The 63,856-nt window shown below is 49.7% G+C and overlaps 2 protein-coding genes across 12 annotated transcripts; one reads left to right on the top strand and one right to left on the bottom strand.

Annotated features, from left to right (window-relative positions):
- The first annotated feature begins 7,515 nt into the window (after positions 1–7,515).
- GASK1A (golgi associated kinase 1A) lies at positions 7,516–22,169 on the top strand. Of its 3 annotated transcripts, none has more exons than XM_035318102.1 (5): positions 7,516–7,871; positions 15,074–15,955; positions 20,558–20,680; positions 20,888–20,991; positions 21,347–22,169. In XM_035318102.1, exons 1-5 carry the CDS (start codon positions 7,869–7,871, stop codon positions 21,555–21,557), a joined length of 1,323 nt encoding a protein of 440 aa, XP_035173993.1. In that variant the 5' UTR covers positions 7,516–7,868; the 3' UTR covers positions 21,558–22,169. The 3 variants fall into 3 exon arrangements, with proteins under 3 accessions (XP_035173993.1, XP_035173992.1, XP_035173994.1); XM_035318101.1 differs by lacking the exon at positions 7,516–7,871 and adding an exon at positions 8,746–8,934; XM_035318103.1 differs by lacking the exon at positions 7,516–7,871 and adding an exon at positions 11,221–11,787.
- On the bottom strand, positions 16,493–62,799 carry POMGNT2 (protein O-linked mannose N-acetylglucosaminyltransferase 2 (beta 1,4-)). Of its 9 annotated transcripts, none has more exons than XR_004748299.1 (4): positions 62,739–62,799; positions 61,007–61,106; positions 58,587–58,635; positions 54,829–56,541 (listed from the first exon to the last, which is right to left on the bottom strand). XR_004748299.1 is itself a non-coding variant. In XM_035318097.1 (3 exons), exon 3 carries the CDS (start codon positions 38,828–38,830, stop codon positions 37,094–37,096), a length of 1,737 nt encoding a protein of 578 aa, XP_035173988.1. In that variant the 5' UTR covers positions 38,831–38,922; positions 61,007–61,106; positions 62,739–62,799; the 3' UTR covers positions 36,606–37,093. The 9 variants fall into 9 exon arrangements, 3 of the variants coding, with proteins under 3 accessions (XP_035173988.1, XP_035173989.1, XP_035173990.1); XR_004748301.1 differs by having other exon boundaries at positions 58,587–58,632; XR_004748303.1 differs by lacking the exons at positions 54,829–56,541; positions 58,587–58,635 and adding an exon at positions 16,493–16,822.
- Positions 62,800–63,856: the final 1,057 nt, after the last annotated feature.

Below are 63,856 nucleotides of genomic sequence, written 5' to 3'. Positions count from 1 at the left end.
CAAGTTACCTGGTAGCAGTCACGGTTCTGAGGAGGAACCACAATTTGCTCAGGGACAGCCGTGCCTGAACACAGGGATGAATTTTGTGTGCCTTGAATGTGTGATGCTGGCCAAATTTTTATGAGCCCTTTACTAGAGTATGAATGAGCACACGATGCGCTCGTTCGTCTTCCAGGGAGGGCTAAGTGCCAGTGGGTGATTGTTTCTGTCCTAATACCACACGATGGAAGGGGATGTGCCGGGGGACAGTGATATTAAAGCACTGAGGGAGCTTTACATGTCCTAGGAGAAACTTGGTTCTCTAACACCATGACTCTCCTCAATTGCTTCTGTGGAAACATCTTTTTTTACTCTTAGGAGGAAAGAGGGACAGAGAAACAACAGAATATGTGGAAACATTTTTTTTACTCTTAGGAGGAAAGGGGGACAGAGAAACAACAGAATATGTGGAAACATTTTTTTTTACTCTTAGGAGGAAAGAGGGGACAGAGAAACAACAGAATATGTGGAAACATTTTTTTTTACTCTTAGGAGGAAAGAGGGGACAGAGAAACAACAGAATATACCAGTCTTTGGTAACTACACAGTTTCTGACAGCGTGCTGTCCATCAGCAGCAAGTGGTGGCCCTCACAACTCACAAAACCTTTCTAAAACCTTTTGGGGCTTTGCATCATGTCAGTATTTTACCTACTTTCCAAACAGTGGGTGCTGTGACGCCTGTGCTGGTTTGTGTGGTTTTTATTTTTTAAAGATATTTGGATATAGAAAAAATGCGAAGTGTCGTTTTGTTTCTAATGCTTGCCACATGATGGCAATGTTAGCTCTTCACTACACCCTTCCTAAGGCTTACCCAAACCAGACAGCTGCTGCCCTTCAGCGAGGGAACAGTGCCAAACAGAGGTGATGGCACAAATATTTCAGAACAATGGGTTTGCTTATCTGTATCTTAATTTTGCGTTTATAGGTGACTATAACGGGCCGAGTCAGGTTATACTTCTTTAATTTACTTTGTGGAGCTGAATGTAAAGAAACAGATCTGCTGCTCAGAAACAGCTGCAGGTGAAGTCCTGGTGTTTATTTCCTCACCTGATCTCACATAGAGCATGTATGGGACCTACTGGGAGCAGAGAGGGGAATATACTGTCCCAGTTTCCTCCTGAGATCAGAAGGTAAATTTTCCTAAACTGATATCAACAGTAGGGAAAACCATGACCATGATTTTTTTTTTTTTTTTTTTTTTTTTTTCCCCTGCAAAGTCTGGGCAATGTGAGCAATTATAGGAGCAGGATTGGGCCCCGGAGCATAACCTATGGCTGAAAGGTGTAAAAGCTACTGCTGCTTCTGTGAACCAGCCGCAGTTCTGGGCTGAGTGATTTGCTGGTAATGCAGATATCTTCAAAGAAAAAACAAAACAAACAAACAAACAAAAAAACTATACTTAAGTGCTCTTGTTTCTTGTCTAAACATTTTTCTTGCTCCTGCGCTTGGCATCTGAATGTGTTTCGATTTTATTTGAGATGAGATGCACCTGGAAGAGGGATCTCTGGATATACCGAACTTCCTTTTCAAGTGCTAGCATTCAAACTGACCTCCAGTCAAGGTTTGCTTAGACACGTTGACCATTACGTTTTCAAATTATTTGATCTTGCAATTACCTCTATCTTAATCTTTGTCTGGAGAAACTGGGGGCATCCTGCTGAAACTCCAGCATTCACCTTGGGTCTCAAATCTTTATAGCACTCTCTCCTCCCTTCCCCAAAAGCTTTCAAACCATTACGTGCATAGGAGTTAAAGTCTCCTGTCTGCAGGCAGCTATTTGTGCTGACTACCAGCCCAACAATTCTGCCTTTGCCACCAGCACAGAGCCGCTTCTCCCTCCACAATGAGCACTGACCTAGTTCTCCTTATAGAGGAAGGCCTTTTTAACAGGTCTCATGGTAAAAAGGGGACATTTGGGGACATTTTGTTTTGTTCTGGGAGCGTTGCTCCGTGCGTGTGGCGAGGAGAGGCCTGGCCTGCTGGTGGTGGCTCTCATGTTTGTGGGTGGTGTGCTGGGCCCCACGCGGCTGGTGGGGTTTGTATGGCCAGATCTCATCAGGGGCTCTGCTCTGATGGGAAGGTAGGAGCCTTAGAAAAGTAGCAGTGTTCATATTTAAGCAGCACGAAAGGAGAGCAGCTTTGAGATCGGCTGGAGATTTACCTACAGACACCCAGCGGGAGGGCACAACATCTGAGCACTTTTCACAATAGCTCAGCAGCCAAGACTTCCTAGAGCCACTGTTTGAGCCTCGTGTTTACAAAAGGCATCAAACAAAAGAAGCAATGGAAAAAAAAAAAAAAAAAAAAAAAAAAAGAAGAAGAAACAAAAGAGCTTTTTACTGTATTACTGCAGTTCAGATGCTGCATGAAGGTGATCTAAAGAAAGGATGGGGAATAGGCTTGTGGGCTTTTTCCTCTCCTTCCTCCTTTTCTTCTTCCCTGGAGCCCCTGAATAACTTTAAATTATTTTTTTCCCCTTTAGTTGTTTATCTTTGTTTTTTACTGCTTATCTCATTCACATTACACATGTGAGCCTTAGCTCATCTTGAACGTCTCTGTGGATAATGAAAAAAATCAGAGAGTTTATGGCATAATGAAGCAAATTAAGCCTGACTAGCTGAAAGTGGCATCATTTTTGCTCTGGTTGCTTGAAGCATTTTTCAAGGTCCAGGGGGAGGCTGGCAAGCTGCTGCTCTTTGCAGGGCGTGCAGGTCCTCATCCCAGATGTGAGCAGGCTGCCTCGGCTCCCCGCCACCTGAACATGACCTTGGAAGAGAAGAGGTGTTTGCTCAGCGGCTGTGTCTGGCATCTGCTGACAGTGCCACGCTTCTGCTTTAGTGGGAAGCAGGTAGCAGGGCACACAGGAGAGAAAGCAGGAGATTGTGGGGTTTGATGTAGTTCTCCACCCCATAGCTTCCAAGAAGTGGGGCCCAGTGGTGTGGGCCTCTGGCTCCCCTCACTCTCCCTGGTCCTGGGGAGACCAGGCTCCAGGGCTATTGTTCTGTGACGTTAGGAGAACATCACTAATACATAAGAAAGAGGAAGGAGAGATGCTTCTCAATGAGTGGGGGAAGACAAATTTCCTCACAGACCTCAGAGGCCACCTGAAGTATGGGACAAACCTGATAGAAACATGACACAGGAAGCACCATGGACAAACCTCATCTGGGTCTGCTCCTATCTCCTTCCCTGGGGGAGCCAAAAAGCTTTTGGTCAAAAGGCCCAAACCCCCAAGCCTTCCCTCTTCAAGATCCCACCCTCCTGCCCTACATTTCCCTATAGGGGTGCAGCAGAGGCTCCCAGCCAGCTCCCTCTCCTATCTGGAAGCTTCCAGAACTTCATGCCTCTGATTATTAGAAACTTTCTAATTACCAACCTAAATTTATTCATGACCGATTTATAACCAGGAAGCTCCACTCCCTGCTTCTGCCACTGCAGGGCTGTCAGGAAAGATTCATGAGCCCATATGTTGGCCAGGCCCCGTGTTCAGCAGACGTGAGGACGAAATGCCGCTGCGGTGCCTGGTGTCTCCCTGTGTTCATGCAGGAGTTTGCTTCCATCCCGCCCTCACAGCCACAGAGCAATTTGCCTAGCACAAAGGTATGTAAATGGCCAATATAGTGTCTTTGTGGACCCAATTCAAGCATATGCCAGTAAGTTCCTTCCAGGAAAAGAAACAGATTGCTTCTGTCTCATTTTCTCTCTCTCTTTTTTTTTTTTTTTCTTTTTTTTTTTTTTTTTTTTTGGTTGTGGTGGTGGGAATTTGTTTCCTCATTTCTGTCCCACTCCCCAAGTGAGAGCTGGAGCTTTGCTGGGAGGCTGTGAGTGATGCTCCCTCCTGATGCCCGGCAGGCCTGGGGCAGCAGTGCAGGGGTGAGAGGTGAGCTTTCCACTTCTGGCAGGCTCCTGGAGGGTCTCAGTCGCATCTGCTGCAGGAGCCACCCAGGGCACCACCCAGGAACATCACCTCGGGCAGCTCACGAGGCCACGACAATTAGACAAGCAGCTCTCTGGACCACTGATGATAATTCCTAGCCAAATAATTTTGTAGCCCAGATAATCCGAGTGCTGATATTGATCTCAGGATCTTTATTTTTTATTTATTTATTTATTTATTTATTTATTTCCTGGGGAGCTACACACAGCTCCCAGCGCAGCTCTGGAGCCTGTAAAAACATTTCCCCAGCTCGCCTGTGGCTTTTCCTGGTCCCCTTTTGTGGCTGTGCGAGCACAGCTAGACGAGGTCTTCACCAGGAAGGACCGAGGCGCTGAGCGCATAGCCACGGGCAGCTAGCGTGGGCTGGAGGTCGGGCAGGCTCGTCGCCTTCCTGGCAAGCCCAAGGCATCTGCTCCGGCAGAGCACATTTGGGTGTCTCCAAGGCAACGTCCCCGCACCATATGCCGGTTGGGTTCTGAGGACTGCAGCGTGTCGAGCTTTACATACCGCATGAGGAAGCGGCTCAACGGCAGATCTCAAGATGTTTCTAGGGAGACACTGGTGATCAAGATTTTTTTACACCATTCATCAGACTTCCAATATTGTTAAACAGTGATCAGGTTGAGGGTACGCACTCAGACACAAACGTTTATTTGCAAGTGAAGTCTTCAGATGGTGCGGGGTCAGAGGGACAGTAAATAACGGAGAGAGATCCGAATCCCTTGGTTGAAATGGTCACAGTCCACAAAAAGTGGTGTTTGTGATTCATCTGAGAGCTGGACTTTATGTACCAATTGTTGTCCGAAAACAAAAATTGCACTGCTGGCAAGACCCGTTTGGTGCTAGATTGTTCCTGTGGCGGTGTGCTTGGCCTCAAACACAGCTGAGCAGAGGGTGACTGAACCCACTTTTGAGGCAAAGCTCAGGCCCAGGTGAGAGGGCAGTCGAGGAGGAGGCACAAACCCAAAGAGGTGTTTGTGGCCCCGGAGAGCTGCTTTAGCACAAGGATTGCACGTTGATCCTGAGGAATCCCACAGGCACCCCATGGTGGGGCAGTTCATGTTATTAAGCTGCGGGGATGATTTCCAGCTATAAGGTGCTAGTGAAGCAGCTCGGTCCTGGGGCACAGCCTCTGCACACCCCCTTGCCCACCTGAGAAATTAAAAACTAGAAAGAAAACTGTACCCGTCCCACAAAAACAAGGCCACGGTCTGAAACGCGATGCAGAGTTCCCATCCCTTATCTAAAATGCAAACTGGAGGAATGAGCCATCACCTCTGGAGGCCTGAATAACTCCTCGTGCCTCCCTCCGTGTGCTCGCGTTTGAGTCACGGCAGCAGCCGGGATACAAAAGGTGCCTGTGGGAGGCACAGAGCCCCTGCACCCGGGGCACGTGCAGTTTCCCTGCAGATGTTGCTGTGGTCTCTGGCACCTGAAATGCTGTTTGTTAAGGTATTCCGTCACGCTTCAGGGTGCGGCCCCCTGCCTTTTGCCTTGAGTCAGGCAAACTGCGACCAAATGGTGGCTGGGGACGTGGCACTTGGGGACGCGTCACGCTCGGAGAACACAGACCTCAGTTTGGCGACTCATCTGCTTCGGGGCATCTTCGGGCTCTGCAGATCCCCACTGCCAGCCCCAGAGCCACAGCTGGCAGCAGCGGCCCAGCTCTCCCCCCTTTCCACTTCGTCCTTATAGCCTTAACTTGCTGGCTCTGTCACAGCACCTGCAAGCGATGGCTGAAATATCAGGGCCTCCTTAGTGAGGTGTCAAGGCCCATTACCGAAAGATATAGGAGAGAGCAGGGGAAAAAGGAGGAATCCGAAGGCTTTCTGAGCAGCTCATTTGTAATCAGTGGTTGATAGGCAGTGATTTATCTGGGTAAAGCTTGGGTCTCAGAAATCCATTCAAGCTTATAATTATCTTGGTGCATGCGGAAAGTCGCCCTCACAGTCCCTCAGACCCATTAGAGCCTCACGCTTCTCTAAACGGGGAAAAGAGACACTTTGACCTTACTTTCTCAGAGGCAGAGCAGCTTTCTGATCCTCACCAGCGCTTCTGAAGCCCATCCCCTCCCTGCCACCCGTCTGTAACTCCCCGGGGAGGTGGACAGTGAGGTGGGCACCTTTGGGCTGCTCGCAGGGTGGCCCTCCTCAGCATCCTCAAGAAATGGGCTTATAGTACACTTGGTTCCTGGGCCTGCTTCATTTATTGATTTATTTGTTTATTTATTTCCCTCTGTAACTATCACTGAAGAACTTCTCCAGGGGAAAGGAGGAGGGAGCGGGAATCAGACTGAAATTTCCAAGTGCTGAGATCGGAGCATCTGTTTCCAGGCTCTGTGGACGTATCCCGGCAGTTTGGCCACTGATCCCTTAAGTCTGCCTCCTGCAGCAGCCTCCCGTGCCTCTTTCTGACGGCGAATTCCTCAGATGTCAGGCGTGCATTTTAAAGGGTTACTTGTGAGGAGAGGCAAGCCGGAGAGAGGAGCCGGAGCGCCTGGCCTGTCAGTCAAGGCGCACGGAGATGTTGCACCAACAGGAGTCGTTTTGACAGAAAAATGCATATAAATTGAATCACTTCAGAGTTATGAAGAGGAGAGGAAAGCAGAAGCCTCTGAAATGGGAGAGAGGCACCCCTCCCACATGAGTCTGGCACAGAAGGATGTGCCCGGGAGCTGAGCAGCCTTTGGACATAACCTTCCATCCGTATATTTGCCTAGGGAGCGTTTTGAGGAGCAACAAAAGGTGTTGGGAGACGCTAAAACGGGAAAATAAATGCACTCAGTGTGCCAAGGGTGTGTGGAGGAGCTGGGACTGGCAGAAGCCCGTGCTGGGCAGAGCATCACGCTGCAACCATTTCTTGCATCTAGCACACAGTCCTGTGCAATGTCACTGTAGGGCTGTGTGTGGTCAGTGGGCAAGAGGGGCTCGGGGACACAGGAGCCACCTCCCCAGCTCTGCCACTGCCCTCCCGTGCCACCCTGGGCACATCACTTGGCCGAGTTTCCCTAAGCCTGGTCCCCTTCTCCTCTTTGTAGCCTGCTGTGTTCTCACTGTCCCTCACAATAGTTTGCACTGTGCATTTTGCTGATTTTCCAAAATGCAAATAGAAATAAAGAACAATGCCAACCAATTTAATTTGCTTTACAGTTCCCGGGACTGAACACCCCCAAAAAAGCTGTTATCACTTTAACTCCTTTTAAGTGGCTAAGAAATCTCCCAGCTGCTCCACACTGCTATTGAAAGGCAACAGATTAACACTTAAAAACCTCTGAGGGGCGTTTTTGGGGGCACCCATCAGCAGATCTGGTGGAGCAGGACCAGCGAGGTCCCTGGGGCTCTGCCTGTCCCCTGCTTGTCCCAGACCAGGAGCCCAGGAGGAGCACGTGTCATTCCAGCCTCCTTTACCTCTGCCTCCCGGATCGAACTCGCCCTCTGTATTTAAAAAAAAGAAAAAAGCAGCAAGAAGGGCTTTTATTGTGAAAAAGAGACTCTTCAAATGCCTGCTCCCCCCTTCCCAGCCTCAGGGAGGTGGGTCTGGGCTGATGCAGAGTTGGAAAACTGGCGGCCGAAGTTGGCCGGGCGTCCGCCCGCCAGGAGTGGGGAGCCCGCGCGGAGGCTGCCCCGAGCCCCGAGGGACACGGGGGTGACAGTGCCTCGGGGAGAGGAGCCGCGTGGATTGGATTTTTTTTAAAAAAACCTTTGATTTGTTTTATTTTTTTTTCTCTCTTTTTTTAAAAAAAAAATATTTCCATTTTATGGTATTTAATGTTCTCGTTTTCTATGGAAGCGTTGCTGGGATCTGGTGCCCAGCCTGGGAGGTGACCGCGTGCCGCCTCTCCTGCGGCGGCGAAGCACGCGAGGAGCAGGACATCGGCTGGCGCTGGGAGCCATGGTATGATTTTGGGGGTTTCCTCCTCGAGCTGGTGGTGGGAAGGGATGCTGGGCCCATGGGACGCGATGCGAGGCCATCCCCCAGCTGCCTCCATCCTCCTTGGGACAAGTCCAGAGGGATCCCTCGTGGGGCTGGAGCATGCAGGCAAGGCTCTGGCATGGATCTGTCCTTCATAACGCTAGGGATGGGCAAAGATAGTGGTTAACAATCAAGGGAGTGTATTTAATCATCTCACAGCAGTGAAAGATAAAAGCTAAAGAATCGAGCGGTGCCTTACCCACCTCTGCTCCACCACCCCTGCAAAACGCGTGTCGGGCAGAGGCTACAGACACATGTGCTGGGCGAGACGGGAGGTGCTGCTGCCACAAACTGCTCTGGTGTCACCCACCCGTGTCACGTCCTGAGAGCATGGCTGGGGTGGCTCAGCGAGCTGGTGCATGCTGTGGGGCCGGTGGTGCTGGTGAGCAGCAGGACGTATGTGTGTGTGTGTATGGGGAGATGTTGCACTTGGCAGCTTCCATCCTACGACTTGCCCGGGCCACTCTGAGTTTCCTGATTAATCAATTTCAGCAGCAGGAAAAATGGGCAAGATGGGCTGTCACCCATTTGGGGACTGGGAATAATTCCTCCCCCCTGAAGAAAAAAGCAAGGCTGCTCTCCCCGTGCCAGGCTTTCTCCTGCAGCACTGCTTTCCCCCACGAGCCTGCACTATGAAGCCTTTCAAAGCGCCTGCAGCGCGTGCCAGGTGCCTGGTGTGGTCTCCCTGCTGGAGCAGAATGGTCATTTTTCACCTGGGTTTCCATTTCTCCTTCGCAAAGGCAGGTCTGAGGATGGGGACGTGGAAATGTCCTTGCACGGTTTCCTACCAGCATCAAAAATTGTTTTTTTGGGGGGTGTTGTTGGGTTTTAAAGCACATCGAGGCCAGGGCTTGGGGCAGCTGGTGGCACTGGGCTGCTCCCCTGTGTCCCCGGCTCCCCTGAAAACACCTCAAATGCCAGCACCGAGCTGGGGGATGGCTGTGTGAGGGAAATGCCTCCTTGCTTCTGGCTCCAAAATCTGCTGGTGAGTAACTTCCAGCGACTCTGCCGCTCTCCCAGCACGAGGCAGTATATATAAGAGGGGCTGACTGCACTTTATTAATGCTCTCGCAGAGATGCCAAATGCTGTAATTACCCCTCCTGCTTCAAAGGCTCAGTAACCCCGCGGCTGCTTGCCTTCCCCAAAGGCAAAGCCCCTCCAGAGCAGGGCTGCTATGGTGTTGGCTGCGGTCATTCGCCCGGTGGGGTCGGCCGGGAGAAGGAAAAGCAGGATGCAAGGAGGCAGAGACAGGCAGGGAGCAGGCTCTCTTCCCTTTTTATTTTTATTTTTTGTCCTGTGTAGGAACTAAAGAAATGGTTTCAATCTAGGGAAATGGTTATCTTTCTGAAGCTGAGGATGGACACGTATGAACAATTCTGTTTTCAATAAAGCCCGGGGATGAATGGCCCCGCTGTCCCTCCCCTCCCCGCCGCAGCTGTGGAATCCCACGAATGCGTTCCTTTGCTCTTCAGGAAGAAAAAATCCCTTAGAGCAAGAGAGGGGAGACTGAGCCAGCCGACTTGTCCATCCTCCACCAAAATGCGTCCAAGGGAATCTGGAGCCAGTCTTGCCAAGAGCCCCCGCAGGGCACTGAGCACGTGTGCCTCTTCTCCAGGGCTGGTCCACCAGCTCAACATGAAGACTGGAAATGAATGGATCAAAATCCACCCCCCCCCCAACCCAACTGTAGGAAAAATGTAACCCCCAATAAAAGGAGTAAGACTGGATCAGGTGCCAAAAATGTGTAAGAGAGTTTTGGTGGTTCTTCAGGCACTCATCACCAGGATCGGTAAACTCGCCAAGAGCAAGAAGGGAATAAAACTTGGTTTTATTTAAATGTATTCATCTCTGTTTGGCCCAGAACATGCTGAAAAAAAAAATAAATAAAATAAAAATGTCACCTCCCAGCACCTTTGCTCTTTGCTGAAAGGAGCTGAAGCAGCACAACCCCACTGGAGATGCAAGGCCGAAGTTGGTGAGCGGCTCAGGAATACACAGGGAGAAGATTTAGGGTGGGGGACATTGTGAGGAAGGGGACTTGAGAGGAACCTTCCTCACTGCTGTCACTGTCCTGGCTTTGGGCATCCTGTAGAAATTATTAGTGTGAGCAGAAAAGCAGCCGTGTCCCTTGCTGCGGCTGGAAGCGAGCCGCTGAGGAGCAGGACTTCTGATTCCTGAAGAAGGTGGGGAAAAAAATGTCATGTTGTTTCCCAGCAGAAGGAAACCAGGTGTGTGGAGGCTGTGCATGTGAGGGGTTAGCAGCGAAGGACCCCGGCATGTGGTCTGCAGGCTGCTGCCCTCCTCCCGAGCATCCTCTGCGCAGTCCCCGACGCACAAAGGCAGCACTGTTGGAAGGGAGCGGGCGCGCGGGGCGCAGATGTTGCGCGAGGGAAAGCCACATCTGCTCTGCTGGGGAAGGGGCCCTCCTGCTGCTTCCCCCCGCGGATGGGAAAGCTGGCCTGCGTGTGGCTTGACTTGAGTGTAACAGGAGGGCAGGGAGATGGGGGCAAGGGAAACACCACGGGGATTTCAAACAAATTTTTAAAGTCAGTGCTCGGAGGGAACGGCATCACCAACATCATTTTATTCTTCCATGCTGGGGCGCTGCCTGGCACTTGTCTCAGGCTGCTGACCACCTCCATCGGGCTGTCCAAAATGTAGCAAAGCACGGCAAGCTTTAAAGTCCCATCCCGGGCAATTTAACTTTGTCGTTTTCTGGTTTGGTTTGGACACGCTCGTGGGAAGAGCTGAGCGCCAGCTCGGCGGGTACGGCTGGCTCTGCGGGACAGCCCCAGCACCGCGTGGCAGCAGGTCTGGGTTCCCTCCCGCCCCAGGATTGCTGTGACCCCCTTTTGTGTGTCTGGTGGGGTCTGAAGGCAGCCAGGCTCCCCTTGAGTCTGGCAGCTGTGATTTAATAGCTGTCTTAGGTAAAGCCCTGCTCGGCGAGCGGTACCTCTTCCCCGGGCAGGATGATATAGGAAGGCACTTAAACGCTTGAATCTTGGGTGACTGGTGAAGGGTTTCCTTCAGCTCAGGCTCTGGGGGAGAAGAGGTTGGGTCTCCTGGCCGCTGCGAGCCTGCCTGTTGTTAAAACCACGCATTTTCCAGCCGAAAACAAGAGGATGGGGCTGATCCCCTCCTGGAGGTGATGCCACGCCGCCAGCCTGGTTGATGCACAGCCCTGCTCTCCTGGGCAGCTGTGGTGGGTGCCAGGCTTTGGAGACACTCCTGGGGGTGGCAGGCAGTAGGAGAAGGGCTTCTGGTGGCTTTTCAAGCAATTTTTGTTAAAATCAGTCGCGGTGGGCTGCGTTGCCTGCTGTCCACACGGTTTTGTGCTTATTTGGCAGGCTCCAGAGGAGAGCAGGGATGGATCCCGCTTTTAAAGGCCACGCATTTCTATGGCATCTTTTTGAGTTTTAGGGCTGTTCCTCACATTCCTGGATAATGAAGTTTTGGGTTTGTTTTCCTTTTTCTTCCACGCTCAACAAAGCCAATTTGATGCACTTTGCAAAGCAATTGAAAACAGGCTTCTCCGCTTCAAATTCCTCCAAGGTCCAAGCGCCCCGGGAACAAAGTGTGGAGGATAAAATCCTCTGACCCACACTTAGAAAATGTTACCCCGAGTGGCCAGGCCATGCCCTCGGGAGCCCGGGCTGTGCTGTATGTCCACCTGACGAGTGAGCGTATGCATTGTTTACTCCTTGGCATCCTGGCGCGAGCCGTACCTCTCTGACGCGTTTTTATGGGTTTTGCTTCAGCTTGCCTGCTGGGAAATGTACCTAATTTCTAGAGAAGACGTGCTGTACTGTCAGTTTGTCAAGCTGGCAAAGCAGAGCGGTATGTATGGTTTTCATTTCAGGCTGAATTGAAGCCATAGCTTAAAGTGCAGTATTTTTTACAGCACAGACTCGGAGAAAGTCTCTTTGGAAAAGGATTTACCCTGGGTTTATAAATACAGCACCATTTCTGCGATGTTATATCATCTAGATTATTATTAAGTTTGTAATATTGACTGCCAGAAATAACATAGAGGCTGTACTTGCACTTTTTTTCCCCTTATTATTGTCGATGTGGCAGTGAAATCCAGGCTCCCCGAGCCGAGCAGGGAAAGGGCTGCGGTGGCCCTGGTCCAGGCTCATGGAGCAAGATTCAGGCTCGGCTGTAACCAAACCGAGCCTGCCCACAGAGGGGACAAAGTGGTTCCAGGCACTAAGGATGCTTCAACCACTCGCCCTGCAAACCACCTTGACGTAACAAAAAAACAAATTGTAATTGTTCCCATCCGTTTGGCTCCCTGTGGCCAGTGTTGCTCTGCAGCTGTGGATTAAAAAGGGGTTTTCCCACTGTATTTGCCACGCTCCCCGAATGGCTCTTGCATGCTCCCCCAAGGGTGTGAGATTTCCTGATTAAAGCCAGTCTCGGCTGCTGTGCCTGGACAAATGCTTTCTGCACCATCACAGTAAGGGGAAGGGTTTCCAAGTGTGTTCATGAATGTTGGCGGCAGTGCTCAAGGTCTGATTTTAGGAACCCAAAAAGCAGCAGAGGTGTTGTTATTTGGGTTGTTTTAGGCAGGGCTCTGAAAAACACTCAGGTGTGTGTGGGATTTCTGGGAAACCCCTCAGTTTTTGCCATGCGGGTCTAACACACAGACCTGGAGCTGCACAGGAGGAGGCTGGCATAAGCTGAGTGTGAGTGAAGCATTCCTCCCTCCCAGCAGCTCCATTTTGCTGCACTGTGCTGTATTTCTGGGAGAGAAACAATTAAATGAGAGCTATAAAGCTAAATCACTCCAAATGCACCATCACGAGCTCTTGGAAGCTGTTTTAAATCTGCTCAGTCCTTGAGAGGGAGACCTGGAAGGAAAACCCACTTGGGCCCTCATAGGTTTTTGCGTAGTGCTCGATCAGCTGATGAGGTACAGATGAAACATTTCCTCTGGCACAGGCTGCCCAGAGAAGCTGTGGGTGCACCATCCCTGGAGGTGTTCAAGGCCAGGCTGGATGGGGCTTTGGGCAGCCTGGTCTGGTGGGAGGTGTCCCTGCCCATGGCAGAGGGTTGGAACTGGGTGATCTTTAAGGTCCCTTCCAACACAAACCATCCTGTGATTCTCATGAGCTGCCTTCTGGAAGTCACTCTGGCTGCTGGCTCTCACCTCCAGAGCTTTTGAGCTCTTGCTTTTTTAAGCTTTTCCTCTTACAAATGTGAGAAAAATCTCAAATAATTTTCTTCAGACAGGATCTTCTGTGAAGCTATTTTATTCGCGATTGCAATGGCAGGCGTCCTGTCAATCAGGAGCGCATTTTAGTAAACAAAGCATAACCTTTTATCCCCTGTTACCCGACGCCTGATCACCTCCCGTTTCTTCACTGGCTGAGTACTACAGGTTCACAAGCTACTCAACGCTCCTCTATACCACAGATGTACAATTTTTCTTTTTTTCAACCCTTTAATTTCTCCTTTCTTATGTTTTGAGAACTTGTGATCTTTGTTTTACTGTTCTCACACTGCTCATCCTGTTTTTCTCAAACTTCTACCTTCTTTTGGAACAGTGAGGCCTTCTGCTGTCCACTTATTTACTTAGCATTTCTCCTTATTATGACTACACAACTACCTTGGAATAAAGAAAAATAATTTTCTACTGCAAAAATACAACTTTGTTTCTCACACAAACAATTCCTTATCCCTTCCTTGGCAATATACCATCCCGCTATGTCTGCTGTGGATATATTTGTGCTTCCAAAATAAATAATTGCGAAGCGAAGAGGAACAAGGCCCTCATTCCTGCTCATTGTCCTGAGCCTCATCGCTGAATTGCTTGGAAATGTCTCTGTAAAGCATGAGAGTGGTGCTGGGCTGGAAAGCTTATAAAGAGATTATACAATATGTTGGCCATCATGCAGGTCACAGCCAGTGAGGTGGTCTTTCACCAGCACCAGCGCTGTGATGCTGGGGAGGCCTTGAGGGCAAAGCAGACACGTTGGCTTAGCACAGTATCTGCTCATAGCTGTGTTTACAACCCATATTGTTTTTGCAAGTCCATCCCAGCAAACAGCACTAAAACATGGTGGCACCCATCTAAAAGCAGTTTCTTCATGCTGGCAATTAGAACATTTTGGGTTTCAGATAGAGAAGCTTGCACCTTTTCTAAATGTAGGCTGCAATATCTTCTGATCAGCTCTTGCAAGCTCTTATCCATGCTGAGTGCAGTGCTGGCAGGGCTGGGTCTTAGCACACACTGCACTTCCCTCCCATGAGGGCACTGAGGTCTGAATTTTGGGCTGAGTGTGCAACTGAGACAGGAACCACTGGAGTGAGGCGTTCAGGAGAAAAAGCTCTTAGGAACTGGAAAATGCTCCCACCCATCCAGGTATTTGCTCTGTGTTGGCCTGTGTCTGTGGTCTACACTAAGGATGCTGTGGAAATGTAGTCCTTCAAAACCACAGCTCAGCTTGTATCCCCCCTTCTGTTTCCTGATTTCCTTTAGGGTTTATTCAGCTTCGCAGCTCCCCAGTCAAATATGGATGCAGGCGGGTGAGTGGATGCAGCAGAGCTCAGGGAATAGCACAGCAAGCTGCAGGCTGCGGCAGAAGAAAAGGCAGTGTGGACATTCAGCCTTATTAAAAAAAAAAAAAAAAGAAAAAAAAAAGATAAAAGAGGAATGTTTTCTATTTCTGGTCCTGCGTGCTCTGATTTTGAGTGGTATGACTCCTCTGACACACACAAAGGCCTATCGTGGGAGGCTTTGGGCATCAGGAGCTCAAAGTGACCGTGGCAACACATCTCAGGGCGGCTGGGAAGGGCCACCTGGAAAAGTCTGGGGGAATACCATTGCTGATGATCTTTTTTTTTTTTTTTTTTTTTTTTTTTTTTTTTCATTCCTTGAGTTTTCAAAGCAAATATTTGAAGAATTCATCAGGCATAAGGTGGTCCTGTACACCAGCACTGCAGACATTACAGCATCTCCACTGGGTCAGCTCTTTCCCTGACCAACTCCCTGGGGGACCATAGGCTAATTTCTGACCCAAATCGTGCTATGGCCGCTTGTGTCCCCCAGCCGAGTCCCTTTTTCTGACATGCCCCATGGGCTGGGACCACTAGTGACACTCTCCTTTCTGACCCACAGGCCCAGCGACCATGGCGAAGGACGGGATTGAAGCACCCTCCCCTGGTGGCCCTGGGGGTCCTGCTGGCCCTGGCCCTGCTGGCGCTCACCCACCTGCCCCCACCGCCTACCGGGGTCCACGGCCGGGCCCGGTCCCTTCGCATGGCACCAGTGCCCATATCACAGTCCCCAGCCCCCCGGCCCCGGCAGGACACAGCCACCACCCTGTGTGGGCACAAGCCGCCCACCCGGAGGACAAGGAGGCACCAGGGGGACAGTCGGCAGCTGAGGGAGCTGGGCATGCCGTCCCCTTTGTCTTCTGTGGAGCAGCCATGTTGGCGGGGCAACCCCCAACATGGGGACAGGTTGCGTCTTGGTGGGACAGCCCCGCCGTGGCTCTCTGATGATGACATCCAGAAGATGAAGCTGCTGGCCCACGGGCAGGTGGTCTCCAAAACCCGTGTGCCAGCCCACGGGCAGGTCCTGCGTGTCCGCCTGCACACTGAAGGGGATCCCCAGCCCACCAGCCCCCAGGGGGACTGTGGGGATGGGCGCTGCGGGCTCATCAAACGCCCTGGGGACCTCTACGAGGTGGTGGCTTTCCACCTGGACAGGGTCTTGGGGCTGAACAGGAGCCTGCCCGCTGTGGCCCGTCGCTTCTCTAGCCCCATCCTGCCCTACAGCTACACCAACGGTGCTACACGGCCCGTCATCTGGTGGGCACCCGACGTCCAGCACCTGGAGGACACCAACAACGACCAGAACTCCTGCGCCCTGGGGTGGCTGCAGTACCAGGAGATGCTGCGGACTCACGGCAGGGCCCCGGTGGTGGGGGACACTCCCTGCAAGAGCATCCAGCATGGCGAGTGGGGACGCCTGGCGCTCTTCGACTTCCTCCTGCAGGTAGGGCTGAGGTGAGGGCGGCTGTCTGTTGTGCCAGGTGGGACACTGCATCCTCCTGTGTACACCTCTGTCATCTCTTTCTCTTCTGTGAGTTGTGTAGGCTGTGTTGTCCTGGGAGTGCATGCCAAAATGTGAGTCAAAAATTACTGCTTTTTGCTGCTGGGGTAACTTTTGGCACCTTCTGGGACATCTCGATGATGTTGCCTCCACCTTGCACATTACCCCTTCTTGGGTGGTGAATCTCACGCAGGACTTGTGTGAGCTTGTGGTGAACATCAGCAACCAGTGGCACTAAAAGTAAGAAAAACATCCCTAAAACCTGCACCAGGGTCTGCCCTGCTTTCATATCTGCACACAGCACCGGGGCTGAACATGGCCTGTCAAGAAGCAAGGAGAACCAGGGAGCATGCACCCAAAGCTGAGCTCAGCTCTGTATGGTGGGATGTCCCAAGCAAAATTCAAACAATAATAAAAATGCAGTGGAAAGCAGCACTTTTTTATTATTATTATTTTTATTATTATTATTATTTCCCTCTGTAAAGATTTGCATTTTAGCTGGATCATTGGTGAAAATCAGAGAAACCTGAGGAGCTGAAGCTGTACCATTAAAAAGGTGGTGGCTCTTTGCTTGTTGAAGAAGTTCCAGGCTGGTGGGTGATCCATGACACTGCCAAGTGCCTCAGGAGCATGGTCCAACCTCCAGGCTGGTGAAGCTCAGCTGCAGGCTGGGGTGGGAAGAGGCTGGAGCTTCTCTTGCTTCAGATGCTGAAGAGAAGAGTGAATGCAAAGGGTTCCGTTTTTCTGCTCAGCCCTGGGGATGTCAACATTTCAAGAATTCCTCAACTTTCAAGCCCATGCAAGGTCCCTCTGACAAAATAAAAATAAAAAATAAAAATCCCTGCCACCAGGCAACTTTCCTTCATCTCCCCATCACAGCACAACACTAGAAGGCATGAGTCCAATTTTTTTCCCCAAAGTTGGCTGTCTTTAAACAAACATATATATACATATATACACACATATATATATATATCTTTCATGCTGCTCATAAAATGTTAATTTTCTGGGGGCTTGGGTTTCATAATTGCTGACTTCATAGAGGAGATGGATGTCCGCTCTCATGTGTTCCAACTTCATCCCGCCCTGGCTCTCCTTGCTCTGCATCACGTGGATGCTGCAGCTGCTCAGGACAGGGCATTCCTGGGTGAAGGCAGCATCTCCTGCACCAGCCCCGTGGCTTTGATGTATTTACTCCAGAGACATACTGCTGGTATGGGGAATTTTCATCCCTACCCCTCTGTACAGTAGTGCTTTCCTCCTCCTCCTCCTCCTCAGGATTAACAGTCTGATCTGGAAAACCATAGCCTGCTGCTGCCAGGGATTACCACAGCGTCACAGGCAGTTATCATTTATTTGGGAGTAACCTTGAGGAGGAAAAAGGGGTTTCTTTTGGAAAAAAAAAAAAAAAAAAAAGCCTGTTTATGTACCTCAGGGCTGCAACTTTCATTATTAGACAAGGGGAAACTATCTGAAACAGCAATTATATATATAAACACATATACTTTAAAAAAATGGAGGAAGAAAAAAAATACCATTAAAATGTTTGTTCTCATTACTCTTTCTGTTTTTTTGGCACGGCCTGGCTATTAATCTTTATAACCTCAGACTACGGCTGGCAGAGGAGACGCAGTCATGGTTGGGCTTGGAAATATTTTAGATGAAACAGCCAAACAAATGAGAAGATTAACCAGTCCCTTTCCCTCCCCCAGGCCAAAATACCATTGAATGCAATGGAAAAGCTGAGTCTCTAGGAGAAAAAAGCATCCAGTTTTAAGGAGATTTTCCTGCAGAGGGCCAAAACAGTGGAGTAATAAATCAAGGGGCAATCCGCTGGCTTTTTCTCAATAACTCAATGGGATCCTCCCATGTGGAAAAGTCACATAAAGAGGCATGAAGCCAGCAGGATACTGTAGTAATGAAATAATGTCTCTAGCATCTTGCAGCATGTACTGAGGAGAGCGGGAAGCCATGAACTTTGAGCCCTTCCGTGCAGCCCTGAGCCAGGCATTGAGATCTTCGTGATCTTCTTCTAAAAGGTTTTAAAATTTGGCCTCTTCTGCATTATTTGCTCCTTACAACACACACATACACACAGTGTTTGCAAATAGGAGAGTTTCAGGCTGCTGGCTGTCCCCTACAACCTATGTCCACCTGAGCCCCATAGGCCTGAGGTGTCAGGAGAAAGAGACCTCTCCTTGCAGAACCCTACCATGGGTAAAATGCAGAGCTCTGTTGAAAGGGAGCAGCTACTGGCTTCATCCTGTGCCTTAAAAAGAGCCAAAACCACCAGCACACTCAGGCTGCACCCCTGCAGCAGCATCCCTGTCTCCCTCTGAGGCCATCCTATCCTCACTGGGACCTCTGTTTAATCTGGAAATTGGCTCAACTACCCCAAAATGAAGACTGTGAGGGTAAGCCTGCCCCCCACCCACACTATGATCAAGCTTTTAAGGACATGGCCACCTTCCTTGTTGCTCTCTGTGTTTCAGAGCTTTTTTTTTGCTGACAGCTGGGGAATGCAGAAGCCGAGGACTTCATCCAGACACTGTGGTGACGGCCACAGGCATCTTTGGGGCTGCTCCACAAGCCCAACAGTCTCAGACTCCTGGGCTCTCCCCAGCCCCCTTCTCTTTTCCGTGATGCAAGAGTTAGTCAGGCTCTTTGGCGTCCTACTTGAGAGCTCCAGCAATCACAGACTATCTCTGATGGATGCTTTCCCATCAACAACACCCTCCTTACAAAAAGCAGAAAGACGAAAAAAAAAAACAAAAAACTGGTATTTCATCAACTATTTGACCCCCAGATGACTTTTCAGGCTCAATCCTTCAGGATGTAGCGGTCCTTGTGGGCCCAACTTCTTTCAGAGGACAGTCACCCCTAATTTTCCTAAGTTTCCTCTCCATCAGGAATCTGGAAGCAGTGGCACCCAGTGCTGGGAGAAGCAGTCCCCATCCCAGACAACGCTGGGCCTGAAGAGGAGCTTAAATCAAGGGTGCTCGTGACAGGTTATGAGCTGAGCAGATGGCAGAAGGTGCGGCTCCTCTGTCTGTGTTGCAGCAGCAAGGCCCCATGTTCATTAGGGCCACTCAAGCTCTGATGAGAAGCGAATGTCAGTGACATGGGGACAACCAGGGGGAGGGGGAGCTGGTCCGTGTGTCAGAGCTGCTCTCAGGGAGTCAACAACGAGCTCGTCCGTGTCCCAGGGCCCATGTGGGACACCAGCGTCAGCCCCCACTCTACACCCACGTGGGTCTGGCAGCAGCTCCCTTGGTTTCAGATGTTTGTGGGGGAAAGGAAGGATGGGCAGAGCCCCGCTCTGTGCAGGCTGTCCCTGTCTCCTTCCTTGTGGCCTTTCTCCAGGCGCCCTTCAGCCTCACTCCCCCTGCCTCCCGCTGCCGGCAGTGTTGGCAGACGTCGGAGTGGTGCTCGGAAGCCTTGACTCATCCCCACCACCACAACCGCATCGTCCTCACCACGGCCTCTCCTTCCCCTGCTCGGCGTCTTGGGCTCTGGATTTCTGTACCCTGGTGGCTTTTGCAGAAACCAGCTGGGCTGGTTCACTGGGATCCTGGGACAGAAATTCTCCTGGCCATAGTGACCACGGGCATCCTGAGCTCTGACACCAGCGACCCCAGCAGCCTTCATCTTGCAGCCGGGCTGCCCACCAGTGAGCTTTCCTTGCTTCCCTGGCACGAATGGCTGATCCATCTGCAGGAGCTGAAATACATACATTTTATACATACACCAAGGCAGGGTTATTGAAGCTGGGCCTGGCAGAGATTTATTTGTTTTAAAATCAGCTCCCCTCGTCCCTCTGAGGCAGGGTGATGTGCTGGGAGCAGCCAAGCAGCTCAGGGCTGCCGCAGGGATTGGGGTGGGGAGGGGGATACACAGGGGCTTAGCAGAGCCTGCAAGTAATTAAGTACAGATTAGTTAAAAGAAGTTACCGTGGACTAACTCAAATGTCACGCAGGCACCGTGTAAAGCACAGATTGCTTTTTCCCTTACCGACTCTCTTCCACTCATCTTCTTTTTATTGAGAGCTGTGTAGGACTCAGGGATGGATGAAACGGTGTATAAGAAAGGTGCCCAAATAAAATGTCACCCAGTGAACCAAGGCTTAGCCTGAGAAAAAAAATCTCTTTCTGAAGTTTTGCAACCTAGGTTTTCTGGGTTGTTTCGGGGGTTATTTTGCCTTCCTCACTGTGTCCTTCTTCCCTTTGTTTCAGCTGCAAGCATGGCCCATTTGGTCTGTGCAGATATGGAGCGTGGTGTCTGAACTCCAGCAGAACAGCTTGTCACTGTCACCTTTATCAGGCTCTTCTCCAAGCCCAAGGGGTTTTGCAAGTCAGCTCAGCTTCTTTGTGCTTCCCTGCCCCTCTTTTATGCACTGGTGTAAGCAGCTTTTCCACTCAATGCCCACTAAGGATCCTTAAAAGCATTTTATTTTCCTCTGAGCAAGAAAAGCTCCATGTGAGAATCCCCAGGACCTGCCCATCCCAGCTGTCTGCCCCAGCTGAGGACCCCAAATGTCTCCCACAGGTTCACGACCGCCTGGACCGATACTGCTGTGGGTTTGAGCCTGACCCCTCTGAGCCCTGCGTGGAGGAGATGCTCCACGAGAAGTGCCGAAACCCAGCCGAGCTGGTCCTGGTGCACATCCTGGTACGTCCCCAGCCCTTGTGGCTCTTTCCCTTGTCCCACATCCCAGGGGCTGCTCTGGCTTAAAAATGAAGGTTTCTGGGATGCGTTGGCAGCTGCTGGCCCCCAGAGGCTCTCAGGGTTACTCAATACACCCGACACCCAGCCTAAAACACCAGGCTGGTGACTGCCCACAGTAGGTGAGCTGCTCCTTCCCGTCACCACTGGCAGGTCCGGAGCAGCGCCCCGTCCCGCCTGGTGTTCATCGACAACGCAGGCCGGCCGCAGCAGCCAGAGGCAAAGCTCAACTTCAGGCTCCTGCAGGGCATAGACAGGTAAGGTGGGCAATGCGCACACTCCTGGTGGGACATCTCTCCACTCCTGCAGAGTCTTTGACGATATCTGCAAACCTGCTGGGAGTCCCTTTAACCAGTCAAGCATCCCTGTGAAGCAGGGCCGCCTCCCACCCAGGACTGGGCAGGTAGGTGGGCTCCAAAACCCATCACCAGGACTGGGTCTTCACTCTGGGTCTTTACACACTGGTGCAAATCAGGGGTGGCTCCTTGGCCAGGTGGAGTTGCAGTGATGTGAAGCCAGACAGAGGGAAAACCTGTCTGTTTTCACATGTCCTGGTGAAGCGGGTCAGGGTGGCCGATGGCAGTCTGTCTCCATCCCATGTATCTCTTTCAGCTTCCCGGAGACGGCTGTGGCCGTGCTGAGGTCGGGCTGCTTGGGCCGCCGGCTGCTGGAGTCGCTGTACATGGACCGGGAGCTCTGGGAGAGCCAGGGCGGTGCCGCGGGGCTGAGACCTCTGCTGCGGACCCTCGAGAGGCGGGGGCAGGTCCTGCTGAGGTACCTCCAGCAGCACAACCTGACGGCGGTGAGGGACACGCCGCGCTGAACCCCGTGGTGGGTGGGCCTCATGTCCTCGGTTTTTGTGATGTGGAGCTGCGTGTGGGTTCTGGCTTCTCCAAAAGGTGGTTTTCTTATTTAACACCCCACTGGTGGGATGTCCTGGAAAAGGAGAAGGGATTGTACGAAAGATGAGGAGTAGACCTTCTCCAGAGACATCCCATGAATGTTTGAGAAAGGCACTAAGCAAGATTTATCATGCAATGATCACAGCATGAAATTTTCAAAGGAGGTGCATGTCCATGAGATTTTGGGTGCCTTCACTCCTCTCTCCTCCCCAGCATCTTTGAAAACTGCAGGTGTGACCAGCTGAACAGACGGAGAGCCTGGGAAGGGATGGCCAAGCAGTGAGAGGCACTGCTCAGGGCCGAGGGAAGTCACTGACAATCTTCCCATGGCTTGCACTGGACTTTTTTTGATGATACTTTCATCATTCCCGAAATAATAAAAGCAGAGAATCTGGAGAGGTATGGGGAAAAGCAGAGGAGACCTTCCAAAGCAAGTACAAGTCACCAGAGCTGAGCTCTGTCTTCCCCTATGGAAGAGGTGACGCGTGCCTGATGTCTGCATGAAGCTTTCTCTAAGGTTAGCAGAAAAAAAATCCTTTAACAAACATGCAGGGTTATTTCAGCAGAAGGCAACTGGGCGCAAAATGCATTCTGCGTGTGCTGACACCCCCAGCAGCCAGGCAGTGAGAGCCACTGCCACAGCGCACAGCAGCATCCTGGATAAATTGGTCCTCAGGAGTCAGGGCAGAGAGCAAAACGAGCAGGAGGACACCAGCATGGGTGCCTGCACTGTGCTGCTGCCCCACCGCCTGGTGTTGGAGCAAACAGCCACCTGTGTGGGCAGAGAGGCAGGGAAGCGGGCACTCGGGCCGTCCCTGAGCCATCCATCTCAGCCGTCTGTCAGTTTTAGAGTCTGCGAGGGGATACTTTCACAGCCACGCTGATAAGTGCTAGCAATTACCTTTCCCTCTTGCTTAAGAGAAGATGAAGTGAGGCTGGAGTGACATTAATCAGCAAATGTGAGTGCTCTCAGAAAGTGCCGGCACACGACATTGTGTGTGCCTCAGCATCCGGAGCACCGGCAGCATCTTGCTTCACTCCTGCCCTTGAGGTGATAAAGGAAACCCTTCACCCCATCTCCACCTCAACCACGAAGCCCCACCGAAGCCCAGCTCACGGGGATTCATTATCAAGAGGTGACCTCAGCCTGTGAACGTGGAGAATGAAACAACTCATCCTGGGTCCAAAATAACTCAGCCGTGCTCAGGCACTGCCTTATAGGAATAAACGAGAATAATAATGTAACACAACAAGATCAAGAAAATAGGCCGCGAAAGGCGACGTGGTAGCAGCAGCATTAGGTTGAAGGTGTAGTGCTGGTTAGAGTTTTTCTCAGTAAAATGAGAATCTTCACTAGAAGAGTTTGTCATCCCATGCAAGCCAAGTTCTCATCAAGAAGAGAGGACAGTGGGGCATTGCACGGTGGCCAAAGCTGTTGACTTTGCTGGGACGGAGCATCAATCTTTGCCTTGCCTCTGGCTGCATCTGCTTGACTTTAACACTGCACAAAGCAGTGGGGATCTTTCTAGCTTTTTTTGCATTTCCTTGCCTGTAACATGAGTTTGCTGGCTGAACACATGTGGGAGCATCTGTAAACCCTTATGCACATGAATAAAAATCACTCTTGAATGAACAAGGAGTCACGTATGGGTAAATGAGAGAAGCAAAAGCCATGATCTCGCTAAGACTGATGTTAGTTTCATCTAATTATTACTTTTCCCCCACGTGTATTTGTCCATGTAGAAAGCAGAACGCACAGGCCCTGAGATGTGGCCACAGTGGTTCAGAGAAACCCCTGGGGACTGCTCCAGCCCCATCAGCCTTTACCAGCATCAGGTTTGGTTTGCTCCAGCTATGAACACGGTGTGTTTCCTATTATATTTATGCTGTTGTACCAGGATAAGGCACCTTCCCTGGGCTTGTAGAGGCTCCCACGGGGGAAATTGGAGCAACCCTTGTTTGCCCTGAGGCACCTGCCTGTCTTCAGCCAGGGAAGCTGGGGAAGGGAAGCAGCCATTGGGGCATGCCCGTGTGCTTTCTGGCACCATGATGGGAAGGAGGAGAGCAGCAGCAAGGAGGCAGGACCAGGGAGAAAGCCATGGAAGCTGAAGCCATCTGTGTGCAGGTGAGCCCTCCTGTGACCCCTGCCACTGGGGATCCAGCAGCACGGGCATAAAGCATCCCTTGTGCCAAACGTCACCTGCAAAAACACAGTGCAAAAGCCTGTGGAAGAAAGAAAACTTCTCCAAAAGGCTTGTTTGCACTTTTTGAAGGCCACTTCACCTACCCATTGTGGCCATAAGACACCAACTCCTTCACCTTTGCCCCATGCAGATCTTGCGAAGTACCCACTGAAGATCATGAAGGCCCTGTTAATGCAAAGGCAAACCCAGCTGGAAGGGAGCCACAAGCCCTGGAAGCCCAGCCCCGCGCAAGTGTATTGTTAAAACACTGGATATAAAAATAATCTGCCTTTTAGAAAGCAATTTATTTATGCTTTAGGTATTTGCTTAAATATTTATGTGGAAAAGGAAAAAAATCCTCTCCGACGTAGGAATACCATCGTAGCAATGGCCTTTAAGATTAATGGAAGTAAATTAGCCTGACGTTTTATTTACATCCAGCAAAGAAATAGATAAACTCCCCTCGTGATGGATTTTCTTCATTAGTGGGGAGAATGCCTAAGGTACTGCTTTTGACATTGTTTCCTTCAAATGGTTAGACAAACAGTTTATCAAAAGAGTATAAAATTGTCGGGAAATGAAGCAGATTAATGGTCGGTGGAGTGGAGATCATGGAATTTATGATATAAGTAGCAGCATCGCTGGAGCCTAGGAAGCAGCTTATTAGATAAGCAACGTGTGCCTGCAAGCGCAACCCGGGGGCTTCAGCGGCGCGTGGCAGATTTACAGCTCGTGGAAATAAAAAGAGGCCGAAAACAATGAGGCAGCACTCAGCTCTTACCAGAGCTGGCACTCAGGTGAAATATCCCCATAAAACACTGTGCCGACTCGCAACCCAGCCTGCCCCAGCTGAGCTCATGGCTACAGCGGTCAAAATTCATTTCCACGTCTAAATGCCCAGCATAAGACACCCTCCCCAGGAAAGGGGCTTTTCTGAAAGTGGGTGCTCTGCTCCGGCAGGGAAAGGCTCCGCCACCAAGCCCTGGCTCTGCCTGCAGCCCTTTATTTGGCCTGCTGGGATCTGAAGTGGGCTTTGCCCCACATTCTGCCTCCCCAGGGGGCTCTGCACTGAGGCTTCACCTCCCTCCTGCACCCCTCACGTTAGGGCTGTCGTCGCTTTTTTAACTTTCTCATTACAGCTTGTGAATGTATTATTTCCTCCCAATTAAAAACCTCTTAGGCTTGAGGGAAGATAACCTCGGCTTTGTGCCTGTGCAGCAATAACAGCTTCCGCAACCCAATTTGGAGGCTTTGGAGGCTGTTACAGCAGTGATAATAATGCAATAACAACAACAGTAATATATAGGATTTCGCTGGCCTTCTTCTAAAAAAAGTCCCTCAGCACTGGAGGTTCATGGATCCCATACGGCTTCCCCAGCGATTACCTCTGGAATGACAATTAGCTGTCAGATGGGGCCAACAGGGAAAGGAAACCATGAGCCAGTCCCTTCCCCGTGATGGCTCCCAGCCAGACCCCACAGGCATGTGCTCAGCTCTTCAAGCTCCAAAGAGGGCCTTTGGGTGTGTGTAAGGGCACCTAAGAAAGTCCAATTTAAATGGTGCCATAAATCCCAGTCTCCAAGTTTTTTCTCCAGCAGGTGGCATTGGCTCGACAGGTCTCCAAAGAGAAAATCAGGATCCTCTACTTTGGAAAAGACCTTCAAGATCACCAAGTCCAGCCGTCAATCTGACCTGAGTCCCGCCACTAAACCACATCCCTTACTGCCATGTCCATGTGTTTCTTGAATACCTCCAGGGACGGGGCCTCCACCACTTCCCTACCCAAATATTACCAAAACCTTTCCATCACGCACTTTGCAGATGACGGGTAAGGACCACCCTAAAACAGGCACTCTTGGTGAAGGTGAAAACTCCTGTGCTGAGGCTTTTATGAGGTGGGCCATATCGCTGTGTGGACAGGCTGTGTGTCACACTATTATTATCATTATTATTATTATTATTTTCTGGCTGATTAGCCCTTGCAGGCTTATGCTGGCCCACACCTCAGACCCCTGTAGGGGTTCTGCAACTGGACGTCCCCATGGCTCTTCCTTTTGGGATGGGAGGCTCTAATCTGCGATGTCCATGCCACGCTGGGCACAGCGGGCACTTGTGGTGCCCCTGGTGTATGAGCATCAGGCAGGAGGCAGGGAAGAGAAGTCCGACCTTTCTCTAACCCTGTGAGCTTACCTCCCAGCTCCCCCTTTGAAGAACAATTTTGCTCAATGGTGCCATGGTTTGTTGGTGGCATCTCTCCCACAGCACTTCCCCAGCCTTGTGTCTGCTGCTGGCTGAGCTCCTCACTCCAGCAGGCAAGGGAACACCTCTCCCAGTCCTGCTTTTTGGGCAGACTTTGCTCTGTTTGATTTTTATTATTATTATTTTTGGCTGTATCCACTGTGCGTGCAGTGGCACAGGCTTCGCTGTGAGTATTTATGCAGGTGTTGGGCTTTAATTGACCATCCTGGCTGCATCACATAAGTCCCAGGGCTGATTATATACATAAACAAATGAATTTATTATTGCTCTGACCTCTTCTGGAAAGAGAGGAAGATGAAAGCCAAAGACGTGGACATCAGCTGTCTCTTTTCCCTCTCTGCTTCCACCGAAGCCCAGCACAACGCGTTAAAGGAGCTGCTCAGAAGCTGGCTGTCACACCAGGCTGGTGGCCCCTGCCTGCTGCTGCCTGGCCGTGCCCAGCTCACATCAGGTTGGCACACCGTGAGCACAGCCGTCCTCCCCCAGCTCTGCCCCCATCCCTTCGTCCTTATCCTCAGCGGTAGGGTAAAGGTGTGGGAGGGTCGTGCGGGGGTCTCCAGATGGTTGGGGTCTGGCTAGAGGGTGAAGATGGGGTAGTTTGCCCAGCTCCTTCCTCACCCTGATAAAAGACGAGGGCTGGTGCCAGCTGAGCGGGGAGGCTGAGCCCAGAACCGTGCTGGCCGGGGGTCCAAACGTGCCCAACGTGGGGAGAGGCTGGGGCAGCTGGCTCCTCGGGCAGCAGGAGCTGCCGGGGACCACGGCTAAGGCAGCACAAGGCAGCCCCAGCACTGAGCCGGGAAGAGGTGTTGGGGGTAATGCTGTTAGGAGCTGGGGTGCAACTAAAGCGGCGGGGTTTGGTGGTAAGGGAGCAAAGGGAGGTGCTGCTGCAGCGAGTGAGCACTTTTGCTGTGATTCCCTGGCTCTGGTGCGATCTGTGTCAAAATCTAATAAAATGCGGATGTTCCCGAACAAACAGCTTTTAAGACTTCAGAGACCCAGGCTCACAGCAGCTGAGAGAGACTACAGCTGTTATTTTTCGGTCTTAAGCAGCAGCATTAGTCATTACCTCCAGCTGGGCTCCAATAATTGCCTCCATAAAACCGGCGGTTTCACAACAACCTGGTGCAGATGATGGGCTGCTGCCCAGAGCTGGGGGCTTGCTGTGCACCATCCCATGGGGATGGCCAGTCCCTGCCCATGCGTGGGCCTCCGCAACACCTCTTTGGTGCCAAAGTGAGATGCAGCCTCCCTTGCCAGCCTGCACCCGGCTGGAAAATTAGGCTGGAGGAGAAATATGGGGTCACATCGGCCTGTGTGGACCGCTGTGGCCACCAGCCCCACGCGCACCTCACCAGAGCCCCACAGAGATGAGAGGGATGCTCAATAGGGAATATGTGGGTGCTGGGAGGCAGAGAAATGAGGGGAAGAGGACTGACTTCTGAGCCAGCCCCCAAAGCGAGCCTGCTCCCCTCCATGTGTGTGATGATAGCAGGCACCCGTGGGGCTGATGGAGGGTGCGAGCGGAGGTGCTGATGCTGGTGTCTGTGGGGGCGCGGGCAATAAAGGCATTTCTCTGACTTGGCGGAGCTGCAGCCCCAAAGGTTGCCTCCTTCATTCCATAGGGAGCACAAGACTGAAGAAGCAGATGCCAGCTGTCCACCGCGCCTTGTAAATCAGGTTGTAATCATCTCGGGGAGACGGCTGTCTGCTGCTGCGGGTTGCTAACCAGGTCTGCAGGAGTTACTCTGCAAAACGTACGTTTGTGGGATGTCTCAGTGGCCAGGGCCCAGATCCATCCTTCGGAGACCAAAAAGCAACCTGAGCAGGTAGGTGCAGACCTAGTCATATCAGCCCCCATACGACTCTTAACGCAAGCAGCACATTCCTGTGACACTAAGACGGGCTGCGGAGGATGCTTTAAAAGATGCTGAACTGTTCTAACTGTTCTCATTCTTTTTTTTTTTCTTCTTTTTTTTCCAGTCATTATATTTGGAAAAGACATTGCCAGTGTTACTGGGAGACTGAAAGTCTACCTCTTTGCGAGTGAAGAATCGATGATTTGTTAGCTTCTTCCTGAAAACACCACCATTAAATCATACTGCTTTATGAAAAAGGCAATACCCTCGGAGGACAAGCAAGACATCTGATCACAGGCTGCCTGCAGGGAGGCACAGCTCTCTCATGCAGACATAGTTTCCAAAAAAGAAGGTAGTGAGACCTCTGTGAACGTAGCCACTAGCCATGAGGCCAGGCTTTGGCCCACACAGATGTGCCCGCAGGTACAGTCAGACACAGCGCAGCGCTGTCTGCTGGAGGCAAGGAGGGGAACAATGCGTTGGACAGGATCAGCGCTGGAAGAGAAAAGACTGAGAAGGTTTTAATGCATGCAATAATCCATTAATATTTTTAATCTGGTGGCACTAGAGTTTAAAATGTTGAAAGGGCACAGGAGAATGAAGGTGAATCACGCCAGCATCTCCTGGCAGGCTGCAGAAGCCAACCAGCACCTGCACCAGTGGCTGAGGTGGGTGAGGGGATCTGTCCTTAATGTCACACAAAAACTCCTCGCTCACCCTTCTGCGGTGCTGTGGCTGCTGGGCCTGTAAGGTGTCCTAATTTCTAAGCCCGTTTTGGGGGCAAAACTCTGGCTTTGCAACGTGGCAGGTTTTAGCTGAGCTGCTGCCAGCCGTCTGGTTTGGTTAAAACCCGTGATGGAGATGGTCTCTGCCACAGCTTCACCAGGCAGTTGGGAGCCTGCAGGTGGTGGGGGCCCTGTGGGCCCCGAGCAAGGCTGGTGGAACAGAGCACCAAGCAGCAGGAGCTGTTGTGGCAGAGGTCAAAACTCCATCATTAGCTGGAGTGGAGCAATCCACCCAAAAAACAGCAGGATGGGGTCACCCCAACACAACCTTACTGGAGACCAGGGAGCTACAGGCAAGGGTGGCCTTGTCCAAAAATCCCTGATGGGATCCTTCAGCCATGGCCCAGCTTACGAGCACATTCATTTCACTCTTCATTCTACAGCTGAAAAGGCAAAGAATTTAAAAATTAAACCCTGCTGAGAAGTAAAATAACCGTAGGTCCCTTGAGACACGAGTTACAGCTACAACCCAGCACCAGGAGTGTGGAAACAGCCTTCCTATGTTTTGTGGGAGGTTTGACAGGTAGGAAAATATTTCTCAGCCGAGCGTTCCCCCTCCCGTTTGGGTTAATAGTTTGGCTCCAGCTTTAGGGAGAAATTCCTGCCTTTCCCATAACAAAGACATTTTAAAATGTAACCAGACAGGGAGAACTATCTGCTGGATGTCTGATTAATGCTGAATTCCTTCCCTCTGTACAGCATTCCTCTTTTAAAAGCACTCGGGCTCTTCACAGCTCGTCTCCTTCAGTCTTTGCAGAGATGCCTGTGCTGAGAACAAGCAGGGAATTAAGTTTTCGTGTTGTTTTAACGTGGCAACATTACAAGATACATGCAATAAAAAGAACAAGGCGAGCTGTTTCCGGCAAACAATTTATTTCTGCTTGTGAATTATCCATGAGGACCACTACATGCTTTTACCACAGTCATCTGTCTGTCAGAACCACTGGGCAAACCACGTGAGCGTATTGTGGTTTGCAAGCTGTGCCTCATGATGCCTGAACCGCCTGCTTTGAGGAGGAACCTGCTCCCACCAGCAGTGGGGACCAAGATCAGCACACCCATGGGATGACACGGACGGCTTTGTGGTGCCAAGACCAAACTTGAACCCTAATTTGATGCACCAGCTTCCAGCCCACCCTGCAAAGCCTGGCCATGGGCTCCCACACCTGTGGATGTGGCTTGGGTAATGGGAAAAGGCAGCGAGCCCAGCTGCAGCGCTGCCTTCTGGAGCCCTGACGTTGCAGGTGGAGCTGAATTGGAAAATTAATTATCCCAGTCAGGAAGCTTCAGAGCTGAGCAATAAATGGATCCCTTTCACAGCCAGCTTCATATTTGCCCCTCTGCTTGAACCTTTTTAAATGAAGCGATGCTCAGGGAGTGTCACGAGTCCCGGGAGCCCTGCTAGGTCTCAGCCCCAGCAAATGCTCCTGTTCCTGCATGTGGGGCAGGGATTACATGGCTCTCTGCTTTGGTCTTCTTCCCGGCAAGCAATTGTATTCAAAGGCCTGATTTTTGTTTACTCCTCTGCACCCTGCATGGTTATTTACATGAGTGCAGTGGGTGTGAAAAAACTATCAAGCTGGAATGGGGAGAGAAAAAAAAAAAAAAAAAAGCTGCCTGGTGCTGCAGTTGGATGCGCTGACTACACCTGTTTGCATTTTGGCATCGTTGGCCTGCTCCTGAAACTGTTGCTCTCACGGTGTCGGTAATATTTGCATAAAATCAGCAAGATGAGGTGGGACTGGCTTTGTGGGGTTCTCTCCACCAAGCAGAGAGCCTTTCCAAAACCCACAGCAGCACAAACTGAGGGGCATTTCCACTGTGTTTGTGTGATTTTTCTTTTTTCTCTCTCCCTCCCCAAAATGTGACCGCTTTAAAAGGCAGCCAAGAAAGCAGAGCCAAAAGCCCTTGCCCACGGCTTTGTGGCTCGGTGTGCGCAGTGCTTACCTAAGCAGCCTTCGTCCAAGTTAATGACAAGGAAGAATCAAGCCAACCGTGAATATGCTCTGCTCTTGCCTTTTAGGAACTAAGCAGGATTTACCAGGGATATCAGGTGTGCCCACACAGGGCAAAGCCTTGCACAGCTGCTGATATTGCAGGTGCAATGCACCGCCCGCGTGAACAGCAAAAACCACACAGTGCTTCTTGGAAGTGCTATAAATCCCTCATTTTCAAGCCGCAGGAGCCCCTCCAAAAAGAAACTGCAGGTCTTGCTGCAAGGGGGGTGGGCAGCCCGCTCTGCTCCCAGCAGGTGGGCAGGGGAGTGTAGAAACACGGAGTCATTTCAGCTGGGAAACACCTCCAAGGTCACCGAGCCCAACCACCGACCTGGCATACCGAGACCCGTCGCTAAACCACGACCCTTAGTGAGGAGTAGGACCAGAGGTGTTTGCCTTGGGTATAACCTCATGGGTGCCTGTGCCCGTCAACAGGCTGGTTTGTAGAGCTGCTAGGATGCCCCATCCGAAATCCTGACTTTTTGAACATGCTTAAATTTGGTCCTTCCTCCAGAAGGTGATGGCTCGTACAGGGGGAACACACACCACAGAAGATGATGGCAGCTGTTCCTTGGCAGAGCTTTCCTTCTGCCTGCACAGGCATACCCAAGCTTTGTAGTGTGTTTTGGGGGAGAAAAGTCTTGCCTGAGGTTCCCACAAAACCTCTGCAATGCAGCTGAGGTCCCCCTGTCAGCCCTACTGATTTCACAGCCCTCTCTCTAGCCTGGGAAAATGAAAACAACCTAAATGAAACACTATTTAATCAGAAAGCACCCCCTAGCCCCTAAGGAGTTACTGAAAATTTTGCTTCAAACCTAGTTTTCAGTGGAAAGCTAGCACTTGAATTTCAATTTTCCGATTAAAATGATGATCGCCTCCCTAACAGAGCTTTTATTGCAAGGGGAGAGGGACGGAGGAAAAATTGCCAAAGAAAGCATTTCCCAGAGGAGCAGGCGGGATGTGCAGCCGCGATGAGCATCCCCTCGGAGCTGAGGCAGAGACATCCCGTTGTCCCCCTTCTCCGAGGAGACGGCATCTCCCACGGGGCACCGCTGAGCAGAGGATCTCCTGTGGCCGCCTCCTTGCCAAAATGTAGCCTCTGGGAGGTGGGAAGAGAGCCAGAACACCACGCACCTGAAACCCTCCCGCCCAGAATACACTTCCCAAATGAATCCTGTTTTTTCCCCTCAAATAATCTACCATTCATAGTGCTGTTCTTAAACATCATCGTAATCCTGGGGGGAGAAACGGCAAGGAGGGAAGGAAGGAAAAAGACTTTTCACACACCCCTTGCCCTGTCTGACTCTGAAACACTCATGTACAGGGAAAAGCGTCTTTCTCTGTCTGAACAGACCAGATGACAAAAGATGCTTGTGAAATACAGATGCAGATGGTAGTCCTGCCTCCTCCTTGCATTAAAACATTATCTCCTGGATGCTCGCCTGGCCGTGGCTGGAGACGTGATGGCATTTTCCAGGACAGCTCTTGCCCCTGCCCAGTTTCCAGCTCAAATTTCCCCCCTTCCAAAGGCAAAACTGGAGACTTGAAAGGAGGGAATAGGAAGAAAAAAGCAACATAGAAGTGGATATAAATCCACAAAATGAAGCAAGGCAGGGTTAGGAGTAGGGCTTGTACAAAGAGCACATCTCCGTGTCCGACTCTGTGGTTGCTCACACCAGGCAGCAGTGCTGCACGTCCCACCTCCCCCTGCTCCGCTCTTCTGGCAGGAGAACCCCCAAAAAGCTGGGCACGTTTCGCTGAAGGTGTTGAGGAGGGATTGCCCAAGCCAACTGGTGCAGCTCCACACCATGCCCACGTGGAGGTAGCTAGGTTGGGAAAAGCAAAATGTGGTGAGAGACACCTAGGCCCCATTGCACCTGCATGGCATGGAGATGGGGCCAGCAGGCTTACAAAGCAGTAGGCACCGGCTCATCATGGAAATGTCACACCAACAAATGTCCACGGAGGGAATTGTTGGGCATCCCTGGGAACCTGGGCTGAGCCTGGGGGACCTTGGAGGCCTGCAGGCTGTCTCGTCACAGCCCACCCCATCCCCACAGCCGTGGAGATGGAGGAGGTGACCGCTGTCACTGGCAACCAGCATGGCCTCAGGCTCAGGAAAACAAACAAACAGGGAGGCTCTGGGACAGACAGGGGGTGATAAACGTGGTGGGTTCATCTGCAGGAGCCACGTTATGCACATGGCCCTCCCAGAGGGTAGATCAGGCGATGGGAGCGAGCTTTTTGATAAACACCGAACAAAGGGAGGCTCAATTAAATTTTAATAGCACCACATTTTCAAACAGCGGGACGAAGCAACGCTTAAAGGTGACGATTGTTGCCAAGTTATTGGGAGAAAACAGGAGGCTGTTTGGTTTGTTTGAGCATGCCAGCAATTAATTCAGCAATCAGCACCTTCTGGTGGGATTTGCGAGGCAGCGGCCAGGCCCGGCCCTCGCTCCGTGCGGGTTGGCCCCGGCAGGCCGGGTCGCCTTCGGCTCCGCGCTGCGGGCCCCATGAGGGGCCGTGCTGAGGAGGAGGTGACTTATCTCACACAAAGACTGGGACGTGCTTCGCACACACGCAGATGGTGATGCTTCTCGTACCACCCACAGCACAGATGGACTGTCAGTCATCACACAGAAAGCGGTTCCAAGAGTGCTCCCACCCCAAGTCCACCAGGAAAGAATGAAGTGCTCTTTTATCTACCAAGCCCTACGCTGTGCAGGCACCAGAAGCAAAAATATTGTAGAAATAAGCCTGCTATTTATATAGCTCGGCAGATGAGACAAGGTGATGAAGCAGAGATGCTGAAGTCACCCATTGTTTAACGTTAATTAAATAATGTTGTGCTTATGGAACGCCTCTCACCCAGGCAGCCCTGGGAGCTGGCAGGCCCCGCTTCTCTCCTGAAGGTCTCAGATGGGACCTTCACAGGGCTCTGCCAGCCACACACACGGACAGCCCGCAGGGGCAGGGGCTGACATTTGGAACTAATCAGTTCCTAAACATCTTCATCCAGTCTGGGTCCCGCGAGGCACACCAGGAGCAGACACATCGGGGGGAGCCAGTGCCACCCACAGACATGGCAGAAGCCAAAACTGGAGAAAACTCATTGGGCCAATAAATTAATAACTAAAAAAAAAAAAATAAAGCAATTACAAAAATATAGCAATGTTGTTAAGCAAAGGCTGGCCTGAAATAATTTCTAGCTGTTATGGGGGAGAAGCACCACAGGCTCCCATGAGGATGGGGTTGCACTGACAGGAAAGCATCGCTCGCAGGAGAGCAGCACTGGACTGGTAGCTGAGCCATCTGCCTTCTGCTTGGAGCTGAGCCTCTCGAGAAACACTGCTATTCCTGGGCACTGTTTTTGAGGGCAAGTTAGGGCTCTATGCAATTGAAAATAACTCCGGTGTGAATTTCCCTGTGGCTATTAAAGTCAGTGCCAGAAGTCCCGTCCTGCGTCCCTGTATGGGCTGCAGCTGCTGCTCCAACACCACACACCTGCGGGCTGGCAAATGCTCCCTTTGCTTCTTCGTCCTCCTCCTCTGTGTCAGGGAAGAGTCCTCCCGCGGCAGCTGGCTGCTCCCTGCACTCCGGCTAATTAAAATGAGATATGAAACAGCAGCCAGAGGAAATCCTCTTGGATGATCCGTCTCGGTAAGCACACCCAGGCCAGGCGGCAGCGAGCTGCAGCCCAGCTTGCTATTAGCATCCTGCCCTGCCCCGAGAGGGTGTTGGATGTAATCCCAGCTATTTCTCTTTTTCCTGGACAGCGAGGCCCGACAGCACCACAGAGCTTAATGTATTTGCTCTGGGAGCATCAACAAATGATGCAGTGGTAGAAGGTGTGAGTCTCCTGCACAGCACAACTGCTCAAAAGGAGCCCCTAAGCTTGCCTGATGAATGAACTGGTTGGGAAATACAATAAGCCAGCCCCAGCCCTGCCTTCCTGCACATGTGAGTGATGCATCCCCAGCCCCTGCACACAGAAAGCCTGCATTTGTTACGGGACAAAGCTTTAAGCAACACCAGGCTAGCATTCCTTTTGATAAATGCAAGAAACCTTTGATCCGAATGTAACAAACTGTTTCGTGCTAGAGTCACGAGCTCACAAACCTGCATACGTGACTCCGTTGCTCCATGGCCAGTTTTGTTGATTAGAACCATTAGGATAGGGGAAGAAAATAGCTCACATGCTGTAAGCAATCTGCAAATGTGAGAAAAATTGCAATCATGTGAAAGTAATTTTAAGGGAAATGGGATGCTCTACAAATTATGGGCGAAGGACTGCTAAAAAAGGCACTGAGAAAGACAGGGAGGAGAGAAACAGAGACCAACAGCCTGCCCATGATGAAAGGTGGCAGCTCACACACCCAAAGAAAACCACTTCTGAAAACCGATGCAAAATGAACATTAAATAAATTTCAGCCTACTTATGGCTTATTGAACACTGGGTTTGCAGGGCACCAACCTTACCAGCCTTGCGACAGCCAGCAAGGGGATGGAGAGTGGCCCTAGAGCTACATGCAACTTGAGTGAAATGTGGGGATGGAGGCTGCTGAAAACCCTGTTGTGAGGGGGGAAAAAATCAGCCAGTGGGAGCCACAGGTCATGGAAGCTTTCCTACAAAGCCCGCTCTCATGACTGTCTCCTGTTTATGAAGTTTTCCTCACCTCGGTTCTGATGGCTGTGGTATGTGATGCAGGCAAATCGAGACTTCAGGACTCAGCTCAGGCACTTGCTTCCCTTCAGCAAGAAGCCCCTTTTGTCTCAAGAGAACAACAGCCGGAGTATTCATACACCCCTTTAAGATACCAAAGCAAAAAATGTTAATGGGCAAGGCTACAATGGCAAAGCAAAGAGACTTTGACAGTCTTCAGGATTTTTTTTTTTCCTTTACATCATAAACAACATGTTTGAAAAGAAAACAAGACATAATGAAATGAATTCACGGAAGTAACACTAGCCTGAAGGTCCGATGTTGTACTGTGGTGTTTTACTCATTTTTCAACCCTCCTGCTTCTCATCTGATTTTTGTAGCAATGTTTTTCTCTCCCCCTCACTAAAATTCATTTTATAGTCCTGCCTTGAGATGCTGAACTATCAGTCCATCACTCAGAAAGCAAGCCATTTATCCCAACCGTGTGAACATCCATCCAGACCTAGGCAGGACAGCAGGGAGAGAAGAAAGCACTTTTCCTGTCGCTTTAATGTTGGTTATAAACTACGGAGCATGCTAATACCAATCAGCAAAATATCTCCCACTTCTGCCCTTTTTTCCTCTTTCCCCCAAGTCCTACGCCTCTGACCCAGAGCTTTGATTTGTCACTCAGCCCAACTCCACTGCGCCCACCTAACAGCCCCTGCCTGACTCTTCTTCCTCTTCTCCCAGCACACCCAGCGAAAGCTGTGCCCTAAAAGCTTCCCTTTGGGACTTGCCTCTTGCTTAGCAAACACGTACCTATTAGCAGCTATTACCAACAGATTGCACTGATCAAAACCAATGAAGGATTTTCTTTGAGAGGATTTTTATCTGGGCAACCTCCCTCACCCACTGCCTCTTCCAGACCAGCCCCTTCCTTTCCCAAGGAAATGTACATAACTCACAAAATGAAAACAGGTATTAAATCACAATAAATTATTTTACCCACTTCAACCTCCCACCTGCTGCTCCAACTTTTCATTTTACTATTGGGGTGCAGTAAAATCGGATTTTAAGCACGGTGCTGATACTGTCATCTCCTTCTCTTCTAGGAAATACGCCATTCAAATGCTATTCAGCCAAAATATGAAAAATAAAGAGCTACCCACGTACACATTTTATCACAGCAACAGATAAATCTATCACAACATCATCCTGATAGACAATAAAATGCAAAAAAGTACCGAGGAGGTTCACAGCAGTTTAATGAAAGCTCTCGTACCAAACCTGTAACTCAAACTTACAGACAGAGTTATTGAAAAAAATATAACTTACAATGGAAAAGCTGATGAGAGTTGCCCACCTAGCCATGGAATTAACTGCGGATTAATGCTGTGCTTAGATATTCACTACACAATAGAAACAAATTCAAACCACGACCGAGGTACACACAATTCGCTTCCATTCTGTTTTCAATTACATGTATTCATCGCGTAATCTGGCCTCTGGAAGTTCTCTGAGGAACAGTTTTATTTCTTTTTTTTAAACACCCACTGGAAATAAATACCATTTAAGGAACACACACACACACACAGAGTGCAATCAAATGGACACTTAGGCACTGGTACAGCCTAGTCCTCTTGAGCCCTCTACAAACTACAGGACGGTAGGTTTTTAAACCACAGACGGAGCGGAGAGCAGGACAGAGCTGTCCAGGTAGCACGGCAGGTTATGTGCTACACAAGAGCACATCTGCAAAAGGTCCCAGGAGATTTTTGTTGAAGATGCAGCGTATCCACACCAGGTATATGGTGAAGGGCTTAATGTTTTCTGAGAAGGTGTGATTCTGATGGGACAATATATAAGGCATGTAAGTGTTTTCCCCTTGCTCTTGTATCCACACTTCGTATTTCACTTCTCGGACCTTCAGATACTTAAGGTTCCAGGGGATCTGCCAGGACACAGAAAGCTTAGCTTCACTCGTGCCCTGGATGGAGGCTTGACACTTGGCATCCCTCACCTTGCCGGGGTAGAGGCTCCCAGACCACTTCTGCTTCTTGGGCCCGGGCTTAGACTTGACAGTCTGCCTGATGACGTGGATGAGGGAAGGGATGTCCACCTTCGTGTCCTGGTAGGCACGGAACAGCCACTCGGGGTTGCGGCAGCAGAGGTGCCGTGGCACCTCAGTGCTCTTAATGATGCGCTCTTGCTCAGCTTTGTCCAGATGAGCAATCCCACCCTGATCCCAAGGTCTGTCGGGGTAGGTAACGGTGTCTTCCCTGGCGGTGTTCTGCCAGGCAATGTACTGCAGGTCCATGCCAGGAAGGGTTGCCAGGGTTTTGTAAGGGGTGTAGTGTTCAGGGTTGATAGCATAAGGGAAGAGCTCCACCACCGTGGCACCTCTCGGCAGGAAGAGAGACATGACTAATTGGGCCCCATGCATGCTGACCAGCATGGACGCGTTGCTGATCAGCCGGACGATGTCAGAAAACGAATGCTCCTCCAGAGAGACGGTAATGGTTTTCATCTGAAACTCCTGGGCGAGTGCCAGGATTAGTTCTGCCTCATTTAGGATAAGTCTGTTGATTGTTCGACTGAACACGACGATGTACTCCTCACTGGAGCTCTCCTCCAAGCTGACGTTCAGCTTCTGCATCATGAACTTGGTGAACTGCCTGATCTCGTTCCCAGAAACCAAGATGTTGGCCTTCGGTCCCTGCGGCTGGACAAATCCGTACTGGTACCAGGTGGTGATTTTGGACAGTCCCACGTACGATTTGGTGAAGCAGAGGAGCCTGCCCAGGGTTTTAAGCTGCTCCCTGAGGAGCGGCTGCTTGTTACTCAGTAACTTGTAGAGGTCAAAATGAACACCTTCACTCCACCCTTCCATGAAGAAGAGCCGCGCCTCCGGATCCAAATCAGTGAACTGCTGCATGGTGTAATAGATGGGGAGGAGGTCGTCGTGGAAGACGTGCATCAAGTTGTCTGGGTTGAACCTGTTAGCGATCAGCGCCACGTCGGGCACGAAGACCGGCTTTGGCATAAACTTCAGCGCAGCAGCGGGCAGCTCCACGAAGTTGAAGTACTGGGTGTTGTGATCTTCCACCGAGGAGAGGTCAAGCAGGGCGGGCTGGAACCTCCGGGAGCCCAGGTTGGGCAGCATGACCGAGGAGTTGCTGTGGAAGTAGATGAACTCCTCGGCCTCGGTAGAGTAGCAGAGGGACTCAAAGCGGCAGATGCGGTCGGTGTGCATCCTGCCAGTGCACACCATCCTGGTCCCGTCCTCCACCAGCGTCTGGAGAGCCGCATGGTAGTCGATCTGGACCTGAGAGAGCTCCTGAGACTGACGCGTGAGGACCAGCTCCTCTTCGACCATGAAGACATGCTCTCGCAGCTTGATGTATTTCCACAGCACGGCAGCAAGGACAGACACGAGCAGGGCATTAAACACAGCTGCTATGTTCATTCTGTAGCTAGGTCCTAGCAAGACGACAGGTGGGGAATGCAACGGAGAGGGAGCACATCATTAACACTCCTTGACATGGTGAAGGCAAAGACCTGTGGAAAATAAAATAAGAAAGGAACCATTTAAACATCAGGTTTATAGGCCTGTCGTAATTCATGTTTTATGGACTATTCAAGAGGGTTTAGGCTTTTCTCAGCATTTTTTCCCCTTCTAGGGAACGAGCAAAAGGAAGAAAGGGTGCCAATGCAGTACTTGAAATTGGAGAAAAAGAGAGAAAAAAAGAGGCGGCTTCCTCTTTCCTGTTTCATTTTCATTTCTACTCCTTTGGAGAAGAAAAAAAAAAAAAAAGTTGGAGGATGACCTCTATGAAGCCTCCTCAGAACAAAAAGGTTATCTTCCCTGGGATGTTGTCTCTGTAGTTTTTTTTTTTGTTTGTTTGTTTTTTCAGAGCAGTCCAACAGCCAGAGGCAAGACAGCGCTACAACCTCTGTGCCTCTCAGAGGACTTGGGAGAGCCGGCTCCTTCTCCTGATCCCTGTGCCCAGCCGTGCTTATCCAGCTCTGTAACTAATAACAGGTAACAGCAGCACAGGGAGCATCGCCAAGTACAGATTTTGATACACCCCACTCCGATTTGAAAAGTGAGCTGGTGAATATAACACTCGGTTTTATTTTACTGGAGGTGGAGGACGACTTGCATGCCCACGAACCGCCCGGTGTGAGACTCCCGGGTCACTCAGCTGCTTCTTTGGCTGCAATCTGGGATCCAAGGCCAGGAGCTGCCATCATCTTCCAAAAGAAGTACTGTCCTGGGAGAGAGGATCTAATGCTTTATTAAAGCAATCAAGCCTTCATTTAGTGAGTGCCTGACTTGTGCCAGCACAGCCAACCCTTACACAAAGGCAGCAATACCTTTCAAGTGCTGCCAGCATCGGTGTCTTCCCACTCCAACCCAGGAATCTCTTCTGTGCTGCTACACGGCCTCCCCCTTTCTCTTCCTGCTGTGGCAGGGATCCTGCCGCTGTTCTCCTCCTGTCTAGAAACACCACTGGCTTGTGTAAGAGCATTGATTGTATTTTCTACTGCGAACTTCAGCTGAGATATCGATTCACCTACAGTATTCACGGGCTCTGATTTTCATTATGCATCAGGGTTCACTGCTAGCCCGGCTGGAGATAACTGCAGCCACGACTCCTGGGGAGCTGCCGGAAGAGACATTCCTCACCGGCACACCCCTGATTAGTCTGCTTCTAATTGCAGTTTTCAAACTCCTAGTAGCAATTTAAACTCCCTTTGATGCAAGTTTGGAGGGAGGGGAAAAAAGCAATGTCTCAGGCACGTGCTCTGACATCCCAAGCAGTGGCCCCTTAGAATTTTAATCCAGAGATGCTTGCTCTTATATGCCAGGGAGAAGGAAGACAGGAAGGTGGATTTAGGGCAAATGCAAACACTTCTCTACTGTCAAGGGAGTTTTTTGTTTGTTTGTTTGTTTTTTGAAAAGAGATATTGCAGCCAGAGAGATTGATCCTGCAATGTGGTTCGCCCACTGTGGAACTGAATGCAGAACCACTCACGGAATTCAGTGGGGTTAAAAGGGATCCCTCCAGCCGGCGGGATCCCTGTCTGAAGGGAGAGCTGAGAACACCTGGGAGACTGAATCATGCCGGAGAAGCGAGCGCTAGCTGCAAGCCGTGCAGACTCGAGAGGTGGTCCCTGGGGACCTGAGCAACAAATTCATTTCAATTTTGGAGCAGCTGTAACGACTCAAATGAAATAGAAATGAAGTCCACCTCCTTTGGCAAGTGGTCTGAAAAACTGCTTTGTTTAGCAACTCCCTAAAAGCAAGCAGCGAATTTAAGATGTGCTATTTCAGCTTTGGCCGTGGAAAAGGAAGGGGGAAAGGGACACAGAGCGGTCATGTGGCCATCTAATTACCTGGGCAGGGTCAGCTCCCCCTAAACCACTCCCAAAAGACGCTCATCTATCCCATTTTTAATACTTACCCATCTCTCCAGCCGATCTGCAGCAATAAAGGCACGAGGGGTTAGCACAAACTCTTTCCCAACGCTCAGCCTTAATTCCCTCTGCGGCGATTCAAATCTGACCTTGTCCCAGGCGCCACAGGCACCTGGCCCAGACGAACAACGGCTGTCACATCACGTTTCAATCTTTTCCCTAGAGCAGGGGACGACTGCGGCTCCCGATGGCTTTGCAGCCACCAACCACAGCTGCCAGCCACGTACCGGGGGCAGCAGCACATCGCTTGGTGCCGTACCACAACACCAGCTGTAGCATCGGGCCCACCAGGCCCAGCTAAAGCAACCAAATCGGTTTTCAGGAAACCAGCCTACCCCATGGTTCGGGTTTTTGATGGGGACAGATCTTATTTTGTTGGTATCAGATTTCCGGAGCTTCTTTTTTCTTCTTCACTGTCACTGAAAGACATCCACTGATACCATCCAACTCTCCACTGCTGACCTCTAACCTTGAGAGCGCTGCTTTAAATGACTTCAGCATCACCAAGGAAAGGACCAAGCCCGAGCAACGATCAAATCCCCTGCCACACGCACTCCCTCCACGCGAAGGCCAGTCTGTGGGCACCAGGAAAGTCACCCACTGCAGTTCAGAAGCACCAAACATCTCCAAGCTCAGCGGAGTCGATGAGAGTGGCAAGAACTTGGCAGAGGGGGAAAACCACAGGGCCTATTATTACTCCAGCCTGGCAGGGAGCGCGTGGGTGTTTCGGAGGCATTAGAAGCCAGTGGTCATAACACATCCCTGACTCCACCTGCACTCCGTGGGCACCTCGGTGCCGGAGAGCTCCACCAAGCATTACGAATCCCGTGGGCCAGGCTCTAATGCTTCACCCCTGGCTGATTTGTTCTCTCCCCTGCAGCCCCAGGGGAAGGGGGTAAGAGGCACTTCAGAGAAGCAGCCTGATGGATGCGGCCAGCGCTCGGAAGTTAGCAGTTTTCATCTCAGGCCCTGCCACGGCAATGCCCGCTAAGTGGCTACAAACGAACAACTCAGCTTTTTAATAAAAAATCACCTGCAAGGCCCTCCTCCATCTCCTCCCCGGCTGCAGCTCTCGCAATCACTTCAGCTAAGTGCAAGGAAGTGAATGTGCTTCAGCTGACCAAGTGTCAGGAATAAATACTGAAAGCTAGCAGCGCTGAAGGAATTCATCTTCGGTCTTGCTTCTCGTTGCTGATCCGTGGATCTTGGCTCACGCTGTTTCGCTGAGAGCTGCTCTTGATGGAAGGGAACGAGGGAAAACGGACAGGAATGGGCTGTCACAGGCAGAACTGAAGAGAGAATTTCACAGGCACTCGGGGAACGGTCTTGAATCTTTGCTTGTTTTCCCACATTTTATCATCCGCTCTTTTTATTTGATGCCTGCAGCAGCGAACACCACGGGGAACTAAAACCCTGGGGAGTGGCAGAACAAACAGGAGCACGCTGTCCCACCTGTTTGCTCCCAGGGACCCAGGAGAGGCTGCAGCAAAGGGGCAGAGGCAAGCAATCAATCTGCACGTCCCCTGGTTCCTCGGCGCCCCCAGGGTGAAATCAAGGCAGTAAGTGCTGCCAGCAGCAGCAGTCCTGGGATGGGAAACTTGCCCAGTCGGCAGCAGGCAGCTCTGAAATAGGTGAAGGCATTCAGTCCTCCACCTAAAGCGAGCTGCTTCACAACAAGCTGCCCTCTGCCCTTATCCCAGCGCAGCCGCCCACCCTCTCATCTCCCGGTGACACTGGGATAGCCACTGCTTTGCCCCGTGAGCTCCGCGTCCCATTTACCAAGCAATTCACATGGACTGGCATTTTTTTTCCACTCCGTTTTTCATCAGCTCTTCTTTGCTCCTTCTCCAAACGTGACTACAGGCCAGAAGGGCTCACCTCACTGTCTTCCTCCACCCCCCCTCACGTAGCAGCAGGGTCTCAGCTCCATCCTCTGGGCCCAGCCGCTGCTCCTCGGGGTAGCCCCGAGCCCTGGCGAGCTGGTGAAGCCTTCAGGAGCACGCAGCAGATCTGCGGGCACCCCAGCAGGGACTCGGTGCCACTTGTGGGTCTGTGGTCCTCTCATGGAAGTCTGGACACAGCCACACCTTCTGCTGGCCAGGTGATGTGCTGAACATCCTCAGGAAGTGGGAAAACACCGGGGAGCACAGATGGAGAAGCTGTTCATCTCTTCGTAACATGCAGAGGAGACCAGAGAGGGTGGGATGGGAGAGATGAACTTCTGCTACTAGGCAGCTGGCATAAAGGACTGTCTGGATTCATTTAAGTTCTGATGTTCTTGTTTTTTTTTATTTTTTATTTTTTTTATTTTTTATTGTGAAGCCAGGGCAGGATGAATCACTGCTCTAAAGCTGTTAAAATGATGGATGATGTTTTAAACCTCTTGTCCATCTCTAAAGTCTTGTCCATTATTAGTTAGGTAAGAAGTTAGGAGAAAAGCTACAAAGTCCCCCAAAGCACATAACAAGACCAAGACTTCCAGAGGAACAAACCAAGAGGTTGATTAGGAAGAACAAGGGCCACCAGCAGGTCCAAAGGGGGACCTCCTAGCCCTGCAGGACACCACAAAATGCCCAGTTCTTCCACTCGGGGCAGAGGGCAGTAAATGGGCAGGTACGTCACCCTCACCCCGGTGGCAACACAGTGGAAGGGGACGAGCAGCTATTCCCACACCGAGGACATTGTCCCATTACCGCTCCCTTCCCCCAGCTCCTTCTCCTGCTCGGCTGGCTTTCCGGGCCCGGCAGAGGGAAAGCAAGGAGTGCCAACGTGACATTTCACACTCCCCCTGCAAAATGTCTCCCATTCCTTCTCCCGTCCCTGCTGCGAGAGGCTTAGCCGGGGATGCAGTGTATGTAATGAAGGCAGTCTTAAATACCTACTCCGTTCACGCTGAAAGCAGAAGTTGCTAGAAGGCAACTCTCCTGACTGCAAGGAGGGGGAGTTGGGATCCGACAGCCAAGAATTGGCTTTTATTCTCATCTCTGTCACAGATTTCCTGCAGAACCACCAGCGAGTCAATCCCCACAGCCCAAAAGGCTGTTATCATCTTATTCACTGTATTTGTTTAATGAGATACATATATCTTTCACAGCACACATCGCGTTAAAGAAAGGACGGTACACTGAATGATTGATATACTGGAACATTTTCTTTGTAGAAAGCAGCCAAGTGTAGAAAGGCTGACTTTTTTAAACAGGAAAAGAGCCGATTCTTGAAGGGAACAAATGCAGCAGTTGAAGCTACAAATAGCATTAATGAAGCCTGAGACAAAAAGAGGGTATGAAGAATAAGAATACCTTAACTCTGTAATCTCAAGTGGAATTTAAAACGCAGAACTGTAGCCAGAAAAAAAGCATAAAACCAAAACGTAACAAAAACCAAAACAACTGTTTCACAAAAGCTTTAGCTGTCTACAGACAGCTGTAATCCAAATTGGGTTTAACTTCAGCTCTTACGGTACAGTAGTGTAAGTCAGGAGTAGAAAGCAAAACTGTAAGCCTTCCACACAAGACCACGACCAAGGAGACTGAGGCTCTGTGCCGTGGTCCCTGCTGCAAACATACCTTCAGCATGAGCAGGAGAATACTGGTGGCTACTGCACGCCTACCCGTTGTGCTTATGGGTGGAAAGATCTACTTCTTTTTCCATTTAATTTCACAGTCAGCGAGAGCTGGAGCAGGAAGAGACTCAAGCTGACTTTCAGGTTGATTAGAAGCCATTAATTTAGCATTTGTTGACACCGCTGTCTTGATCTGCAAGAGGACGGGTAATAACATGGTAATTCCAATAGCACACAGCCAATACTTGTAAATAAACCACAGAAATGAGCTAAAAGTAGGAAATTATGAAGAATACTTCTTGGGCTTTTAAGGACCACTCTTCTAGGCTCTCTTCTCCAGCCAGGAAGACATGAGTACTAAATCCTTTCCCCAAAGAAAATGAACCCCGATCAACCGAAAATTCCCCCCGGTAAGATGCATTTCTGATGAAGATAAACAAGGTTGAGGTGGGAGATAACAATACTGAGCTAAAAAGAAAAAAAATAAAAATATTATCTCAGTCCCTAAGTCTTTATTTTCATCCAACAGTCCCAGACCTGAAGATGAAAACTGAAGGTAGTCAAAATATCCATGGCCAGCCAGAGGGGGAAGCTTAGCGGACAGAGCTCATTTCAGTTGATCTTTGCACATCTGAGTATCCCACTGAAACCTCCTGGGTTGTGTTGGTAACAGCACTGGCACGAGTTAAAAAATAAAGATATCCTTCTGTTTGGTCTCTTGCTTTCAGTCTGCAAGCAAGATATCTCTGTCAAAACCGAGAATGTGTCAGAGAGCAGTAGTTTTACCTTAATTCAGTGGTCCACCTAAAGCAAAGGCTGAGTGGGGGTAGCTGAGGGCAAAATTTACCAATGCTGCAGAAGTGAATTTAAAAGAACGTGATGCAAAATCCTGGAAGTACTGAACCAGATGAGCCTTAGCCACTCCAGCCATGCCTCTGGGCTTTAGGTGCAACTTGTTATTCCTCTGTATCCCTTCTTTCCTCCTCCTCCGAGGGGCAGAGTACCGCTGTTGGCTGGATGCTGGGACTGGTGCTTAGCAGCATGTACAGCCTGAGCTCTCCCCGCGTCCCTCCTGCATGGTCCTGAGGCCGCTCCTGGGTGCTACAAATTCTAAGCAGGGGCCAAAAAGACCGGGAGCACAGCTGAGCCAATAAGAGCAGTGAAAATCTTGGTTACCACGGGCTCTACAGTATCGAATCTTTAGGGGAGAGTAAAGAAAAATTAAAAAAAAAAAAAATCAATCGCAAAGCAGCCACTACCCGGTAAGAAACATTTCTGAAAACCCACAGAATTTAGTCCAGATCGGAGATGTTTTTCCCCGTGAGACTTTTGTTTAAAGCGATAGAGCAAGCCGGCAGCCAGACAAAGAGGGGCTACAAAGACCTGGATTACAAACGAACTACTGACCTCCTTCCCACACAGGCACGGCCACCGAGGAAAGGTTCGGCGTGAAGCGTGCGAGGGGGGCGAGGAGGCAGAGTGCAAAGCACATGCTGGACCCCCCCGAAGTATGCTGCAGCCAGGAGAGCCGAATTCAGAGCCGCACAGCAAGCAGAGCAGCGTTACAGCAGCACCCAGCACAGAAACGCATCAGTTCAGAGCATCTGCACCCTTTTTAACCCTGGAAGCACTACCGCTAGCAGACCAGTGTTTCAGCACATGCACGCATACCTGGTGTTGCTAAATAAAAGGAAATGCTCTCCGGTGCCTCTCTTTCAGGGGAGAAAGGAAAAAAGGAGACACCTTAAAGCTACGTTTTGCAAGGGAACGAACACTCCCCACTCCTCTTCTTTCCCCAGCACCAGAAAGAAAGAAAGGAAAGAAATAAAATCGCATCCCCCAGCTGCCGGCACAGCAACCCGTGCACCATCTGCAGCCCGAGCTACCTTTCTCCCCCAGGTCTGAGCATGCTCGGTGTGCCGGCGGTGTCCTCTCGCTCCAGCTGGCTCACCTCAATTTGTTAGCCTCCCGGAGGTCAGCCTTGCATGCAGGATGATTTGCTGCAGTGTTCCTGCAAATCCCCAAAGGGCGGCCGCGCTGAAACCAACACCCTCGCGCTGCCTCGCGAAGCGGAGCGCGTCCGGGGAGGCAGACGGGAGTGGGGACACTAATTTTAGAAATGCTGCTTTTGGGCATTATTAAGGCTACTTTTGGGCATTGTTAATGCCAATACTACCCCGAACGCTGCGCGCCGAATGACAAAACAATAGGAGAGGAAGGAGAAAAATGCCCCTCGCTTGAGGATGCGAAAGCCATCCTGCATGCTTTCTAGCAATTCCCTTGGCACTGGGGAAGCAATTTCCTAGCTGTGATGGTCAGCAAATGGCTTGGTATTGAGCAGTGTCGTGAGTGCCCTCCTTCAGAGATCGAGGGAACGGTAATTTTGCAATGAAGTTATCTTTTACTGTGGAAACAGTAATTCCTAAATACAAAGGCACAGAAATGAGCCAGGGTTTTTAAGAGAGCATCTGTCTGCATCCAAGCTGAAGGTCACGAAGGCAGAAGTGCCTTACAGCAGCCTCAGCACAGCTTGAACCTGTGGGGACTGCAAACCAGGCAGCACTGACTCAGAGCATCTCAGTTCCTAACCCTGCAACTGGATCTACACACAGGGCCAGAAAAGCATCCCAGTTCTGCCCACGGCACTCACCAAAAGGTTCACAGCAGGAAGGCTGAACACAGGTGAGACTCTTACAGGTATTAGGAGCAATATCCCAGCCCTGCAGGGACATACTTGCACAAGGAAACACATGAGGCCTGCTGCGTGATGTGTCTTGTTGATTAGCTGGGAGGCTCTTTGCCATTACGTGAGACTTAGCAGGTGTACTAAGAATGATGAAAAGGAGGAAAAGTTCCTTAACACCCACGTGCATGCACACATCCACACAGACACTCTCAGATGAAGAGCAACTTTCACGTAATGAGAAACAGAAAAGCAGCCTGGGGTTTTTGCTCGTGGCAGGAATTATTCTCGCTGACAAAAAAAAAAAAAGAAGTTTAAATGGCCCTGTGTTTTTTTTTTTATTATTATTTTTTTAAAGCAATTAGATAAGATAGAGGGTATTCAAAACTCTACACCAGGAGAGCTTGGCAGCTACAAGGGTTAGCACGTGACCTAAACTCTCACATTGGGTAACCACCATGGGTAAGCACAAGGCATCCCCAGGAAGATCACGACTTGGCCAGGATGCCACGGACAGGACACAAGACCACGAGCCTGAATACAGCCACAGCTGGGGAAGCTGGGTGTCACTCGGCATCAGGCGTGCTTAGACATACACCTATACCACTGCATTTATAACCTGGCATTTCTGAGTGCCAGTTAAAAGCCAGATACAGAAGAAAAATAAGCTGAAAGAAACAAAGAATGAACCCAAATAACACTCTGCAAAATCAACAAAAGATTCTTCACAGAGCTAGACCTTCAAAAATGAGCCTGCCAACATGATGAATAAACAGAACCACGGCATCTACTAAACTAGGGCATCACAGAAATAAAACAGACATTTTCTCATCTCCTGCTCTAGAGTGTCATTTTTACACCTCTGCCTTCTCCGTACAGAACGAGCAAAACGGTTCTGGCCAACTTGGAAACGTTATAAACCGGTAGGATTAAGAGGACAAGGTGCCACCAACTTCAGATTTCACAGGTACAGTTTCTCACATCACTTTCAGTCGGACAGTTTAATCCCAGTCCTGGAAAGGGCCCCGCAGTCAATCCGTCACACCACTAGGTAATTGAACATACTTTTTTTTTTTTTTTTTCCTTCTAATGAAATAATCAAATAAATCCAACAACTCTGCAACAATAACTAATTGTCAATTACTACTGCACTATAACACTAGGTGCGGTAGCCCCGAGCTCTTTCCAAATAATCAGCACCACCAGCCTACTGCAAGGCAGCGCTGAGCCAAGGCAACCTATTCAAACCCCACCGAAGAGCTGCATAAATATTTAATGCACCTCAAAGTTGCAGCCTCCAAAAACAGCACCACAAAAGAAAATGAGTTAACATTTTGGAACTCCTACAAAGCAATACAGAACAACCAGAACTCGTCAAGCTAGCACAGAATTCTGAATAGACCCCTCTTGGTGTAGGACTGACAAACAGCGGGTAAATTAGTATTTACTGAATCTTTGCCTTGCACGTGTATGTTGCAGGGGTGCCTGCGTCACTCCGAGTTATGACATTTATTATTTATAGGCCTAGAAGTATGCTCTATAAGAAATTGTTCTTCCTGCAGTGCTTTTCAACCAGAAGTACATTTCAGTTTGAAAGCACAAAAAAATTAATGCCTGAGCTGACAACAAAAGCTTTTGTATGAACAAACACGCAAGGCAACAGAAGAAGCATTGCATTTCTAGATACCAGGAAGATCAGGACTCCGCATTCGGAGGACGACATTTTGATTCTGCAGAAGGTAGAGCTAAAACTGACGTCCAAAGGACCAGAACTTCAGCCAGTCACTGAAAAATCCTCCACAATACATTCTGACAGGGAGAAAGGTATTTTCTGAAGAGTAACTCAATGTCCAAAGCCCATTTTGCTCAACTGCTTCAAACAAGACATACTCCCAGGCTTGTGGGAGATATAAGATGCAAATTTTACACCTTCATAAACCTAATATCGATGCAAGTATGATCAAACGTTTCACACGTACACACTTAGGTTATATGTCTCTACATCAGCCTGAAAATTTCAGAGAGATTTATTCTTCTCCTCCATAGGCACGTGCATATTTTATATATATAAAGCACCTGTCATGGGAAGGTACGCTAGCTCGGGACTACTTGAAATTAGACAATGCTGCTATGGTTTAGGGAAACTGAAGGGGCTCACCGTGGTGTTTCCCACAGCCCACTACCTGTTCAGTATTTTTGCTCAGGCAGTGTAAGATCATCACTCCTCTGTCAGACTACACTTCAATATTAGGCCTTTATCACCACAACATCACCTCCCAGTTTAAAGATGTAAAGACTGCAATTGGCCAAGCGATCTGGGCAGGACACCACACCAGCAGCCACAAAGATGGGAGCAGCTTCCAGTGAGAAACCCACCAGCAGCCGAACACCAAGGCCGTATTCAGCTCCCCGGGCTCCAGGGCTGCAGACAGAAGCTAGGGTCTCCATGACGAAAGGAGACAGTCCAAGCATGCTAAAGATCAAAGGACAGGGAGCACAAAGGCATCAGACCCACTGCAGCCAGAGCTTAGCCTGAAGCTGGAGGCCCTGTCAGCGTGGACCCTGAGTCCCTTCTTCCTGCCTGCTGAGACAAAGGGGGTAGTGATAACCAGCAAGTCTCAGAGAGGTCTCAGGACATTCAGATGCTAACACCACAACAAAAAGAAACCGCTCTTGAAAGGAAAAACATCCTTGAATGTGAACATCTTAGCTGGGAGGCTAGGGTATACAAAAGGAGAGAAGTAACAAAGAAATAAAACTCGCCTTTTTAGGCTAAGACCAGAATTCTCAGGCACTCTGATGGATATGTAGGAGTAAACATCTAACAACCACGTGGAAGCATCTGAAGGACAGGGGTTAAGATCTCCAGGCATTTCACTGCCTTGGCTGGATAATGCACTCGTTTGTAAGTGGGCTGCCCTTGTCCCAGTGCTGATGAGAACATCTCTGCTCACCACCAGGATTACAGCAGGACCGTTCCCTGCAGCTGCCTTTGCCCTAAGCTTCTACTGCCTGCTAAGTTCAGAGACTGTGTGCGCTTCTAACAACCCTGGAGAACCAAAAACCACAAAACAAAGGTATGGTACTTCACGGAAAGAACTCCACAAGGAGGCCGCAGCAGCGCCTGCAAACTTGATCAAAATAGGAGCTTCGATCCAGGCTGGAGCGTGCGCTTCAATTAGCCAGTCCCTGACAAATGCCTGGGGGTGCCTAGCACAGCAGCATGACAGGAGTGTAGTTTAGAGCCAAGGCAAAGGAGAATCTAAATCAAATCAGGGGAAATAAAAAGATTTACTGCCATTTTGAGTGCCCAAATTGTGAAGAGATCGTTTTATGTCCAATGCCCCCTTCAGGCACACCTGCACAGCACAGCCTTCCACATGAAAGGGAAGCAGCCAGCACGTAACCCAGCTCCACTCTTATGATTGCAGCGTAACATTAACAGCTGGCAGGAGCACAAGTACGACTGGACATCCCCCCCTTTAGCGCAACCATTTAGACTGGTGCTCCAGGAGCATAAAACATGCCCGTTCTGGGTTGGCAGCACATCCCGGAGGCGCTAATATTCACAAGACGACTCTGAACAGAGCGTAAGATCTCATGAATCATCTAAAACATCTTGGAGCAGAAAGAGGGTGTTATCTGACAGCACGGGCCATAGGCCTGAAAAATATCTTCTGGCCACTTTAAACGCTTCCCCCAAATTGTTTTTTGATTAGTCCTTAAATACCCAGCTCTGATTTTCCCCGTGGAAAAGGCCAATTCCTACCTCGCCTCTCATCTGATTAGAGTATCATCAGAGGGCCCAGCCGAGCGGTAGTTACTCATGGCTGTGGGCCAGGCATTTACTGTTTCAAATGCTGCTCTGAGGGCTGGCTACCGCTGCTGCTGACGAGAGGGAGAGAAGAAAGCAATATGAATCATCTTTCTCAGCTTCAATGCGAACCGCCGCACGCAATCGGGGAAGTGTGATGAATACATCGAGTAACTTGTACAAAACCATTCCGGGTCCTCCAGGTGTCATATGCAGCAATTTACAGTTCAATAGCTAGGAAGAACTTCTTCATGCCCTTGGCAGCCAGAAAATTCATGGAAGGACTACTGAATCTAGGCTTATTTATCAAGGGCACAGTAGCAAGAGGAAGAAGCTCAAGTCTGATTTTTTTGTTTGTTTGCTTAAGACTTACTGATCTATTAACTTGAAAGGTGACTAAAAGAAGGTGGTTGATTTTTGCCCCGTAAATCCCACCAGCAAATCAATTTGCCATTCCCCTGCAGCCCTCCTTCCCACCCCACCTCTGTGAAGGTTACCACAGCCACATTAATAGCTGGGATGATATTTAATACAAGCAAGAGGGTGAAACTTTCTGAGAAAAGGCAGAAAGCATCTGTTGGGAGGGAAACCTTCAGCAATGGGACCCAGCCCATGCAGCAGCTCACTTCTGCTCCCTTCCCTTCCATTGACAAGGTCTGCTGCATATGTTGAGTCAAACACTGAGACAAGCATTTGGGAATGAGAATCCCTTAAAATAATAATGGAAGGAGTAACCTGACTCACTCAGAGAAGGGCAACATAAGCTCAATAAACCAACTGCTGTTTAAAACAGCTGCATTTAGAAACACCCGTCCCTGTTGCTGATGTACAGCTCTGGACCCACGTGAAGACATTTGTGAAGCCAAGAAGAGCAGTCTTTCAGCTACTTTGCACTGTATTTCAAGACATCAAGGGCACTGCAAGCAGCATCCTATGTCAGGACGTGCTTCCACACCTCTAGACTTTTGCTAGCATTGCTGCTGACGCGGCCATTCCCTGCAGAAGCTGTCAAGCCATTACAAAAGCCCTGCAGCCGTACCCCCAGCACAGGGAGGGATGGAGCAGATCAAACCCCTCTCACTCACAAACAACCAGCAAGATAAGCCATAGTAAAAAAAACAGATGTATTGCCAGAGCCATTCTCAGACAGGATGGTTCCTGTGACCTTGGAGAAAAGACAAGGCTCAAATATACATAAATAAGTGAATACCAGCTGTGGGCAGGCAGACCCACCCTCAGTCCGGAAGGCTGGAGATGGGGGAAATACATTGTCCCACATCATCCCAGGCAAAACCTTCCTGCCTTGCCTCACCAGCTCCGCCATCTCCATGGCTAAAAGACTTGCTATAAGCTGATGGGAACAGACTGCCGAGGAAGCCAACCCTTCCCCACAGGCACAGGGATTACAGCCACAGTCACAAGAAGCTCCTCTCGCAACTAGGAAGACTCGATCTGCTCCTGTATTAATGCAGGAAATATCTGAAAGGAGAAAGCACCCAAGTCAGAGGCTGAGCACTGACTAGAATACAGCCATTTCAGTGACTGACTTAATGCCACACAAAATAACCAGTTTCTTTACCATCAAGGCGACAAAATACACTAAAATAAAACCCTCCTCCAATTTATTTGAATGCATTCTGTGCTTAAATGCTTATGCATTGAAGAGCCCTGTGTTGCGATGGGACAAAGATATGCACATAAATTAAGCAAGGACTAACAGCCCTTTTTGAATAATGATTTGACTTTGCGACCTCTGTGCTAAATATGTATAAATACATACACGCACGCATACAGATACGCACACACCCATATGTATATGGCTATAATATGCATGTATGAATAGTAAAAACTTCATAGAAAAGTTTACTATTAATATATAGAGCATATATTGCTCTGAAGTTCATGCCTGCATTAAAAGATGATTAATACTCAGCTTTATAAATTTAAAGAAATGTATTTTGATAAGCTGCTAGCTTCCCAACTTTGGTTTTATACCCGTGACACAACTGTAACCCAGTCAGAAGCCAAGAAGCAGCGAAGCCGTATATAAATGTATGTGAAGCTGTCCCAGATTACCTTACAGGAGAAGGGGAGAGCAGCTCGAGTCTTCATTTTCTATTAACTCTCAGGTCTCTGCGTGAACATGAGTAATAACCTAAGTATTAAAGAACTAACAGCCAGAAGCAAGGAACAGGGGCATGAACAAATCATTAAAAAGTGGTAAGTACCAAGGGCCCTAACTTAGCTATGGGCAGTAAAAATATACACACAAGAAACCACCTCATGCCTCCTCAAAATGAATCCGGTCATATACTTTTAGTGCTGAGTAAGTGGCTGCCTCAGTGAGACACCGGTGTCTCTGTTAGAAAGGACAGTATTTCATCTGTGCCCGGAGGCCTGACAACCTATTTACCCAGGTGCTTCTCTCCCTCTTCCTAAAAGAGGAAATTACACAGCAAATTAACTTCTGTGCGCCTTTTTATTTTACACCCCTCCTCGTCTCCTCTCCCTTCACTCCTCTCATCCATAGCGAATGACAAAGAAAATACAGATAATTCACAACAAAGTTGGAATAAATTCGTAACAGCAGCAATGCTGGCCTTAGTCTTTTTTGGCTCACACGAGTGGTGTTATAATACAGAGAGTCAGTGGAAAATGTATAAAAGAGGTCCCAAGTGTGGTGTCATGCCTTTCTGGATGAGGCCTTTTAGTCCCCTGAGGCATGGGTGAAAGGCTCAGCTGCCCAGAGAGCAAACACTGGAAATCATTCCTGCCAGCCCAGAGGGATTTCAATTCACAAACCATTAACACCCCACTCAATTTACATTACAGGTGGCCAGCTGGGAGAGGGGGAACAAGTAACAGACTAAGACATGAAGCAACTCACCCTTAATTCATTTCCAGCGCATCAGAGACTCATCAGTGACTGCCCCTTGCTATGGACTGTTGCCACCCTGTGTCTAAATTCAACTACCAGCTTGCCAGAAGCAAATGCAAGTACCCAGCACGCTCGAGCCATTTGCAATATAAAGCAGTCTTCAGAAAGGGGAGCACAGCCCCTAGCCCAAACTAAGGAGAGCCTTTCCTGGGGCAAGAGGGAGGAAGGAGCCAGAAGGCTGTGGATTCCCTTAGGGCATTTTTGCAATTGCTAAGGTATTTTACACAGACCGTGCTTAGATGTTTCATTGGTGAGCAGCTTAAAATTACCTGGAGGTTTCTGAGCTTAAAGAAATTGGTGTCTACACTCGGTTCTGTCCTGCTCTGAGAGCAGGACACACTCACACAAACACACACCATAGGTGTTATTCAGAGAATGGTACGCACAACTGGGCCCTAAAACATGACGGGTGAAGTTTTAACCCCCAAACCAACGAAAAACTCACAGCATGACTGAGAAGGTGGCAGAAACAGCCCAAACAGGCTGGTTTTGAAGACAGAAAGCCCTGAAGTCTGCTTATCTTTCAGTGCTAGCCACGAGGCTTCATAAACCAATCTTTTAAAAAATATATGTCTCCTGATAACTGTGTCAGAGAGCATAGTTAGATAAATGAGAAAGGTCTTCCTGCGTGCAAGGCCACTTCATACCTATGTCATACGGAGCACAAGTAGGAAACTACTTGCAGTCCTTTGGCTTAATGCACGATTCCAGCACTATACACCTATAATGCCACATACAAAGAAATATTTGCAACCGAAAAACAAAGCCATATTTATTATGAACAACATTTATTCTTTGACAGGTTAGCTAGATGGGACAAACACCACTTTTTTCACAAACAGAAGATTTCAACTGTTCCCAAACAAGCTTTTATTCCTCTCATCTTCAGTCCCTGCCTCCATATATACTGTCCCCACACAAGAACCAAGCAGTCCCTGTGTAACATCAAAACATTCCCCTTCACCTCTTTTTACCCACTGGAGGTGGTCTTGAGAAGATCCAGCAGCTGAAGATGGGGCTCCTGGATCCAGCTGTGTAGAGGAGTCCAGCTGCCCATGACTATGCAAATCTGTTTCAGTTCTATAACACAAAGTCAAATGCCAGGGGAGAGGAGGATGCTTGCATTGAAGGGAGAAGTCAAAATATTTTATGATGGAAAAAGGGACACGTCAGCAGGTTCAGATGTAAAAATTGTGCCGCATGGATTGTGGTAGGTATGACAAAGCAAGCTTTGCTGTGTGAGACAGTCAAGTGGCAGTGAAAGCTGCAGGTGAGATGGGAAAAGTTGGAGAAATGCTTCAGCTGTTAGTGGAAAAAGCTTTAAGAGCTAAAGGGGCAAATTACTGAGCCCTTCATTTACACAGCACTTACGTGGAAAACTTCCGAGCCCATACAGTCAATCGTACTTAAAATGAGGTGTGTTTCTCTTACAAACATAAACAAAACAAACAAACAAAGAGAATATAGAAGACATGAGACTAAAATAAAGGGAAGAAAGAAAAGTGATGGATAAGAGAGCAAAAGAAGACACACATAAGAGAGCAAAAGAAGACACACTTCGACAAAGGATGTGCACCAGAAAAAGGTGCAACCTTCAAGGACTGCTTCAGAGAAAGAAATACAGGAGTGGGAGATTATCTTTTTGATCTATATTTATCAGTAAAACACCAAGGGATTTCCAGTCATGACCCTAGGACCGCAGAAAGCAAAGAAAATTGCTTAAAACACAGGAGATGGATATGAGAATTGCAGTGCCAGCTGCAACATTGCAGCACCAGTCAGAGGTAATTCAGGGAAAATAAATGATGCTATAAAATCAGAGCATCAGAAGTCAGTTCCCATATCTCTTCTGGAGTCTCAAGGACACAAGAGGGATGACATCTAACTCAGCACCCCCAAAAATAAATAAATCAGCAATAAAAACATTTCCATTTGTACACACAAATGACATCTCCCCTCCCCGTTAGAATCAAGCTCAAATCAAGCCTGAAGGGGACAGGCAGCTTCACACCGACAGGAGCACGCAGACAGCATCCAGAGCAGAGAACACACTGCTTGCTTCCTCGGGAAGAAAACGCCGCGGAATTCCAAAGAGCAAGAAACATGTTATGAAAGTGAACTAGGGTGGAGAAGAGAAATCTCCAGTCTCTTCCAACACTTCAGCCCCAGTGTGCTGAGCCACACTGGGCCAACCTCCCACAGCCAGGGTACTCTGCTCGTGGTTAGCAGGCACGGGCAGAGCATTCAAAGTGAGAAGGGGAAGTGCCTGGGTGCACTGCAGGGTAGCAAACACCAGACCACGAGGGGCTCATCCACATCAGTTCACGCTGCGCAGTCAAGGCCAGCAACGCCCAAGAGCAACACCTGCACTACTCGAGACTGCTCTTCTGGACGGCTGCCTAAAGGCTTGTTTCCTTTTCCTCCTTCAATCCACTAAAACAAATTAGTGAGAGCTTTGCTTACCCCTCACAGCGTGGTGCCAGGCAGACGTACCCCCACGGGAAGCAATGCTTGTGCTGAGATTTCAGCGCACACTTCGCTCCCCTCAAAGTGCTGGATCAGCACTTCCAATCATACATCCTCATGGGCCAGGGATTTGCATTCTTATGCATCTGTAAACTTCCCAGAGCATTTAATTTATCATCCTGCCGGTGTTAAAGGATGGCAACACCGTGCTTGCTTCTCTTACACTCACTGCACTGCAGAAAACAACAAAACAGCGAGGTGAAGGACAGTGGTATCCCTTTTCACCCTCCGATAATTTAGCTGTAGCGTACCACCACCAGGCCTGAACCAGGAAAATGGAAAAAGCCTCCAAGGGAGAATGAAAAAATGTGGGGGAAATGGATATTTTACTCGCAGCAACAGAAAAAAAATATCCATTGCAGATCGCATGAAAAGAAGATTTATATTAAATGTGATCTCTGAAGAACTGACAAGGATAAATCCGTGTGCAGTTCCATGTATTTCAGCCTAAATATGGAAAACACATTACTCTGAGTTTACAAAGGGCTTGGTTTTATCAGCACTATTTATACACACGTTCTTGGTTCATTTTAGACATGGCTTATGCCGTACACAAACTATAAAAATGAAATGCATGGCAGTGCAGTTATGTACCAAAGAAACAAGATTAAACCAACAGACTTGAGTGCTAACTGATTTTAAGAGACAACAGATCCTTATTTTTTTTACATATTTTTCTAAATTATGTATGGGCCATGTATCCCTCCAGACAAACGAACACTGATAAATTATGTTCTGTCTCTAGCCAGGCACTTCAAGCAATCTCCACCCTCCCACCTCCTCGTCGCATGAAATAAAGATGAAGCACCGCGGAGCGTCAATCACACCGCAGATCCATCCAGCACCTGCCTCTACCTGAAACAACAGAATAGATGTGTCAAGATTTTCATCAGTCTTCGCTATCAGCTGTCCAAATTTCTGCTGCAAGGGACTCAGGCGCTCCCCGAGCGGTTGCTGCCTACTACATGCCTGCATCCAGCTCTTCCCGCAAGTTTCCCCTGATGGAACTGCTCTCCTTCCAGCTGACTTTATCTTTTTACCTGGACAAGTGATTTCGGCTGCATCTGTGGGCTGAGGCACGTTTAACAAGCAGCACAGCGCGCTCCGCGACCTGGCTGCTCCCCAGCCACACGCCTGCAGGAGCGCTGCCCGCCGCAGTACGAAGCCCACTGCGTGTGCCTGAGCACACACATCCCATCTCTGACCTGCTTCATTACCCTTTTCCCAGCAAGCTCACCCAGAGTTAATTTCATGTGTTTAAGGACTGCAGACCAGCCTCAGCTCCCTGCAGCGCTTCCAGACATGCTGCAGGCAGAGAATTTGGCTGTATTCCACCTGTGGGGTTTCTGCCCGAGCCCACTTACCTTACCCAGCACTCACAAAGTACGCAGAAGATCACAAGACACAGGGATTGTTCTTCCCTACGTTCACACCCTAGTGGCCTGCTCACCTTACAAGACATCTCCTCACAGCTGCAGAAGAGCACCCACCTCCAGGCCAGGAAGCAACACCAAGGATTACTCAAGGTCTTCACCTTCAAAGCCCCATGGAATTAACACCTAGGTTAGTACTAATATGCCAAAAGTCTTAGGCCGTTTTACTACAGGACGATTAGGATGTAGAATCACAAAATCAGAGAATATCCCAAGTTGGAAGGCACCCACAAGGATCATCGAGTCCAACTCCTGGCTCCCTACAAAACCATCCAAAAAAATCAAACCGTATTTCTGACAGCATTGTCCAAACGTCTCTTGAACTCCGATTTAGGATATCAGGGCCCTAATAAAAAATGAAACATTAAAAAAAAAGAGGGACTGGGGAAGTACTGAAGAGTAACAGAAGGAAAGGCAGCGATTTAAGTAAGTGTGAGAGTGCCTACAGATGGAGGAAAACTGCGGAACCCAGTGAAAAAGAGATCGGTGACGAAACTAGGAGTGGACTACAAACCTCCCAAGTGTAATTACAGTACCCTCGGTCCACTTAAATGCACTTGGTTCCAAGTTCATTCATTCCCCTTTTTTTGTTTAAAAAAAGCCAACCATAGGCACCACAAATGAAATGCCACCAATCAAAAGCAATCAAGGCTGCATTTTTAAGGTTAACTCTGCCCCTCTCGTCTTCCTCTCAAGCTTCCAGCTTCCCATCTCAGGGCTGTCAGCAGTTGTCAGCACATCATACGAAGATGCAATATCACTTGAGAGGCAATACATCAGAATACCTAGATGTGACAGCAGCAAATTCCACCAGATGGTCTTGGGTCATATCTACTGATTAAAAAAAAAAATTAAAAAAGGAGAAAAACACACACAAAAGAAAACAACCCTCCCCCCAACAGAGAAAAGAATAAATTTGGTATATGTACCATTTCCCCTTTTGTCCTATCCACGCTGGCAGAAGAGATGCACAATAGCTCCACCTCTTGTCCTCACCAGCCTCTCCTGTCACCAGCACCAATCCGTGTAGTTCATCCCCCTACCCCAAGAGAAGGCATCTAAATAAAGCTGTCACTCCGTGAAAAGGCAGTACGTACCAGTAACAGCGGTGCCTTCCACCTGAGTCTTACTGTTATGGGCACCAGGTCCTGCTCCAGCATCCTCACTGTTTCTAGCTACACCAAACCCAAGCTCTTCATCCTGGATCACTTTCAACCCCACCATCTCCCACCCTACCCAGCTCCCGCCTGCTCTAGCAGGAAGCTCTAACTCTTTCGGTTCAGGCTGCCTACAAACCCCAAAATCAGTTTCTACCAAGAAACTGGACTGATCATTCAAAGGAAAACATTCTAAACTTAAATGGGCAACACCTTTCTAATGGCATGCCTTTTGGCTTCCAGAAGTTCTTGCACAAATTCCAGACTAAAGATCTTTCAAAACACCAAATTTCTACAGACAGAAAAAAAACCACCAACGTGCTCTTTAACTGTTTTCAACAGAAACACTGTAAAGCTGAAGGCATAAGGATATCTATTTAATAGAACTGGTAAAAATGTCACCTTCTATTTTGATATTTTAATTATCGCATTAGCAAAACAAAAATACCGCAAATCAAAGTCCAACAATCAGCTGTTTATTTATTTATAGACATTTCTGTAGCGCTCATCACCATGGTAACCAGGAACCCTTTTTTTCCCCTCCTTGTTCAGATGAAAAGTTGTAATTTTGAAATGTGATCCCCTGATGGCACAGAACTGAGGCCCTATGCTACGAACACTTCGGCAGGTGCTTAAAGTACACGGCTAGACCTAAGTCAAAGGCAGGGCAAGAGAGAAACAGAGATACAAAAAAAGGAAAAAAGGAAAGGAATGAGAAGCCAGTTAAAAAAGACGGCAAGAGTAAAAGCCTCTCCTATGAAAATTCACAGTGTGTTTAGTCCTACAGCAACCTCCCTGGTGCTTTTTCCTGCAATAACACGTGACTGGTTCACGGAGCACAGTTCAATTAATCAAGAGCGATCAACAGGTTCCCAGTTTATGCCGAAGACACTGGTGAATACTCTCGAGCAAGGATTTCTAAAAGGAGAGCAGCTTACAAATGAGGCTGCAGAGGGCTGCCTCTCTTGAGAGCAGAGAAGTCAGGAGCCTCACTTTCCCGCTCACTTCTAATTCCTTAGCAATTAGCCATTATCAAATTCCCACAGAATTAATAGAGCTTTTCAAAAATGCCATCTGCTTACAAAATATCAAAGAAATGAGTGAATTAGAATATTGCTATTCCATACACCACTATAAAATGAGTTACTAAATACATAATGCAACTGCAGTTTGTCCGTGATATTCCTGGTGTGCACAAGCACACAACTACTCTTCAGACCCTCAGAAATGATTGAAATTGTCTTTATATTATTTGTCTGGTTGCTTCCCAGCAACCCAAGAAAATATTAGAGATTATACAGACACACACAGAGTAGTGTTTCAGATCCTTTGAAAGCTAATGAACATCTAATGGGAATTATACAACAAAAAGGGATTTTTAGCCTGTTGTCATTTTGTTATGTAAGAGAAATTATCATCAAGATTTCCCCAAGACACAGGTATTAGAACTGCCTTCAGCTCTGCGTTTAGTTTGATCCTGTGCTCTTCATAAACTGGCACTGTCCAAAGCAGTTAAATAAGGAGTGTTTGGCTGCTCCTAAACAAACACATAAATCTTTACGAAAGACTGGTGGTTATTTTGTAGTCTTTCAAGCCGTTTTGTATGCAGGGCAGAAGCCGCGTGTGTGACAGGAGGAAAAGTGACAAGTCCCTCATCTGGGAAAGCACCAGCAGGCATTGTTACCAGAGCAGACCAGCTCTTTTCAAGTGGCCCGATGAAGCTATTTTTAAGAACACCTAATAACATCACAGAGGAGAATCTGATCTCCGCAAAGGTGAGCTGTGCGGCTCAGTACTCCTGGGAGCCAGCTAATGAAACCGAAGCTCGTCAGACACAGGCTGCATCCAGTAATTGGCTTTGAAAACTCGCAGCTTAAATTCCGCCACGCTGAGTTCAATGCCCAGCTCGCAGCTAGCTCCAGAGCCGAGGGCTGTGTAGCATGACCAAGTGTGAGCAGCTGCCCTCCTCCTGCTGCACAGCCAGGCCCAGCCCACATGCCTGAAGGGCAGAGAAAGAAATCTGGTTTCTTCCAGCACCTCGCACCTACCGGTTCTCTGACGGGATGGGAGAGGCAGCTGCAGGGCGGTGTTGGAGCCGGCGGCGCGCTGACCCAGGAGGGAGCACGTCCTGCCACCAGAAGCAAAGGTCTGAGAGGAGAAAAAGGAGAGTCCCATGTCACACGTTCACCTAGCAAAGCCAGCCCTCAGTCACCACCACGTGCCAAGCATGCAAAGTCCCTTAAGCACACCCACTGGCTTCCCCAGGGAGGTGGCTAGCAAAACGGGGGAAGCATCCCCCATTTCCACCAAAAATCTTTCCTAGCCCACTCCTCCCCGAGCTTTATGGATTCCAACCCATTCTGCCCACCGCCCTGAACCACAGTTCTGCGGCGATCCTGGATGACAACCAAAGAAATGAGTGTCCCACGTGGGGGAAGGCAAAATTTTGTCCATGCAGCTGAGAACCTGTGACTGGGTTTGAGCTCAGTGGTTTACGGCTCTCCTCTCCAGCACCTTCTTTTCATGATTCTTCCTGCCTCCCACTGCTTCCTAGAAAAAGCTGCTTCTTCACAACCCAGATAGGCTCGGGTTGGAAAAGCCTTGTTAAACAGAGAGCAGGTCTTCTGCTGAGAGAAGCCATCTATGGCTCTGTTTATGTGAATAAAATGATCACAGAATTGCAGGGGTTGGAAGGGACCTCCAGAGGTCATCGGGTCCAACCCCCCAAAAATGATAGTCTGGCTAGTGGAGGATCTCTAATGCATGTAGAGACACCTCTTGAAGACCTTGCTCTTTTAGCACAGGTCAGATATAAATCTTCTGAAATCTCCGAGGAACAGTAATTGAATGTGGAGCTGCTGTCGTAGGGAACTGTTCAAACCAACAGTGCTTAAAAAAGACTTTAAGCAACAACCCTTAAGAGAGAACAACGGGAACGAGAACGCCCAACTTTCAGATGAGTTCGGGGCACCTCACCAAGCTCACAGCGAGATGCGACTCAGGAGCTTGGAAACCTCACGGGAAAGAAACGTCCACGGAGCCAACCCATTCTGCACGTCGCTTAGCAGGGAGTGGGCTCTAGGGAACTGGTGCCGAAACGCTAACCGGGTACCTGGGGTCTGTGCTGTGGCTGAACTCCAGCTTCGATGACAGTTAATTAGAACTGCAAAACCACCACCTCGAAATGACAAACCACCCAAAACGCGCTTTTTGCAGAGAAGCAGACCGCGAGGCAGGCTCCCTGGGTCTAGCTCCCGAGTTTGGTACCCACCGCGCTTGGGAAAGGACACCGCACAGCGAGCACCCGGTCTCACAGCTGGGGTGCTAGCACCCATCAGACCTGCTTGGGAGCTCTTGTGGTTCCCAGCCACGTCCAGGCTCGAGCTAACGAGCCCATCTATCGGGTCAGGCTCTGAGGCTGCTGGTAAGGGAGCTGTTAGGCTTTTATTACCCAAGCCAACCCACCCTCCCGCACCACGAACTTTTCCCCCCGCTCACCCAGCACACGGTACCGAACGAGGGGAAGGAGGCGGACAATTCAGCACCCACCGGGGCCAAATCTAGAGGGGCTGGCGACCTTGCGAAGCCCAAGCCAGGCACACGGAGGGGGTTCCCGACTACGTCCGCCCGGGGAAGACAGCGAGCCCCGGGGCCGTGCCCGGAGCCGCCACCGGCTCCCGAGCCCCTCACCCACCAGCCCGAGGCTTCCCCCCAGCCAGGCTCCAAGTCCGACCCAGCCCTGCCCGGGGCTCCCCCTCGTGCCGTGCCGTGCCCGCTCACCTGCCTTCGGTGGCTGCCGCCGTCCCGGCCCCGCCGTGCCGTGCCGCGCCGCCCCGCTCCGTGCCGTGCCGCCCCGACCGCCCCCTCCGGCGGCGGCAGCGGGAGGCGGCGGCCCCTCGCCCGCCGCGCTGTGGAGCCCGGCGGTGGCGGTGGCGGTGGCGGCGCATGCCCGCGGCCCGAAAGGCGTTGTGGGGCTTGTAGTGCGCCGCTCCCTCACGGAGCAGGCCCCGTGCATCTTCCTCGTCTCTTATTTTTTTATTTTTTATTTTTTCTTCCTATGCCAGCTTTCTGGGGTTTGTGTGGTGCTGCGGGGCTGTCATGGGTGTGCCTTTCCACAGCCCGGAGCGGGCGCCCCCTCCTCTGCATTCCTCGTCTCTTCCCCCCATCCCCAACTTCCACCTCATTTCTCAGCATCCCCGCCGCTGCCTTCCCACGCCGTGCGCCTCAGGGCCCCTTCCCCTGCCCGCACGCCGGCCTCCCGCTTTCCTCTGCTCCGTGCTAAAGCACAGGGCAGCCCTCTTTATTAGCCATAGCCGGCTTCAAACCTCGGAAAAACGCGACCGGTAACAGGTATCTTTACTACAGGAAGGTTCCTTTCCACCGTGGGAAGTGACAGTAGGTCCCACCGTGAGTTTTAGTGAGGTCAGGATTTGCCACGGCAATTCAGAGCTTACCACAGCTTGAACAGCCGGCTGAGGGCACACGGAGACCAGCACAAAAGCCAGACTCAGCCGAGCACACGGATGTGTATGCATTCAGCATCTGTACTAGACCCCGCTCCTCTCAAAGCCAGCGGGACTTCTGTCTTTCTCTGCACTGAGGCTTTTTATTTGTCATGGGAGCTTCCCGTTTCCCCTCCCACACAGTCCTCTAAGTGGAAGAGAAGGGCAATTAATGGCTGGGTAGCATCTTTCACGTCAGCTAGCGTTTGTGTGCATAATTAAATACTCCCAGAGTGACGGGACTGCTAACCATGTTCAGGAAATAATGTAAAACTCAGCCGTTGAAATGTTTGCCCCTGAAAAGCTGAGAGTCATTTGGGGAAAATCAAATGTAATAGCTCAGCACTCCTTCTGCCAGTCTCTTTTCCTGTCTCGCAAATTTTTGCGGCTAACGAT

This window comes from Oxyura jamaicensis, chromosome 2 (genome assembly GCF_011077185.1).
Source record: "Oxyura jamaicensis isolate SHBP4307 breed ruddy duck chromosome 2, BPBGC_Ojam_1.0, whole genome shotgun sequence".
Classification (NCBI taxonomy): domain Eukaryota; kingdom Metazoa; phylum Chordata; class Aves; order Anseriformes; family Anatidae; genus Oxyura; species Oxyura jamaicensis.
The sequence above is the reverse complement of the archived record's forward strand: the minus strand, read 5'-3'. Positions and strand labels throughout refer to the sequence as shown.

Bases quoted from the DNA above. Each gene is read 5' to 3' on its own strand.
- GASK1A (XM_035318101.1), top strand. From the start codon at position 8,902: ATGCCTCCTTGCTTCTGGCTCCAAAATCTGCTG. The intron at 20,681-20,887 runs GTACGTCCCCAG...CACCACTGGCAG, and splicing joins TGGTCCTGGTGCACATCCTG to GTCCGGAGCAGCGCCCCGTC. The intron at 20,992-21,346 runs GTAAGGTGGGCA...TATCTCTTTCAG, and splicing joins CTCCTGCAGGGCATAGACAG to CTTCCCGGAGACGGCTGTGG.
- POMGNT2 (XM_035318097.1), bottom strand. From the start codon at position 38,830: ATGAACATAGCAGCTGTGTTTAATGCCCTGCTCGTGTCTGTCCTTGCT.